Below are 72,089 nucleotides of genomic sequence, written 5' to 3' on the forward strand. Positions count from 1 at the left end.
TGAAAGGGTCATTATAATTTACATCGTATCTTATATAAATAACATTTAATTTACCTAATAAATCAATATTAATAATAATGAACCTAATATCATAATAAATCTTAAATAAATTAAAATAGAATAAAAGCAAAATAAAAAATAACTATTCAAATATTAAATGCAAAGAATGACATTATAATAATTGCACCCAAACTTATAAATAGATATTTTAATTTGTAAACTAATATTAATAATATTTATCCATATACCAAAATAAATCATGAATAATTCAAATTAAATAAAATATAATTAAATGGATCAAGCACAATTACTCACATAGGCATCCACAAGACCACATAACCAAAATGGAGATTAAACCAAAGGTAAAGCAATCAATGCAAGGGTCAAAACCAAGGCACATAATAGGACCAGGCGGAGTCAATGCCTAGTACCCGCACTCTTGCACGATATCATCTAGAAACAAACATGTACATATATATTCAGATAGTTCTGATACTTAATATAAGTACAGATCCAATAGCCAACAAGATGAGAGGGGGGGTGGGGGGGGGGGGGGTGAATCATACAAACTTAATCATCGATAAAAACATTAGATTCAACCTCGGTAACATATATATATCAGTCATATAACCAAAACTGTCAAACATGCAAACTCAAAAGCATATGAACAATATAAACCTCATAACACCAGATTTAACATGGAAACCCAAATAGGGAAAAACCACTGTGGGATTTCGGACCCACTAAGAAATATACTCTTCTAGAGTATGCTCGGTTAAAAGCAAATCTTGTTAAAGATTACAAACACATTGCTAGATGTGACCCGTTTAAGGGATTTCCCTCAGGTCTGTTAGGATCTTCACTTTGTTAGAAGTGACCTTGTCAAAGGATTTCAAACACTCAATCAGAATGTCACCTTGCTAGAGGATTTACATATAAGACTGTTAAGTCCACTCGGTTAAGAGATTTTCTGTCACTTTCACAAAATAACAGTAATAAAAATCTATCTGCAACTTCACATCTAAAATGCTAAAGCAGATTACTATTTGTTCAATACAATCTAGACATAGAACTAATCTTGTCTATCTGTTGGGCTTCTATACTATGTTATTCTAACAGGTCTTCAAGCTTTTGTGCTCGGTAATTACTATGTAGCATCCATGTGCATACACTTGCTCGCATCCATTGTTTATCAATAGTTTCCTATTTATAAACAATTAGGTAATAGCTTAATCTCCTTGATCACATTTCCCATGATCAATCATAGCCATCAGATCTTCAATCTTGTCCAGGTTCAATGCATCTTTCGATCTGAAAATGTTTTACCCCGCCTTGGAACTTGTGTAATAGTCTTGGAACTTGTGCCAAGGTATTGCGGTTCAATCTGAGCTGTAGATCTTTATGCCGACTTTCCATTACCTTAGATTCGTTAACAAACTTCTTCCACGACTTACCAATCATTGATCCACTCCAGCTCATTAGCTTCCTTCATTAAATACCGCATGAAAACATTTAATTCTTTCTGTTATAGCTCGGTTACAACTCGGTAACAACTCGGTGAATACTAAACTTCACTCGGTAGACATTCTGCCTTCATTAACCGATAGCGATAACCTTAGGGTTTACCGACTAGGTTCCTTAGGGTTTACCGACTAGGTTCTTTGCTTGATAACATAGTGTAGTATTAACCTTTACATTTTACAACATATGTATGATGTTAAAACAATCTAAAACATCATGATCTCATCATTGTCTAACTCGGTAGTAATTGCCCATTGAATACCTTGTTCATCATATTCTTTCTTGTGTCTTTCACCAACTTCTTTATAATCTTCATATCATACTTCTCAAGATATGGCAACATCATACTGAATTAGAAAATCATTTTCTTGACATCAATGACAAAATAATAATATCAAGATAGTAAAACATCTTTAATCGGTTATATCCATAATCATCAACAACCTTCTCAATATCCTTAAGAAATGCCAACAATCTTTCATTGTCTGTTATAATGCAATATTGCCAACAATATTCATCATATCAACATAGTCAGGTGAAAGAGAATTATAACATCAAATCTTTGTCATGATGTGTGATGTGGTATCATCCCTTACACACTTGTAGACAATAAACAACATAAACATATATATATATATATATATATATATATATATATATATATATATATATATATATATATATATATATATATATATATATATATATATATATATATATATATATATATATATATTAAAACAACCATCAGTCATATCCAATAGAATTATCGGAATCAAGGTTAGCACAAGATGTAACATCATAAATACTAACCATAAACCATATTCGAGTTAAAAGATGCATTATCACTTATTCCATCAAATAGTAAACCCTAACATCATCTAGTAACCCTAAACATAGAATCATCATCCTAAATATCATAACGTATCCACTGATATGAAGAAGTATCTCAACATATGAAAGAAAAAAGCATGAAACAAGGAGTATCAAGACATTAGATGAGTCCATCAGTATTTATTATAACCACCATATAGTATAAATCATGGAGGGTCATTACATGGTCGATAATCAATCCACAGATGGATGTGTGATGGTTCCTATTGGACAAGGGCTGGGTAGAGGTAAAATTCAATGGGGCAAATTAGGGAAACCCAAGACTGTTGGGAGCAGGGTGTGTTCTAAGAGACCATAGTAGAAAAAATTTAACTTTGGAAGCTAGGCATTTGAAGATTAAGACCAATAATGAATCCAAATTCTAGGTGACATGGATAGAAATTGCACTGTGTAAAAGTTTGAACTTTTAAAAAATCCATTTAGAAGGTGACCCGTTAATCACTCTCAACACAATTCAATGTTGCAAGAAACCCAATTGGAAATTGAAAAAATTCCTAAGGTTGTTTTGGTGCTTATTGGAGGAGATGGAATATTTTAATATCTCTCATGTATACTAGGAGGGCAATCCACTCACAGATTACATTACGAATTGGGCAGTCTAAATGTGTGCTAAGGGGGAGGTTGGCTCTGGTAGAATTTTGGTAAGTGTGGGAGAGGTGTTTGAATGGATCTAAAGGATGACATCATTGATGATAATTTATAGCCCATATAAGGTAACCTTGTATAGTGAGAAAACAAGAGGAGAAGGTTGATCAAAATGGAGGTAGTCTAGTGGGCATGATGGCTTTTAATAGTCAGCCACAAGAGACATGTATTTCCACCAACAGTTGTGAATGTGATTACTATTTGTCTAAGGGGAAACACTAGGAAAATGAAAATTTTAGGGCAAGTTTCTAATTAGTGCCTTAAACACATCTTCAAGTGTCATTCCCTCATGGTCTTAAAAGCCATAAAAAATGGTCCTTGGGGAGGAATTCCTCAAACTTGAGTACAATTATCACACCAACTCAATGATGACTTCCTTCTTCTTGCCATGGTTGTTGGAAATGGAAGAAACAGAGACAACAAGGTGAGTGATGGAAGTTGTTGTGAGGTTAAATGGAGAGTTGGACTAGAACAATAGTTTGATGTGACTATCATCAGTGCTAAGTTGCAACCACAAGGATGAGGTTGCTCGTGCTTATTTTGTCGATATGATAGTCCATAAGTTCCCTTCCTCATATGGGGAACAAAAATGAGTGAGGTGTAGAGGGGCCAAGTGATTATTGGATATGCCATGCTAGGAACCTGCTAGACATTGTAGATGAAAGGGGCGAGGTGCATGCAGGAGGGAAGTCTAGGGAGACTTTAATTATAGGTGGTGTCCAATAATGTAAGCGATGTCAACATCTTTTTATTGTCTACAAAACCAAATATCTTGAAGCTAGTTTTTTATGGGTTTTAGTAGAAGCTTGACCAATGAAATTTGTTTCAATATCATGTAAACTCGTGTTTTATAGACAACATGCACTATAATCGGGTGTAGCCACATTTATCAATAAAAAACTCTCTTTTGTATATTATGAATTTGTCGTTGTTTCTTTTTAAGATATTTTAAGTTTCTACTAGCATTACTTATCATATGATAGTTTATAAATATTCTCTTCAATGTTAATTGTTTTGTTTGATTTCCTATATGGGTCTTGAGGTCATTATCCAAGCCTCAAAACTTGGGCTAATGAAAATATTAAAGGTGCAAGGTTCCCTTGTGCTTTTTCTTCATTATGCTTTACTTGTCATGCCCAAAGTTGTCCCACCTCAAATTTAAAATCATCACATTTCCTTCAATTATTTTTGTTCTTACCTCTCACTTTATATAATATACATATTTCATGTCAATCTCGATGGTAATATGCCCCATTACTTTGATTGATCGATTAAAAATATCATAATAAAATAATAAGTTGTTCACTAGATCCCGTTATGTAAAAACACAAGGTTGTGTCACAATTTTAGTCAACTAAATAGTTTCTACAAAAAAAAATTTAGCTAAAAAGGTTTCAAACAGAAGGGTTTCACCCAAAACCACATGGCGCATATGTGGCACCAGAATTTCAGGTAAAACTCTTTCTCCCAAAACCATCAAATTAATTTTTTTCTTATGAAATTTTTAATCATGTTGAAATTTACGTGTAAAGTTTTGAGAAAAAAATGTTTCAGTCAAAAAAGTTTAGGTTGAAACCCTTTCGACCAAAATTGTTTATGTGGCTACCTATGTGGTAGCTTAACCACTCTTTTGGGATAATTCAATTTTAATTCTATATTTCTCCAACTAGGGGAGCATTCGTGAAAATATGAATTACCATTTTGTAGAGCTCGGAGGCTAGATTCCAAAAATAATATTCTATATATTTTGATTAGTTTTAATAGAATTTATTAAATATTGTGAAGAAGTTGAGAAAGTACAACTTTAGAGATCCCAAGAGCACCTGCAAGCAAAATACCTGTCACAAGAGAAGATTGGAGACAGAAACACAATAAAGGCTCTGAAGAAAAAGATTATTATTCAGAGAGGGAATGAAAAAGAAAATTACAATACAATCTTTATGAAAGGAGAATATGAAACCCTAAAGATGTGCAACCCTAAAGAAACCCTAAAGGGATAAAGAGTATTTAATAATTAAAATAATTATTAAATACCTACAATATTATTAAATGCCTAAGTTTAGCTTAAGTGTAGAGTATAATAGACTAATAATTAAATAAATAATTATTAGCTAATACAAGATAACTCTAACACCCCCCTTAAGATGAACTTAGGGAGTAGCTAAAAAACTAAATGCGGGGAAGCAAAATTCAACTACATGAAGAAGGCAAAAAATTTGGGTCTGACAATAAAGCCTGATGAGGTACCCAATCACAACCAAATCTCTATGAAACAGAGAAATAGAGAAAACCACATGGGAAAAAACTCTACTCCAAAAAGAGATGGGAAAAGCATGCAAAAAAAACATGAAGGAAGGAAGGCTTCAATGAAACCCCCCAAGGACAACTTCCTTCACCCCAAGCATAGAGTGCAACTGAAGGTAGCGCGAAGATGCAAAAGGTTTAGTGAAGATGTCAACAACCTGCTCCTCTATAGGAATGTACTCCAAGATGAGAAGGCCATCCTGAATCAACTGTCTGATGAAGTGCATGTGAAGCTCAATGTGTTTAGACATCTAGTGCTCCACTAGGTTGCGAGAAAGGTGAATGGCACTCTGATTGTCACACCAAATAATAGTGGGACTATCAGGAGGGAACCCAAACTCAGTCATTAACTATCGAAGCCATGAAACCTCTTGACTAGCTAACACCGCTGCTCGGTACTCAGCCTCTATGGATGATAATGCAATAGCAAACTGCTTCTTTCAAGCCCATGTGATAGGACCAGAACCAAGGCAAAAAACAAAGCCAGAAGTAGACTTCTGATCATGAGCATCACCAGCCCAATCTGAGTCGGTGAAGCCAATAATGTGAGGGGATCCTGAAGTATAGTGAATACCAAACTGTGTAGTGCCCTGAATTACCGCAAAATATGTTTGGTTGCTTGCCAATGGCTCTCATGAGGATCATGGGAGAACTAAGAGACAAGACCAACTACAAGAGAAAGATTTGGGTGCGTATGTATCAGGTACAACAATTTGCCAACCAACTGCCTATATAAGGTAGGATCCACGAAAGGTGTAGAACAAGTGGTAGACAAAATAACACCTGATTGAAATGGTGTGGGTGTAGACTTGCACGTAAGGGAGTCAAATTTGTGAAGCATATCAAGAGCATACTTCTGTTGAAGTATGGAAATCCCATCGGAAGACTAAATGACCTGCAGACCCAAAAAATAGTGCAGAAGGCCAAGATCTATCATCTCAAACTACTCCATCAAGGCTCTCTGAATATCCTAAATCAAGGAGGACGAGCTACCGATAATGATGAGATCATCAACATAGAAAACAAGAATAACTATATCATCCCCCTGACGCTGAATATATACTGTGGAATCAAAATGACATCGTGTAAAGAGTGTGGAGAGAAAGAAGGAGTCCATCTTCTCATACTAGGGCCGAGGAGCCTATTTGAGACCATATAATGAACGTCAAAGTCTGCACCCCAATGAGGAATCCTGCACAAATCCCTGAGGCTTCTCCATATAGATCTCCTCACGAAGGTCTCCATGCAAGAAAGCACTCTTCACATCCATCTGAAAAAACTATCCATCCCTGGGAAGCTGCCAGAGAAAGTACAAAGCGAATAGAATTCATCTTGGCGACAGGAGCAAAGGTCTTGGAGCATTCAATACCCTCCACTTGAGAAGATCCCTTCACAACAAGATGAGCCTTATACTTATTAATAGAACCATCTGCAACATACTTGGTATGGTACACCCACTTGTACTGAACCAACTTTCTTCCTTTCAAAAAAGTACAAAGAACCCAAGTATGATTCTTCATCAGTGAAGAATACTCCTCATCCATGGCCCTATCCCACTCTGGGTGACCTGTCGACTCTGAAAATTTCTGAGGATCATCCGAAATGGCATGAATCAAAAGACTAGAATCATATGTCTGTGCATGAGTACGGCGAGTGTTAGAAGGATCACCTGCCATAGAACCAACAACATCAACTATAAACCGGGCCCACTTGGGCAAAGGCTGAGCGGCAGGTGGTGGTGGTGGTGATGGTGGACCATCATCTGCATCATCCTCAAAGAATAAGGAATCCTCAAAAGATGAAGAGGGAGGAGGAGGCAGTGAGGGAGAAGCTAGCAATGAAGAATCCATCTGAGGAAGGTGCTCATCAAACTGGACATCTCGCCTAAACAGGACCTCTCGGGAATCAAGATCAAACAACCTGTACGCCTTAATGTCCTCACAGTAGCCAAAAAAAAAGAGTGTTTGACTCTTCCTCTCCATGGATTTCCTCTAAGAATCTGGAATAAATGCCCAAGCCTCACTACCAAAAACTCAGAATGAAGAAACATCAGGCTTGACATGGGATCAAGTCTCCTCAGGAGTCAACTGGCACAATGCCTTATAAGGCATCCGATTCTGAATATAAGTGGCACAATTAACTGCCTCAGCCCAAAAATCAAGCTACATAGAATGTGAATGAAGCATACAATTGGCCACCTCCCTTAGTGTTCAGTTATTTCGATCAGCAACACCATTCTGCTGAGGGGTTTGAGGAACTGATAACTGATGTTGCAAACCATGCTCTGTGCAAAAATCTGTAAAAGCCTGATTCACATATTCTCTCCCATTATCTGTGCGTATCCTCTTTATAAAAAGACTAGACTACTTCTCTACAAATGTCTTAAAGACTCGAAATGAATCAAAGACGTCATACTTGTACTTAAGAAAGTACACCCATGTACGTCTGGAGAAGCCATCAATGAAAGTGAGCACATACTTGGACCCTGAAAAAGATGGAGTCAGAAATGACATAAGATCACTGTATATCAAATCCAAGGGTGCCTTAGCACGTGTGGCTCTACCTGTAGGAAACGGATCACGATGGTGCTTTCCAAGTGCACAACCTCGACATACACCATTAGTACAAGATATACGAGGGAGCCCAATAACAAGTGCATGTGTGCTCATCTGTTGTAAGTATCCGTAATTGACATGGCCAAAATGCTCATGCCAAAGTCTGCTCACTGAATCTGCACGTGCTACAAGAGAAACACCCTAACCATCTAGACTCTCAAAGCCATCAACCTGCTATAATCGAGAATCAGGATCAACACTTCTAGTAGCCACAACCAAATTAGGATCATGGAGCTTTCCAATAACCACAACATGTGGTGAGAACTCAATTGTTTTACTAGAGCCAAAATGAAAAATCTGATAAACAGAGAGGAGGTTCATCAAAATGTTAGGAACCAAAAGAACATCCTGAAAACAACCACCTGTCAATGGAATAGAACCTGAACTTGAAACTGAAAGTTGTGCGGAGTCACCAACTGCAATCTGTAAAGTATTACTGTGAGCAAGTGAGGTAACAAGCTACGGTGAGTGTGTCATGTTGTGAGAAGCCCCAAAATCAATAATCCAAGTGGATGCAGAAGGAATAGCTCATGCAAAGAGAGCATGTCTGGTGCAGGAGCACCTAAGGGTTGAAATGTCCTTAACCAATTTTGGCATGTACATACTATGGACTGGCTCTAAGTCCTTTTTGTTTACAGTTTTTAAAATTTTGCCTATCGGCAAGACCTACCCCGATCGACAGGACTTGTCCCGATGCGATCGCCAGTGGTTGGAGTGGAGTTATCGGGTATCGGAAGGAGTAGGTTTGTGCTACCCCGATGACTCGATGAGTTAGCATTCAGAGTGGAGCGCCTCAGAGATAGTCATCGAGTATTAGAAGGAGTAGTTTTCCGCTACCTCAATGACCCGATGGGAAAGCATAGGTGCGGACTGGGTTGTATCGAGTATCGACAGGCAAGGATATCACCTACGCTGACACCTGATAGGAAAGTGGACGAACCGAAGGAGGTTCATCTACCATCGGGAGGAAAGCTTTCGTGTTACACCGACGACCCGAAGACAAAGCACAAACGAAGGAGCATTGGACAAAGGGAATTCTTGTTATCCCGATGCCCGATGGAACATCACAAAGTGGAGCATCGGCCATTAGGTTATCCTATTTGGCGGGTCTCGATGACTCAATGGAAATGCCCAGGGAGCAGAGGAAGAGAATCGACCATCGGACGAAGGGATTTCTTTTTATCTCGATCCCGATAGAAAAGTGCAAAGTGGAGGACGTAGTCATCGAACATCAACAAATAAGAATTGATGTTACGCCAAGGCCCGATAGGAAATGCAAAGCGCAGAAAGTTGACATTGGCAGTTGGAAACCAAGTTCTGTGGCTACACCGATGGACCATTTTTGTAATTGTTTTTCAGTTTTGAAACTGTTTGTGTTTCACGACGGAGGGAATGTTTTAAAGACCCAATGGGCATTTGTAAAGGGTTGGTTGTTGGATCATTTGGAAAAACAAAAACAAATACAAAAGTCTATTTTTTGGTTTCAATCGCTGAAGTACTGTTCTGTATTGTTTTGCTAAGTTTTTCATTACAGTTTTGTAACTAGAGTTTCCTTGTTGTTATTTGTTCTTTATATTGAATCCACATTGTAAATAGGGCTCTGTTTTGAAACTCCACAGTGGGATCCACGCGGCCATTGGAGCACTTAAGGAAGAGCCAAAATGGTACAGTATGAGTAAAATAGCAGTAGGAGGAAACCAGGAAATGGCAATCGCCATTTCTACATACTGAGCCTATGCGAGCTTGGAAGTAGTCCGACTAGGTGTCATTAACGTAAAAAAGATAACTTGCAGGGACGGGATCTATTGAGATCTAGAAGAAGATCCAGAAGGCTACAAGCCTGAAACCGTGACATTGTGAATTCAATAAGGAGAAGTTTGTTAAACCAAATAAGTTGGGTGGTTTTGCAATAGGAGAACGTATGTGTGCGTGTCTTGCACCCCTGCAAGGATGTGGTGAGCAAGATTACTTTTTGAGCTTGAGGAAGGTGAGATAAGCAAACAAATGGTAGGGAAGCCCTTAGGAGTCTAGTGGAGTAGACTTGAAACCCGGAAAGGGATAGAAGCAAACCATCAAAGTAGACTAATTGATGGTTAATTAGGTAGCTTCCCTATCGATGTCCTTTCCTAGTAGAAGAGGAAGATGGAGGTTGAGGAGTATAAATATGACATTGCTACATGGCTTCCTCCAAAGCCTCTAATCGTTTCCAACAGCAAGAAACTGGATGACCTTCTTTGCCACATAAACTCTAAAGTTCATCTGATTTCTTCTTCGTCTTGGAGGAAGACTCACCAGACTTAGAAGAGTGCTCTTGTTTGGAATAGGACTTCGATTTATAATCAGACTTAGGTGGTGGCTTGGAGGGATGCTCACTACCAGTTGAATCCTTCTTAGGCTTTGGTTTCTGCTTCTTGTTCTCTTTAGATGTCTGAACAACCAATGCTTTCGGCTTTGATCCTGTGAGAGTGTCCAATTGAGATAGGTGAGTCTGCTCACGAGTCAAGCGATCACAAAACACATCAAAAGTAGGCATGATGAAGCGTGTACCCAAGGCATCCATAGTAGAATAAAATATGGAAGCAAATATCTAATAGGGACCTCGAACCTTAGAGAGAATCAGGTAGATACACTCTATGTCTGTCTTATTTTTACCACAACTGCGTAGGATAGATGTGGTGGTTTTAAACTTGTTCAGAAAGTTCTCAATGTGAGGAAAGGCCTCAGGTAACAAGGAAGAGAGCTCTGCCTCAATATGTAATGCTCTAAACTCATTGATAGTACCAAAGAGAGTTTCAAATTTGGACCACATAGCCTGAGGAGTGAGCAAACCATCAAGGTGAAAAAGCAAGTTGTCTGAAACATGTAAGGATATGACACCCACAGCCTCATCCATCTTATTCTAATGTTGAATAATCTCAAAAGGACGCTGCAATAGTGACTGATCTGCATCCAAACATGACCACAACCCTCTCGATCTGAGATGCCTCGTCATACAATCTTTCTAGAGGTGATAGTTTTGGGATGTAAGAAGCTCAACTAAAGAATCTGCCATGTGTACCTGTACCTGAACCTGAACCTGCTCTTGATTTTTTTAATTAAGTGATCTTTTAGACTAGACAAAAGATGCAGAAGGGATTTTTTTGTTTTTTTTTAGTTTAGTTGTTCTGATTTTCTGAAGTAAATTACAGAAAATAGTAAAAAATAACACCCCACAATATGTAAAACAAAAACCAATACAATCTGAGAGTCAGAAAAGAAGACAAGAGCTAAAAAAATGTGTCAGACACTATCATGTGTACCTGGTGATTTTTTTGGAAAAAATAACTCCAAATCTTAGTAGCACTCTCCAAGACCTTTCCGATGCCTATTTGTTTTCCGAAAACGAAGTCTATTTGCCCAAGTAATGGCTCCCGAAGTGTAGAAATGAGCTCTGACTTTGAAAAAAAAAAAGGTACAAAATGAAAAAAATCAGCAAATCTAACCTCCAGATCTGAGTAGAGCTTGAAAAGAGCTTTCTAGTGCCTATTCGTTTTCGAAAATCTGACTCCGTTTGCCTAAGTTATGACAAAAAAACCAGCTGCCTGTCAAAAAACCTTCAAAGAACAAAATCCCTCCCTTCTGGTGGCAGGGAGGTGGTGCTTGGGCGAAGCGGTGGTGGAGGTGCTAAGCAGGTCGGGTGGTGGAGGTGCGGAGCAGGCCAGGCGGCGGAGTGGCATCCAGGTGAAGGGGCGGTTTAGTAAGCCGCCTGCGGTAATCGCCGACCACAGAGCTGGTCGTGACGGTTAATAAACCGCTAGCGACTGGCAGTATTGGGAGCGGTCTGGGCACGCCGTTAAAAGGCCCAAAAAATTTTAATTTTTTTTTTAAATTTTTGTCTCGAAAAATGTGCCTTGTAAGGGCCAAAATAAAATAAAATAAATTCAGAACCAAAGTTGTCCAAATTGGATAAATTTTATATGAAAATGGGGGGTTTTGGGTGTTCTGAGCTCAATGGTGAGGTTCATTTGAGCTCAAAGTGCCTATAAACAAAGAGGTACCCCAGATCCAAACTAAAAAAAATCTAAAAAAAAACTGAAAACCCTTGCCTCTAGAGAAAATCTTCTGAAAAAAAATCAAGAACAAGCAATAACAGATGTAGGCTCTCATACCACGAAGAAGTTGATAAAGTACAACTTCTGAGATCCCAAGAGCACCTGCAAGCAAAATACCTGTCACAAAAGAAGATTGGATACAGAAACACAATAAAGGCTCTGAAGAAAAAGATTATCATTTAGAGAGGGAATGAAAAAGAAAATTACAATACAATCCTTATGAAAGGAGAATATGAAACCCTAAAGATGTGCAACCCTAAAGAAACCCTAAAGGGATAAAGAGTATTTAATAATTAGAATAATTATTAATACCTACAATGTTATTAAATGCCTAAGTTTAGCTTAAGCGTAGAGTATAATAGACTAATAATTAAATAGATAGTTACTAGCTAATACAAGATAACTCTAACATATTGCATGTCGAATTTCATAATCAAACATGAGGTTGATTAGAAACTAATAAAAAACTATTATAATTTATACAAAAAAAAAATGCATGGTGCACTAAAGGAGTGAATCCTCTCCAAAAAGGGTATATATATTTTTTAACTGATAAATAAAAATTATAAAAGATTTGACATTAAATGAAAACTATGATATTCCAATAAATTTGACTATTACACATTGGAGAAGTGATGTTTCAAATAATATTCAATGTGTAAATATCATGATGCAGTCATGGTTTGGCTATGTGATTTTTTATATTCAGTGTAATTGTTAGTGTTATCACTAGAATATGCACCCTTGTTGAACTTGGTTCAACCATTCAGTGAAACATGGAAACATTCTTGGGCTTCTGGGTTGCCCCAAGGTCATAGTGAATCTCCGGAGAAGGCTAATTCCTTTGGGACTATCACCTAATCTATTGCTTGCTAGGAAAAAGGGAAAGAATATAACATGAAATACAATATACAACTTAAAAGGTGATGCACCAAATTAAAGTTCAGACTTAAGCTTGTTGTTTGGGACACAATAATTTCAAGAATTTAGTTGCTTGTTCATACAAATCATGGTTTTCACATGTTTATGCACCAATATTTCACAACAAGATTGAATTCTTTTACAATTTTGAAGGAAAAGGAAGTTTTATCACAACTACAAGCTGTTTGCATTCATTAAAAAACTCATAGCCTACGTGAATCATGTATTTTTCTACCTAAAGGTGCTAAAATGAGACATATATTAGAGGATTTGAATAAAAACTGCATAACTATACATCAATAATGAAGTTTCACACAAAATAATAAAACTTGAGAAGGTGAAATGACTGAATTTTACTTGTAAAACAACTTATAATAGTTATACATTGCCTAAAAATGAGTCTCATTACATAATAGGTAGGAAATAACATGTATTCAAGTTGCAATGAAAGCCTAGAGCAACAAGATCTAATTGAAAAATTTAGTCTACAAGTTGATTTATAGCTATACAACAACCTTCTCCATCTTAGGACCATGTGTCGAAGAAATAAAGATAAGAGAAGAAATATGCTAGACAAATTTGCTCGATCAAACCTCCTAGGCATCTAGTTGAGTTTCCCCTATTTTTAAGGCTTGAAAGTGCTCCAAAAAGGTGAAAAGATGCATAAAAAACCCATTCCTTAACCCATCTATTTACGAGGCTCCTCAAATTTTGCTAGATGCTTTCAAAATTGTCCCCTGAATCTGCTCAACTACGTGACTAGGTCACCAAACTACCTATATTATCTCCTTGACAGCTGCAACTCTTTCCCATGATCATAAGGGACATGTTTTTTAAATCTTTATAGTTTGAATAAGTCTTGGGTCAGATGAAAGGAGAAATGTCCATTTAAGACTTTAAAAACTACTACAAATTATGTCATTATAGCTCCAAACTATCTTTTCAATGCATATATATCCATAAAACACATTCTCACGTGTCAAAATGATAATTAAGAATCATAAAACCACTCTTAAAAAGACCCATGATTTCATGTCTCCCTACTTGACCTCATTAACATGTTCCTTACTTGCATTCACTACTTTAACAATGACCTTGGATATACCTTTAATGGAATAAGTTGGCTGTCCTCTTTCACTGTCCACAACCTTCCATCTGATTTTCATACCATGACTGTACTATTGACTAATAAAATCACATCTTCTTGTTGTCATGAAGACCTTAAGGCTACTTCTTGTTTGTGTATTCATTAAACTTTTAATAATGTTGTATCCTTCATCCACATTTTGCACATATTTTCTATATAAAATAATAATCCACCTGTAAAAGCATATCTTTTGACCATTATCTTGCCACTATCATACTTGAAGGTTGTCAATATATCCTATATGCTACATGGTTGTCATTTAAAGAAACGTGACAACCCATTGAACTAATACTAGTATACTTATATTTAAAAAATATATGTAAAATGTGCCAAGAGATATCTTATAATAGAAGAGAATTATTGTAAAATAAATGTTCTTCTAAAATACTAAACACCAAGATATAAATCCATTAAGTCCTGCATGCAAAAAGCTTGAATCTAGCTGGAGACAAGTGGCAAGGGTTCTATTTTATTTGGAGTAATAAAATAACACCTACACAAAAGCTAAAACATGGCATATTTCATGCATTTACCTGTCATTTGCATGTCAAATTGTTTCAAAAATGTATTTTTGTTTACGGACATTTTGATGTCATTGTAGATGCCTCTCGGCATATTGATTATTCCTTGTAGTTCCCTTGCCTTGATTGTAGCTTATATTGTCTCTTTAGTTGACCTTACACTCTTTATTGATTCCTTGATGACTGATGCAAAACATTAGGACTATCCTACAAACAATAACATGACTAATGAGTCCTCAAAATGTCTCTAGTTTTACTTGATTTTTGCTAGATTTTTAAACTTTATTCGATCATTGTAAAACTTATTATGTATTTTAATCATTCTCACAGTTACACTGTCATCCACTTGTAATATATAAATGACAGGTTGATATGGAATGTTTTATGCGAATCAATGATTGATATATTCTTGAATGTTATGAATGATAATTTATGTGGATTATTATTTGTTGTAAAGAGATAACATGCAGCTTGGAGGGAGCCCGAAGCCATCCACAAAAAAAGGAGATATACTATGTTAGTATGTGTGGAAGTAGTCAATAAATGGTAGAGTTGTGGTCATGTTAGAGTGCTTGTTCAAGCAAACATGGAGGATCTCTAACATTATGAAGAGCAAGGAGGTTATGCCTCCATAAATAAGATTCAATGTAGTAACCCACATTCCTAATTATGTGCTACAAAGATAAAGGAGTATGTTCTAAATTGGGACTATGTAGTCTAGTTGTTGTTTTTGTTTTTCCTTAATTAATAAGTAACCTCAGTTTTAGGGAGATGTGACATTTGTTTATGATTAGTAGGGAGAAGTAATGACTCACTTCCTTTGAATTGCTTTAAAAGGAGGAAATGTTGTGTCAAATAGATTCTTTCCAGCTAGCGTTAAGTTGTTTTCAGTTTTACCAAATAATGAATGTTAGAATCATAAACAATACAAACAATGGTTGTTTCTATATTCTCTATGTAGTTGAAATCCTTTTATTTGGGAAATGCATCATGATTGAGAATATATGATGACTATTATCTTATGAGTTAAGTGTATTATTAAGTCTCAAAGATTGCAGTCCTCAAGAAAGGGCCACTTGAGGCAATCTAATTTGAGTTGTTTATAAATGTAGTGCTTAGCTTACTACTATTTTTTAATTACTATATTGTATTCCTTTTATGATTTTTTAATATTATCATTATTAGAGTCTTGGTTGCAACCAATTTGTTACATTCTATTAGTTACTAACTTGTTATGTGTCATTAGTTATCGAATTGCTACTTGCGGCCACTTCTACGTTACTCTTAGAGTCTCTTGAAACAACTATTATGTTATATAGGTTTTCGTTTAACACTATTTGTACTTCCATCAATTAGTTTTTCTTAATGCAATGATAGTTATCCTTTTTGGACATACAATTGTTAGCTCAGAACAATAGGTGTTTAATTTGGTACTTCACTCAAACTTAATGACAAGAATTCCTAATTGAGTAGCTATCAAACCCCACTATTTTGGTCCATTTATATTATCAAACCGAGGACGTACAACTTGAAATGGGACAACACAGTATGTGCACTAAGAGCTTGAAGGAACAATCCTATCCTAATATTTCAAATAAAATGTTGAATAAGGCTGCATAAAGAAATAACATACTCCTAGATTATAACACATGAAGATTTCATCAACTTCTACTATCAAATTATGAACTTAGCTAATCTATGCAGATATTCTGTTGTGGTTGTCATAATAGACAACATATGATAGTTTAGTGGCTGTAGGAGCAAATAGTGAACAGTCTAACGTAACAAATTTAAATGACTTTGAAAATAAAGTTCATAAAACAAATGCACAAAATTCTCACCAAGTGGGCCCCCTTGAATGAGTTCTCTGAATTAAGAACTATACCAGATATTAACTATAGAGCTCCCATTATCATATCAAACACCATATCCTTCTCTCGAATAGGAAGTCTACTTTACTTCAGAATTAGCTTAACAGTACAATGAAAACTTAAACCATAATAACAACCAAGTCAAGAAACTTGAGGAGGATTATATAACATCTATCCTCATAACAAATTCTCAAAATAGTCGCTCCTCTCCTACTATGTAGGAAGAGGCTTTTGTTTAGAATATAAAGTCTAAAAAGACTAAGAGAAGTAGGACTTCATTCCGACCTTAAACACCTTAGCAATCTTTCCTAGATTTGCTCCAACCAAGTCAAGAAAATTGAGGAGGATTATATAACATCTATCCTCATAACAAATTCTCAAAGCAGTCGCTCCTCTCCTACTATGTAGGACGAGGCTTTTGTTTAGAATATAAAGTCTAAAAAGACTAAGAGAAGCAGGACTTCATTTCGACCTTAAACACCTTAGCAATCTTTCCTAGATTTGCTCTAACATAAAGCATGGGCATTAATACAATATATTAAGAGTTCATGATTGGTCTTGCGGTTATTCAATAGCCTTTAACAACTGGTGTCCAAATTATAACAATCTTTGACCCTTTCTTTCCTCGTTGTCCAATCCCATCCACGTTGCCCTGTTGTTGATAATTAACCCTGTTTTATCATAAAAGTCTTCTTGCACAGCTGCATTACCAAGGTTATTATAATAACATCTATTCACATTCATGATTTATCATTGCAACATATTTATTATCATCCAAAGATAAGGTTAATTTTTATATTTGCATTCATAAAGCTTGTTGTAATGTCATAACAAGAGGTCTTAGACTAAGGTCAACATGACTTGTATATGGACTCAAAAAGGCAGTGAAAGTATATATCATAACATCCTAACAATAGGCATATAAAGTCTTAAACATCGTAAAATTACTACAAATAAGATAAAAAACTAAGACTCATCATTCCCCCCAACTGAAGGTTTTGCTGGTCAGCCAACAAAAGTTTTATGATTCTCTTTCCAGGTGAGCAACCTAAAATATGCATCACAAGTTTCTCCCCTTGTCTTAAAAATAGGACTCCAGTAAAACCCTTGATCTTTCTTAAATTTCTCCCATCTACCCCTCTCTTATTCCACATCATAGCATTGAAGTTCCTCCCAATGTGGCACAAACCACCACAACATAGGTGCCTGGAAGATGAGTGGTATCCATTTTTCTATTGAGTTCATCCTAAATGAATATAGGTGGCTTCTCTTCTGAGTTTTGCATGATAATTCCAGAGAAAATGAGGTTTGGTCCTTTTTAGGTCCTCAAGAAACCAATTCCACTTACGAGCCATATGTCCATATACTATTCTTGCCTTAGTTTCTACCATTTTCTCATACTCACTATAAGCCTCTTCTCTCAATGCTAACACTTTCCCCTCTATATCAGGCTTAGAGGTCAATTGGTTCCACCTATCGTAAATCTCATCAGGATCTCCTACTTTTGTTCTTAATGGTAGTGGAATGATTTGTTCCATATCCAAATATTCCCTAGCTCGCTCACCTCTAATGTTTTCATTATGAATATATGACATAAATACCCTAAGATGAATATCTCTAATTGCAAGCAATGGATTTCACTATGGTGTGCAAGGAATAGCATAGTTGTGGAGATAAAATTCACACAATAAATTTTTCTACTGAGGAAATGATGTGGTATAAGCATCCATAAATTCTTCAGGGGTTAACAAAGATGAATGCAACCCAAATATTTTCCTACTTATCTTATAAGAAAGATGTAGTTCTTTTAAATACAAAGAATATACTCTAGGAGGGGGCCTACATGCAACTATTTATGCATCTTTTTCTTTTCTCCATGCCTCCTCTTTCTTTTCCAATAATTCCCCTAAATCAAATGCAACTAAAGCCCAAGAAAATGGGGGTGGTTTATGTGTACTTACCACAATTTTCATTATTTTCTCCTCGTAGTTGACCTTTTATGTTGCGTTGGCTAAATTCTCCAATCCTGGTGCAACAATTTATTTTTCAACCACTGGTTCTTAACTATGTGGATGTTGAAGTTCACGGGGATCTTCTATATTCAAGTTAACTCAAATCTCTCCAAAATGGACGGTCACTTCCTCTTCTACAACTTCTTCTTCATCCATCACTATTTCTCGTGTCATATTTTCTGCCATAAACTGTGATACATTCTGAACCATTTATTCTGCTATATTTTGTGCTACATCCTCCAAATCCTCTTCTTCTAGTTTTTCTTTTAATTCCTCTTTTGACACTTCCTTAGACTGAGATGCCTTCTCTGATTCTTCCTCAAACATTTCTTGAGACGCCCCTTGATGTTGGTTTTCTTCCTCTTTAGAGGAAGAGGATGGAGATGAAGTTTGTATTTCATGGGAATTCCTTTAAGGAAGTTCTTCTTCTTCTGAACTTTGGATGTAAATATTTTCTCCCCCAACAATTTTTGTCTTAAATTTCTTCTTTAACCAGTGGTTACTTCTAGTAGGACGTTTACTAGTAGTGGGCTTATCAACTTGCTTCTGCTTCTGACCAATTCGCCTTGTTTTTATGCCTGATGTGCTCATTTTTCTGTGTTGTTGTAGGGAGTTTAGACTCCTTTACTTTTTGCTTCCTAGATACAAGCATTTTATGCAAGTTTATTTGAAACAGAACTGGGAAACTTGGCCTTCTTTCAGTCTTTTTCCATTATTTATTGTGCACATTTCCCCTTTCTACCCCTAGTGTTTGTTAATTCATGTGCCACGGGAGCTTCTTTTGCATTCTAAGTAGAACCCTTTTCCTCATTAGAAAAGCCTTCACTAGGAAGGTTAGTTGCCCCAGAGGATGAAGCACTTGTAGCTTCGTGAGCACTAGGAATCTGCCTTAATGACTGAGCTCTAGATATATCTAGAAAATCTACCCATCGCATTCCAGGGTCTGTTTCGACTAGGGTTTGTTCAATCAACAATTGGATTAAACAATGGTGAGAAATGGACTGAAGATTACCTTTATGAACTTGAGCAACCATCTATTTTAACATATTGTAGAGGAAATTGGGAACGTTCATCCGTCGTCCATGCCTTAAATGACTCAAAAGCTTAAAATGAACATAATGCAACTGTGATTTCTGACCTTCACAAGTGAGATACATGATGAGATATGTCACCCTATGATCCCAGAGAGGTGGTAATGACAAATGACTTGTCCCTTGATGAGTAACATGCAATGGAGGATCACCATGTTCTGTAAGTTGAGCTCAGGATAATCTAGCATCCTTAGTCAGAGGAAATGGTTCACTAGTACAGAACAAACCTTTGATTTGTGAAATTCATTCCTCTATGACAGGCACCCTCAAACCTTTGATTATTGCTTGGTCATCCTTTAGTGATTGCACAAACTCCAGGGAAACCTCAACATCAAAAGCATGTAGCTTGAGAAAATAATCAAGCCAACCACATCCTCTGAAAACTGGCTCACAATCTGGATCTTGTAAAAGTAGGGTATGATCTATAGGCTCATGGTGAATCAGGGGATCCCCCATTTGACTTCTTTTTTATTTTCTCGTAAACAAATACAAAATTCTACAGACAGCCCCACTATGATGTTGAGATTCGAATGTTAAGCTTCCTTCTTTCTCTAAATGTAAGAACAAGATAAGTATGACACAACTTCTTAAAATGATAACATAACTCAAGCAACAAGGAGTTGGTTATAACAATTGTGATAAAGTGTCAAATCATACAGTCTTCATTTAAATTTAAAAAATTCGCTTGAAAGAAATTGACTGATTTGACATTAGGCCAGGCTTCAAAAAAATGACTCAAGGAACCAACCCAAGTTGATATAAAAACTATAGTTTGTGCCAAACTATACTGACGATGCCAACCTCACATTATCATATCCCCCCCCCAACTAAAGTGATACACAGGTGTCCACACATGCGGAGGTATAGGAATTATGAATGCATTTATAAATATATGTATTGATGAAATGACAAGAAATTATGAAGCAAAAATTATAATCATGGAGGAAAGATAAAGTACTTACGTGAGCATATAAAAGATTTCAGCGCGCTTGTATGATGTTTGGCACGTCTCGAGTAGACAAATTGCTTTTAAAGTGTTGAAGTTCTAATTGTGATAACAAAACTAATAACAGAAGGTAAGAAAGATGAGTGAAATGGAAGTGACATGGATTGGATCAAAGAAAATGACTCCATGTGGACATGGAATGTTTATTATGATAACCTAACATGTGTTATACATATTGTGAATCCGAAGGATCACCAACAGTTGTTGTAGACACCTAAATTTGGCTAATTAATTTAATTAAATTTAAATCCTTTTCTTCTAATTAGTTAATTCCCTATCCCATTCCTCCTAATTAATTAATCTAATTAATTAATTTCCATATCCTTTTCTTCCCATTAATTAATATCTAATTAATTAATCCCCATTGGATACTATCTTATTAATTAATTCCTAATTAATTAATTAATCCCTCAGCCCATTTCCTCCCAATTAATTAACCTAGTTAATTAATTCCCTTGTTGCAATCCCATTTGATTAATTACCTTTAATTAATCAAATATTCCCTTTCCAAGACCATGGATTAATTAATTTGACTTAAATTCCTATTTGAGCACATGGCTCCTAACTTTTCTCCCTAGCCTCATTCCAATCCTATTCTAACCAACCGTATCCTTCCAACCCACTTCCCTAGCCTAGTCAACCCTCCAACCAACCTTATCCTATCCCTTCTAACCTCCTCCCCTCTCACACGTGTGCACATTCTAACTAATTTTCCTATTTATTAGGAAGATATTCTTTTATTTGGGCGGTTATTCCCCAAATAGACATGTGTCCTTGAGGACACATGTCATTTCTTCCCAAGACATGTGTCCCTCCTTTGGGACACTTGTCTTTTCCCTTTGAGCCACTTGTTCGAGGACAAGTGTGGAATCTTCTGCCACTTGGCTCTCTTTGGCATGCCAAGTGTCTTCTTTGAGGACAAGTGTTGCATTTTAGGATCCCTTCTCCTTCCTCTCATCTCCTATTTAATCCCCCTCATTTTAGACCAAATGATCCACCTTTTTTAATCATAACGTCGTAATGCCCAATTTCATCTACACTTCATACCATCAAATACACATATCCTAAATCCAATCAACATATCAATATCATGGAGCAATATCGAACATCTGAAGACGTCATCGAGCATACATAAAAATCAAGGAACTATTAAATTCTAAGCGAGATTTTGGTTTGGATTTGATATTTTGTTTTCATTTTATGTTCTAATATTGAGGTGTATGATGTCTTGTGCTTGCTTGGTTATTTAGTTTGTTCTTTTAACCCTGAGTTTAGCATGCACAATTTTCATCGCACATTTTTTGGAATGCCCAATCGGACCCACTACATGGGTCATTTAAAGGTTTTTTGTTGTTTAAGTGCGTTTTTGATAGATTTTGAGCACTTGCAAGCAAAAAAGAGGAATTAAACTCAAATTTATGCCACAACGGAAGTCTATTTTATCAATCCCGAGGTTTCGTGAAACAACGGGAATATGCTTTGAAGTTGTGGGAACGCAAACTGGAACCGCAAGAATGCTACATAAAATAATGTGTTCACATTCCTGTAGCCAGACAGAAGGTATAAATCTTAATTTTAAGTTTCAGGATTTTTGTAAATCATTATTGACATTTTTTTTCACAATGGTGGGTTCTTTACCTAAAGTAGCGAGAACGCGCCCTGAACTAGCGGGAATGTGCCCTGAAACAACGGGAACACGACATAAACCAGGGAGTTCATGTTTAAGCTATTTTCATAAAATTTACAGTTTTGTCTAATCAAAACTTGCAAGTTAAGTTGTAGTTTGAAATAGCGGGTTTGCACTGTGAAACGATGAGTTCACGCATTATCATTTACATGATTTTTTAGAATGTTGTTTTTTCCTACTAATCTGCTAACTTGTATGTTGGATGACTTGTTTTTTTGCAAGTTTGCACTCTGAAACAACGAGAACACGCCCTGAACCAACAGGAATATGACTTGAAGCAGTGGGTTTGCATTGTGAAACCGCAGGTTTGCTCATTATCATTTACATAATTTTCCAGAATGCTATTTTTAGTACTAATTAACTAACTTGTGTGCTTTTGGATGATATTTTGCTAATGTCTATGCAACAAATCGAGTGATAAGAAGACCCCATGCTTTGAAAACATTAACAATTGGCTGCAGGATCGCTAAAGACAGGTTTCGCGAAAACAATATTTCCTTTATTGCTTTCATTTTGCATTTGTGTCTTTTGCTTAATCTAGGCACACTTGAATTCAACTAAGGAAATGGACATGTTTTGTCTTGTGAGTAATTAGGCACACTTCAATTCAAGTAAAGGAAATGAACCCCATGTCTTTCGTGATTGGCACACTTGTGCGCATGTAGAGTGGTCCTACTGCTAACATACACTATCCTCTCCCTTTAGCTCTCGTGGTCATAAGTGGAAGAGAAAAATGTTAGCGACACTCATTTTTCTTTTTAGTAGCGAATCACCTTTTGGGGGCCTCATCACCTCAAGGGAGTGTTTTAAAATAGGGGCACATTGGGGATAGTATCTCTCCCAGCACGACCTCGAGCTATGTTTTTCGAGCCGCTATACAGAAAACCTAGTCAAACGACTCGTCATATGTGGAGGCATTCTCTGCACCGATAATATCAATTAAAGTCTTAAGTGGTTTGCTTTGAGAATTCATTGTTGGACTGGACCCATCGGAAAATTACTACGAGCCAACTGTTCTTTAATTTCCAAAAATCCTTCTGTGTTAACTCAGGTGTTGTGATACACACATACCGGATAAACTCCTCATGTACGCCCCAATTTGAGATAGAAAATTCACTAGGAAGTGATTACCCAAGAATTTGAAGCTTGGCATGCTCGAGAAGTGTGTGTCGAGGGTGGAGCCAATGCTGCCAAGCTTCTATCTATCCGGTTGGATGTGGTATTTTATGGTCAGGAAATTTAACACATAATATCATTTGACTATCCATAGGGTTGTACTTGACTAATTTTATCTGTTTTTCATGGTCATATCTTCATGCTTGCTATGTTAGGTGTCAAGTCTTTTTGTCAAAATATCAGTATAGCGGGTTTGAAGTTAGTTATAACGGGTTTGTGGTCTATTACAGCGGGTTTGTTGTTGGCATTGTGTTATTATTGATGTCAAACCGGTATAGGATGTTACCGGTATCACTGACATTGATGTAAACTAGTGAACAAGAGGTTGTTGGCATTAGAGTTTGATGTCAATCGGTATAGAAGATGAATCGGTATGAACAGATTACATAATGAGCACTGGTTATGTTGAAGTGACAAAATACTATTTGGTTCACATCAACGCCAGAGGAGAAGTTTGAGCAGGCTACCAGATTGCTAGTGTGAGGTTGACTAGTAGGATTCCCACCGATTGAAGAAGCTATCACTGGCTAGGTGATAGATTGACATATCATGTTCCCTCTACGTGTAGGATGACATATGTCATGTGGATGTTGTATCCTCCCCTCAGTAAAGTCACACCTGTACCGATAGAATGATTCCCTAAGATAGGCAGGTGATTGAATGTAGAGACCGGTTGTACAAGTGAAAGATAAGGAAGTTTCCCGTGCATGAAATAAAAAATGCACACCGGATAAACAAGATGTGTCACCAAGATAATGAAGGAAGAATGAGGAGTTGAGGTGGTGTGTTTGTCATCTTGACAAACCAGATGAGAGAACCGGTTTAATAAAGAAGAATGCTAGTGAGTATGCAGGAATACACATGGGATACTGGGATGCTGAAGGAAGGTTGTTGTAGAACAGTTGGAGTGTGATGACTAGGTGTCATCAATATGTCTGAATGGTAATATGGACAAGGTACAGGTGCAGAAGAGTCCCATCTATTAGAGACGTGCATGATTTGGATAGATATGTCTGAAGACCGGTTTAGGTGTTCCACCGACAACTCAGCAAGTGCAGACATGATGAGTGAACCAGTAGAATGTGAGATACTGGCAAGATTAGTTAACCGAAAGTGAAGAGGAACCGGTAGAGTGTGTGGTCAGTGACCAAGCTAAACCGATAGAGTAGTGTGATGAGGTATATACCGACTGTGATGCCACATGAAGATGAAGTGGCAGATGAAACATGCGCAGGTCGGTGAGGTAGTTGTGATTGGTCCGACATTAATGGTGACTGCAAAGTTTGAGGTAGAGTTACAGAGTTGCGCGACTTGAGATCCAAGACAGATTGATTGTGTGGATCAAAGTAGGAGAAGGAGACAGCTGGGCCATTTATGGCGATTGACTGAGCAAAGTTGTAAGAATGGTTGCAGGTTGTTGAAGAAGGAAGGCGTGTTCTGGAAGGCACTTAAATGGTGGATATGTATAGATAGACATCTCTGAGTTGTGATTTGATCAGATTTGATTGTTTTTTGTGTGTCTCATGATCAGTGGAGAAAACCCAAAGGCACCAATTTTGAATTGGTCTTTGGTGGGAAGTCTGGGTTATAAATATGTGAGCCTAAGAGATAGATTATGTTGTTGAATAAAAAAAAGATAGTGTGCTGCTATGAAGTGTATTACTTCTGCATGTAAGAGAAATTCAGCCAAGTGCTCAACAAGTATCTGAGAGTGAGAGTGAGGGAAAACTTGGTTGAAGTGTTCAACCGATAGAAGAGAAGAACCAGTAGTGTCCATACCGATAGAGCAAAGGTGAAGGAGGCTATAGAGTAGGTAGACATAGAATCGGCTAAGTATAGTACCGGTGGAGAGCAGCAGAGAGTTGAAGGAAGTGAGAACTGACAGAGAGAAAGGTGAACCGACAAGCAACAACAATGAGAAGAGAGAGCAGTGAGTAAGAAGAAGAAGATCCAACAAGATAGTGACTGAGTTGGTGAAGATTCAGTCAGAGTGAGCAGACAACTGCTAAGGCTGAGGAGATACCTTACCGACAGGGAAGTTTGTATTGAGCTGTTACAAGATTCACTTGTAACTAGAATGCTACCTTTGTATTTGATATTTTAATGGTGAACACTGAGTTGTAGCTCGGTGTAGGGGTTGTAGCTCCTTTGGGTTGTCATCCCATAAATTAGGTGGGGGTTGGTGCTCCTTTGGGTTGTATCCCATAAAATCAGGGGTTGGTGCTCCTTGGGTTGGTGCCCTAAACTTTGTAATAGTGTTTTCATTGTGAGACTGGATTGGAGCAGTAGACTCTAGCAACATTGCTCATCGAGGTTTTTCCCATCTTGGGTTTTCCTCCTACGTCCTGGTGTTATTAGATGCCCCTTTGTGAGTGTTTGCATTTGAGTTAGTCTCCCCTCTAATCGGTAAGTCTGTTCATAGTTAGATCTAACAACCAGTATGCTCACATAAGATAGATGAGAGAAAGGATTTGAAAACCACTGACTCACCCCCTCCCCCTCTTAGTGGTGCATCGTGTCTAACATTTGTGGTCTATTACAACGGGTTTGCAATCTTGTATTAGCGGGAATGTTATCAACCTTCAGCCATAATTAATATACTTAGCGTAGTCACTGTCATTTTCTCAACAAGCAGGTTTGCATCTCAAACCAGTGGGTTTTCTCTTTGTTCTAGTGGGTTTTCTTTTGATACTATCTATTGTGTTGTTCCAGCGGGTTTGCATTTGGTGCCATTATGTTGTCCAAACATTTTCCAGTCTTTCCTATCTTGTTCTAGCGGGTTTGCACCCTTGTCCTAGCGATCTTGCTTTGTCTTGTCCTCTTTAGTTAGTTTTGTTCTCGTTATGCTATCAAATTTTCACTTCGTTGATTTGCAATCTTACATGTCCCCAGCAGTTAGAGTCTACCTTTGGTGATCTCAGTCTTAGACGTCAATGTACTATCGTTATGTTGTCTGCATTACTTTATACATTTCTTGATCTATCAGCAGTTTACACCTATCTTTTTGTGATCTTGGTCTTTTGATGTTGTTACGTTGTCATTATGTTGTCCGCGTGGTGGTAGAAATATTTGGATTATCAACAGTTGATATCTTTATTCGCGGTTCTCTGGTCCTAGATGTCCTTGGTCTAGGCGTTATGTTGTCTGTGAGTCTCTAGATTCTTGTTCGATTAGTATCCTTTAGCTCTTGGCTTCGCATAGCATTCGTTCATTGTGTCCCATATACGTCTAGACATTGTTAATTTTTTATTAGATCACTTTATGTCTCATATCTCCTAGCATCAGGATTATCGTCCATCATCATATCTTGTCTCCCAATTCGCGTCATCATTTCCTTCTTCCTAAGTCAGAGGTTAAACATCAAATTTCTTCCCCTTTCCGACTTCTTCAAAGTCAGTCCTCATCTCATCTTGTTCTTTGGTCTATCACACTTTTTCATCTTTCATCTCTCCAACTCATCAACTAATCATCATGTCACAATTCTATTACGATGAGTTTGGTTGCCCTTCATTTTCTTTCACTTCACCCTATATTGATGACAATGAGGGTATGGTTGATCAACTTGATAACACATATATCCAAGTCTTCTCTCAATCCTACTATGGTGAGTATGGTCATCCCTTCTTTTCTTCCACTTCACCCTATGTCGATGATGACGAGGGTATGGTTGATCAACCCGATGAAATAGATCTCCAAATCACGTCACAATCTTATCTCACTTCTCCATCCAATTATAATCTCCCATCTTATCTCACTTCTCCATCCAATTCTAATCTCCCATCTTATCTAAATTCTCTATCTTGTTCTAATCTCCCATATTATCTAAATTCTCCATCTAGTTCCAGTCATCCATCTTATCTAAATTCTCCATCAGGTTCTAGTCCTCCATCTTATCTAAATTCTCCATCCAATTCTAATCTTCCATCCTATCACAATCCTTCGTTTAATCCTAATCTAACATCATTTATCACACAAGCTATGACCGGGGGCATGAATTACACAATGCCATTATCATTTATGCCCTCACCCATCCAATCAGTGCCACAAGTGGTCAGTGCCCCACGACATCAACCTCAAGTAGCATCACAACCTGTTGTTTCAAAACCATGATTCAATTATCTATAGGCACTGCCTTCACACATTATTGTGATGAACATTCATGAACAGGCACATGGAACTAGTCACAATCCTTCATCTCACATCAATCCTCCACCATCCACTTCCTCCTATCTCAATCCAACATCCACCGACCCTTATCTCCATCCACCAACTCCCCTTCCAACTCCCACATCTACCATTCCTCTCCCATTTCCTATCATCATCGAAGACCTTTCATCCATTGAGATTGTCCAACCACAATCCCCATCACCTACTCCTACCATCATTCCAACTCAATCCGATGAATCCACCATTCTTTCATCCACTTAATCTACCCTAGTTGGCATATCCCCCATCCTTTAATCCACCTCATCTCTCCCAGTTGAGGAACCTCTCATCCTTCCATCCACTCCATCTCCCCCAATCAAGTAACTCCCCATCCTTCCATCCACTCCATCTCTCCTAGTTGTAGAACCTCTCATCCCTCCATCTATCCCAGTTGAGGAACTCCCCATCCTTCCATCCAGTCAATCTACCCTAATTGAAGAATCTCTCATCCTTCCATCTATTCCATCTACCCTATTCGATGAGTATCCCATCCTTCCATGGATTCGATCCACCCAAGACATTGAACCTTCCATATTTCCTTCCATTCCATCTAAAGAGTCTACCTACTCACTCCTTGTCACACCATCCACACCAATCCCCTCATGCCAAGATCTTGTTATAGAGAATGTTCAAAAATTTATTGATCCAAACCAAGATCCCACCATTCCATCTCCTCCATCTCAAGATCCCTTATCATCCCCTCTTCCAAGTCAAGATCCTACCATTCCATCTCCTCCATCTCAAGATCCCTTATCATCCCCCTCTTCCAAGTCAAGATCCTACCATTCCATTTCCTCCATCTCAATATCCCTTGTCATCCCCTCTTGCGAGTCAAGATCCTCCCGTCCCATATACTCCACCTCTTGATCCTCTATTTCCTCCTCTCCAAACCATCCCAACGCCATCACTCTATCCCCTTGGTTCTCTTACATTCGTCCATGGCATTTCGTTCACAGCAAAAGAACATCTCATATGAACCACCCATTCTCATCCATCTTATAAAGGACTTGCATCTTGTTACCTAGAGAGCGGGTATCCTACTTTAAATAAAATGCTCAAAAAAATGAACTATCAAGGAAAAGGATTAGGCCTACATGAGCAAGGTACTTTGGAGCCCATTCATGTCAAAGCACATATAGGATCTCATGGTCTCGGTTACATATCCCAAGGCACTTCATCCAAAAATTTTGGTACAACCAATGCAAAATTCAAGTATGCTTCCAAACACACCATTGCATCTCCCCATCATTCCTCCAAATCATTTATCGCCATTCCCCCTCCTCCATCTTCCTCCTTCATCCTCTAAATCCATTTTGGGTCCCTATATCCCAAAATCTACCTTCACATATCCCCCACATGCTAAATCCATTTTGGGCCCTTATATCGCAAAATCCCATCATCGATCTTTTCCCACTCATCCCTCCATACACAAATTTACTATCTCCATCACCCATCATGACATCTTATTCCTTTCATTCATAGTTATGATCAACATAGGAACATGTCCTCACATTCCATCCAACATCCTACCTCCATCACTTCACCCATATTCCCTTCCTCTCCTCCATATTCACACACTCCTTCCAATGCTACTCGCAACAATTGGAATTCCAAATAAAAAATACATAAAGCTAAACATCCACATCAATATAAATATGATCATGTCCACTCAAAAAGACATGTTCCAACAATGCAAAATTTGATACAAAAATGCAATGAATCCCAAAGGCCGCAAAAGGCCCACTAAAGAAAAAGCAAAAACAATGTGGATTCCAAAGCAAATAGAAGTAGTGCATCCAAAAGAAGAACCTACAATGGCATCCAAAAATTCTAGTCCACCAACTAAACATTCTCCCCCTCCATCTCCTAAGTCTATTTTGGGTCCATGTGTCCCAAAGCTACCTATCATAATTCCTCCATCACATTCACATGCTACATCTATCTCTCCTCTGCTCGTCCTACATCCTTCACAACATGTGCCAATGTTGGTCTTGACAACATCCCCCCATCACACTCACTTTCTCCCTTTCCATCCAAACAATTGCCAATACCATATCCCTTACACTGCATGCATTCCCCATCAAAACCATCTAATCCAAGCCTTTGCATAATTCCACTCCTTCGTAGTAAAGTTGTATCAACACCCGATGATCACTCCAAATGGGCTCCTATTACCTTGATATGAAACTCGATGCTTGAGTCCTCCATCCAATTATCCTCCAAATCCATTTATCCTTACCCAACTCCATCCATGCATTTCCTCCTGAAAATTAGAAAATTAAAAAACAAAAAAAAAAGTAAAGAGAAAAATTCGTCCACTGGTGAAAACTTGGCAAACAGGCACCTTGGACAAGTACTATGATGAAAACCTAGCAAACAGGCGTCATGCGTAATTCCCCTCATCCTTTTGCTCTCCATGCTTGGGGGCACATTCTATTGGACATCTAACCATTTCATCCTTTGTTTCAATCTGCCTACCATACCCATCATATCTTATCTAGTTCACTTCTTTCATCCTCTTATCCATCCACCAATTCATTATCTCCCCGTTCCTCCATCCCTTCATCCATAACCTAATTCATTTGTCAATCCTTATCTCCCTATTCCTCCATCCCTTTATCCATAACTTGGTTCCTATACCAATCCTCATCTACCTCCATCCAGTTATCCTTCATGCTTTTATCTCCAAACCCGATCCATCCACAATGCTTCCGTCTCCAAATACTTTTCATCCTATCCTCCGTCCTTCCATCCCTCCCATCATAGCATTCGATTTCCTCTTGCATCCCCTGTCATTGGTATCTATCTCTAGGCTATCCCCATGTAATCCAATGTCATCCATTCAATCAACTCCTCTTCATCTCCATTTCATCCACATCTTTTTAGTGCGATATCCCATGATACCCACATTCCAATTGATTCAACTGCTTCCTCGCATCTGCCTTTTCGTTGCATGGTATTCATTGGTACCCGCATTTCGGTAGAGTTGTTGTCCCTACGCAATCCAATCTCATCCTTTTCTTCGTCATCCTTTTGGTCCCCTTTGCGCTTCCCTTTTTTCCTCCCCCTTCGAGTGAGATCACCATCTTCCCTCGACGGGATCATGACATCGCCACCTTGCCTTCAGGAAGACCGTCATCCCGTGACAGCGGGATCGTGGCCCTGCTGCCTCTACCACTGCCAGGAGTGCAGCCCCACCACCCCGTCTTTCGGTGGGACCGCCATCTCGCCACAGCGGGAGCCCGATCCCACCTCCCTATCTTCTGGCGGGATCGCAACCCCGCCACCTTGCCCTTGGGTGGAACCACCATCCTGCCATCGCGACATCGTTGCCCTGCCTTTCAACGGGACCACCATCCTATCGTCGCGGGATAGCGAACCCGCCGCCTCCTGTTCTTTGTCTCGTCTTCCCTCCTTTTTCATGCCAAAATGCTGGATTTTTCTTCATCTAGTCATGAAACCCATTCGTCGATTTTGAATCTCACCAACACGTCAGCCAATAGAAAAATAACACCCGACACCTTTATAAAATAATAAATATTTTTTTGGCCTCGTTGCTCCATGACCCATCTTGGGGGCGCTGCCCCAAACCTCTATCAAAAAATATGGGGAGAAACTGCGTCGATAGAAGTAGGGAAAATTTAACCTCTGAGTCTGATTACACTCCACATAACAACACCTCCTTCCCTCATCCTTTGAATCAATTCATTTGCCTCTAAATTCCCCTTCGCATTCTCATCTTATCCATTCTTCTAAATTATATAATCACTCTTATATAATCTAATCCTCCAATCATCATCATCATCATCGGGTTTCTTCTAATCACTCCTATCTAATCAAATCCTCCAATCATCATGGGGTTGAACTTCCGATCACTCCTCTCTCTTCACTCAATCCAGTCAATCATCAATCTATCATGGCTTTTCCTCTTGATTGGGGCAAAATCACACCTATCCCGACGTCTTCTTCCATCATATATATCTCTTGTGCATCTTGTACTCAGGTGTCGTTGTGAATAGGCGTCTATCAGTCTTGTCCTTCGAGATCATATCCTATAAGTTGGTTCTTCAGCAATCATCCTAGAGCGTCTTTGTCATCATGATCCTATCAGGTACCTTTTTTCGTCCCATCATCAATCTCTTATCCTAGTGGTTTTTTCGAGATGTATCCTTCTCACCAACACCCATTGTTAATCTGTGCAGGATGTATCCTTCCTCAAGTCAGACATCTTTGGGATGTATCCTTCCCAAGGAAATCAGATCCGTTATCCTTTTAACAAAAGACATTTGAGATGCTCCTGCTGGATTTGATTCTTTTTTTTTATCTTTGTTTATCTTATTAAACTTCTAAGGGCTTTGTTTCCTATTGGTCACCGCGATCTTTTATATCATGGTGCACTAGGAATAAAAAGGCTCTGGATGTGATCTTGTTGCTTTTGGATGTGTCCCTTGTTGTACCCTCATGATGCCTCTATCATCTCATGTTACATTGGGGCATATCTTCTGCTTGTGGTCATTCTAGCACCATTTCCTGCATGGTCTCTGTAACTCTGTGTGGTGCTAGGTCGGCCTGCGTGTTTGTTTATTCGTGTTAGTCCATGCATTGGCTGTGAAATTCCACCCTGGTTCCTTATACCTTCATGACTCACAGAAATTGCTAAATCAAAATAAGTACTCTACGTGGAGTCCTTTTTCATAGGTGTTCAAGCTCCATGATCATTTCATCCATTCACACTTGCATTTTTTCTCTCTTCTTGTTCTGCCTCTTCCCTTCTATCCTGTCTGCTAGGGCAATGTTTCTTTCATGATGTCGCTCGGTTCCTTTTTCCACGTACACCCTCTCAAGGAGGTATTCCTAACATTCCTTCGTTCGCCTAGGGCATTTTTTGCTCCCCTTTTTCTTCTAAGTGTTTGATTGTCTTCGCACCAGCGCTATTCTAGCGCCACCGCAAAGAGGGGCAAAATGTAGACACCTAAATTTGGCTAATTAATTTAATCAAATTTTTTATCTTTTTCTTCTAATTAATTAATTCTCTATCCCATACATGTCCTTCATTCCCAAGACATGTGTCCCTCCTTTGGGACACTTGTCTTTTCCCTTACAAGTGTGGAATCTTCTACCATTTGGCTTTCTTTGGCATGCCACTTGTCTTCTTTAAGGACAAGTGTTGCATTTTTGGATCCCCTCTCCTTCCTCTCATCTCCTATTTAATCCCCCTCAATTTAGACCAAATGATCCACCTTTTTTAATCATACCATTGTGATGCTCTGCAAAAAAGATTAGAAAATTTGTTTGATGGCAACACACACAAGAGCACAAGAAACAAACATTAGTGTTAGCAACAAAAGATTATCCTAAACAGGCATATCAAGAGAGATATTAAGCATGAAATAGAAAGCATACAAACATAGAATAGATAAACTATACTCCTCCAAATGCTAATCAAGATGCTCATAGTTGCTCCTCCCTTGTTCCTCTCCTCTCCAAGTCCCAAATGAGTGTAGCTTTCAGCTTTTAGCACTAGCCATGGATGCCATATGGAGATTCAAGATGGTTGAATATGATAAGAAAATGATATGCAAGTGTAGATAGTGATGCTATGAGAAAGCTCTATGCTAATGCCAGTATAACAACAATACTCTAATGCTTCTTTTTGCTTGAGGAGAAGGGTTCTATTTATAGAAGAAATGGGGAAATGAAGGGTTAAGATTGAGTAATCTTAACAAGGGTTAGGATTGAAAGATATTCAATCCATGTGAGACTTTCAATCCAATCCCATGTTGACAAGTGTCACCATGAGGAGGCTTGAGGGAAGTGATAAGGAGCATTAAATGTTTGAGGGGACATGATGGTTACCCTAGTCAAAGAAATAAATGCTTTGAAGAGACACATGGGTTACATGAGGGTTAAGTTAGGGGTCAAAGTCCTTAACCATGGGTGCAAGTGGAATTAACCATTAATGGTCATGTAAGAGCCATAAGTGGTTTGGAAGACTTTAGAGGTTAATTTGTTGAACACACAAAGCATTAATTGCTTTTCAAAGACTTTGGAGTTTTTGAGAAGTGACTCCAATTTGCTTAGGAATGTGACAATATTTAGGGGATGGATTAGGTTAATTAGGAAGGGTTTAGAAGAGTCTAGAAGGGGTTTAGGCATGCAAGTGGATTTTGTAGGAAAATGCAAGTGGGAGGAATTTTGGTATTTTCAATTAAAATAAAATCATTTATTTCAATTAAATGGTGTAATTTGCATTTGGATAAATATTCAAATAAATATTAATTTATTTAAATGAGAAAAAGGAAGATAAAGCATTAAAATGCTTGAAGACTTTGAGGGAAACCATTAAAGGCTTGAAGACTTTAAGGGAAGCAATTAAAGTCTTAAGAAGACTTTAAGGGAAGCCATTAAAGGCTTAAGAAGACTATAGAAGGAAGCCATCAAGTTTGAAAACTTTAAAGCCATCAAGTTTGAAAACTTTAAAGCCATCAAGTTTTGAAGACTTTAAGGGAAACCATTAAAGGTTTCAAGTGGGTGAGGATAAATAGGATTTTAAATAAATAATTTATTTAAAATAGTTGTGCAACTTGCTTTTGTAGGAAAATACAAGTGGGTGGAGGATAAAGGTGATTTAAATAAATTATTTATTTAAAATAATTGTGCAACTTGCATTTGTAGGAAAATGCAAGTGGGTAGAGGATAAAGGTAATTTAAATAAATGTTAATTTATTTAAATGTGAGAGGTGGGATTTAAATAAATATTAATTTATTTAAATGTGAGAGAATGTTTAATTAAATAAATATGATTTATTTATTTAATTAATGGTCTGAATTTGGTTAAGTGAATTAAATCAAATAAATTGAATAATTTATTTAATTAATAGGAGAAGAGGGTTAAGATGAATTAATTAAATATTAATTTAATTAATTATTAACTAATGGTTAAATAATCAAATAAATACTAAGTATTCATTTAATTAAGTGGACAGATTTATATGACTACATTTGCCCCTCTTTGAGACGGTGCAGTTTATCGCGTCGTTTCAAAGAAAGAAAAATAGGTGTGAAGAAATGCCCCATAAAATGTAAATTTAATGGGTGGTATGCCCCCTCGAGAGATGGGCCGAATTTTTATTTTTATTTTTTTGAAAAATCGGGCGATCTCTCGAAAAAGAATGAAAAGTGGAGGGGATGTAGAATAGAAGAAATTAGAACTAATGATGAAAGAATGGGAGAAAATGGAGTGAATATGAAGAAACAACAAGCCAGCGAGTACCGTGAGGTCATGCAAGAGATACATAGCAGATGTAGTGTGGGGTTTGGATTGATGCTATACAATTGATCAAAATTGGTTGGACAATCTGGTGCAATCGGTTTAATTGCCCCGGTCAAGTCAAAGCATGACAGTTGATGTCAGTTGGTCGCTTGGACATGATAAAGTCTAAGTAAGTGAATCAAAGTGACCTGATGTGACTTAGACAATTGATATAATTGCCTGATGAAGTCAAGGTATATAAAGCAAAATACTCGTTGAGACGTAGACAATTGATGTAATTGTCCGTTGGATTGTGGTTGATTGGTTGATCAATTGATAGTGTGTGCGTGTGATGGATGGTTGTGGGGAATCATGGCAACCCCGTTGAGACTAGGTCATTGTGATAAATGTCTAATGTAGTCTAGGATTACCATAATCGATTACCTGTTGAGACCCGAAGATACGTGATCAAAATATCTGTTGATAGTCTAGGTGTGTGGGAGTCGATGTATCTGTGTAGACAGAGTAACTGGCTTAATTTTGTGGATGAGTGAGGATGGGAAGCGATGAAGGGATTAGGATGATGTTGATGATCAAGATAGGGAGGGTGAGGGGGGATTTGATGTTAGATAGAAGATATGGAGGACTAGGACCGAGTCCTATGGAAGAAGATGAGTAAAATAGAGTATGCATTATTATGACTATGTATGCATGATATGTAGCTATTATGAATGTATGGATGGGTGGAATGCAATGAAATGCAATATATACAGATGAGATGGAATGACGATCCATGGTGCTTTATTTTTCATCATTGAGCTTTAAAATGTTGTAAGAAAATACAAGCAACTTGACATAAAGATTCAAGATGACCAGAGTATTTCTTACATGGATTTGATATAGCAAGTTAATACAAGCAACTTGATATAATGGATCAAGTTGACCTGAGTATTGCTTGCGGAACAGACAAGGATTATCTCCTTTCATGCATGACTTGGATCGTCCTCCTTGATCTTAGGCTGATCATATCCTGAGACAAGTGCATACCATAATAAGAGATAAAACCTTTATCCAGTTTGGATGAGGTAGGAGGAACCAAAGAAAGAGCATTGTACCTACAAACAAACAATATATACATAAAGAATAAAGAATATGGATCCTTGGTAATAGTTCATGCTCATATGGTTGAGGTATACGCTGTAGTCAGCAAGCCGTAGTGATCTATGACTGCATTTTGCATAATATCACGTAGCTTGGTGAACTTCCCACATAGACACCATTAGTACATGCCCCAGTACTTCATCGGAAATAATGCGCAAATGATACAAAACAATGTTGCAAGATCCTGATACAGATAAACAAACGATTGTACTCACAAATCAACCAAGTATTTGATAGCTTAACATAATTTTCTTGTCAAAGAAAACGTCACTTTTGTCTTTGTTTTGGTAAGGAAGGATGCATCCTTGTTGAAGACAGTTTGATTGTTGATGTTGATTGTGTGGTTGATTGGTAAATGTTCATTGTGTGAGTAGTTTGTCAATGTTTATTTTGGTATCTGCATGGATGGGTATGTACAAGGTGTTGTCATGTTTTTGTGTGATTTTTCAATGGTTTTGTCGATGTTTTTGGATTTTGAATTGTTTTGAATGTTTTTTGTATTTTTGCGAGATGTATCTGGAATCATACAATAGAGCCCAATCTCCTGCATGAAACTATTTGGTTTGAATATATTTATCATGCCATTTAATATGTTATTGTTGCAAAAAAGATGAATGTTGCAGAGTTGATTTTCATAGTTCATCCAATGCATTGAGCTGTAAAATCCTTTCATGTTGTGCTTTTGACAGATCTAATTCTAATTCCATTGCAGTTCTAAGAGTTTTATGTTCAAACTCAATAGGCATGACTGTTGTTTTTTCATATACTAATTCAAAAGTTGTAAATCATGTAGTTGTTTTCCAGGATGTCCTGTAGGCCCATACTGCTTCTAGTAAGTGATTCGCCCAATCTTTTTTGTGAGTGGCTACTATTTTTGTTAAGATGGCTTCAATTTTCCTATTAGTAACTTCTGCCTTCCCATTGGCTTGTGGGTAATAAGGAGTGGAGTTCTTGTGTCGGATATTGTATTCCTCTATCACTGCTGCCATCAAATTAGATGTAAATTGAGCACCTTGATCAGTAACATTTTCTTTGGGGACCCCATACCTTGTAAAAATGTCTTCATATAGGAATTATGCAACCTCGTTGTCTTTGGCATGCTTCATAGCTCTTATTTCTACCCATTTGGTAAGATAGTCAGTGCAGACCAATATATATAACTTCCCATTAGAAGGTGAGTCAATGGGTCCTATAAAACCCATGCCCCATTTGTCAAATGGTGTAACAACAACCTGAGGATATAAATTCATTTCATCTACTCTGGTTGGACAACCCATTCTTTGATATCTATCATATTTCCTTGTATATTGTATAGCATCTTTATGCAAGGTATGCCAGTAATAACATGTGTTAATAATTTTCATAGTTGTCCTTTTGACTACAAATTTACCCCCACAAGGTTTATCATGAAATGCATGCAGAATATCATATGTCTCATCTTCTCTAATGCACCATCTCATAACATTATCTAGTCCTGTATAAAACAAACATCCAATGACCCAAGTATATGGAAAACTTTTTTCAATGAGGATCCTTTTTTCCTTTTGGGAAAAATATGTAGGTACCTTACCAGTAACCAAATAATTGGCTATATCAGCATATGGTGTATGAATAATAATAGCAAATAGATGCTCATGTGGAAAAGAGTCATCAATGAGAGGCTCCTTGGACTGATGTGTAAGTCTAGATAAGAAATCAACTACCACATTTTCTTTACCTAGATTGTCTATGATTGTTATATCAAATTCCCACATTAGAAGGAACCATCTAGCAAGCCCGGTTGAAATAACTGGCTTATTCATGAGATACGTGATGGTTGTGAGGTCTGTATAGACATACACTTTGTACCCTTTTATATAATGTATAAATTTATTAAGGGCAAATATCACTGCTAACATTTTTTTTTTGTCACAGTGTAGTTCATCTCAGCTCCTTGGAGATTTTTATCGATATAGTAAATAACATTTTATGTGGTTCCATCTTTTTGTGCTAACACTACTCCAACTGCATAATCAGAGGCATCTATGTAAATATAAAATGGAAGATTCCACTTAGGACCTTGTAGGAATGGTGCTTTTGTAAGGACCGTCTTGAGATCATGAAAGGATTTATCACATGCTGGACACCAATGAAAATCCACATCTTTAAGTAGCAGACCATACAAAGGACTTGCTATTGTGCTGAAGTTTTTAACAAATCTTCTATAATATCCAGAATGACCTAAAAAACTTTGTACATATTTATGTTTAGTGGGTATTGTCCAAGGGTCTTGATTATCTCAATCTTAGAAGGATCCACTTGAATTCCTTTGGTTGAGATATAGTGTCCCACTATTTAAGGAAAATTTATGATCCTGACACCTCTGTAGTACTTTGGACAAGTTATCAATTATTTCCTGGTAATCATCTCCATAAGTGGTGAAGTCATCCATGTAGATTTCCATGCAATTGTGAGAGATATCTGCAAAGATTCTCAATACTGCCCTTTGAAATGTTGTTGGAGCATTGCATAAACCAAATGGAAGAACAACGTATGCATATGTTCCCCGTTGACAGGTAAAAGTGGTCTTCTCCTGGTCCTTTGGTGCTATTTGAATCTGATTATACCCACAAAACCCATCAAGGAAAGAAAAGTACTTTTTACCTGCTACAAAATCTAAAACCTGGTCAATAAAGGGTAGTGTAAAATGGTCTTTTTTTGTAGCTTTGTTCAACTCCCTATAATCCACACATACCCTAATCTTACCATTGTTTTTTGGGAACAATCACCAAAGGTGAAACCCATTCACTATCTGAGATGGGGTTAATAAATCCAACATATAATAATTATTGTAACTCAATTTTGATAATTTCCCTAAGAACTAGATTGACTCTTCTCTATGCCTGCCTTATTGGTTTGGTATATTCTTGTATGTATATCATATGAGTACATAGTTTAGGATCCAAACCTACCATATCAATATAGTCGCAAGAAAATGCATCTTTATTCTCTTTCAATAAATTTGTTAGAGAATTCCCTTACTGCACAGGGAGATTATTATTGACAATGAGTGTTTTCCCAGGGACAATTTCTATTTGTTTAGTGATATCTTTCATGGAGGCTATATTTACACAGGGTAACTTAAATTCATATGGCTGCAATGGATGAAGTACTCTAGGTTTAATTAAACAAGTATTAGATAATAGCATTTGTAATGGACATATAAATTTTGTTGAAGTACCTTCTTTTGAAGCTCTAGGACCATGTGTATTATACAATATTTGTGTCAAAATTTGATCTTCATCTTGTAATTGTAAAAGATAACTTCTATCAAGCATCATCGAGTTCATGACATATTTTTCATTTTCTTCTGGTTCATCAGCTAGATTAGGCCAAACAAGTTGATTTGAATCTTCATGTGGTTGGGCTGGAGGATAAAGTGTTAATTGCTTTTTGCTATCACCATTGGAGATAGTCATATCTCCTTATATGCATCCTATATAAGAATCTGTAGTAGCCAGCCATGGCCTTCCCAAAATTATAGGATATCCTCCTAGCGTAGCTTTAGGAGACAAAATCATGAAATCATCTGGATATTCCCATGATTCAAGAGTTACTACAATATCTTCCATCATACCATCTGGCTTGACAGTGGAACTATCTGCCAATTGAAGGACAATATGTGTAGGTCTTGTATTTATTAGGTTCAGATGTTGCATGATATCTTTTCTCATGACAGTAATAGCAACTCCTAAATCAATGAGGGTATTTTGAACCACGACTCCATTTATTATTATTGCAACTACTGGGCTGCTAGGGTCTAAATATTTAGGCATAATCACCTTCCCCAACATTATATTAGCTAGCTTACCCATTACATGCACTGTTGTGGGATCCTTCTTCTTCCTTCTTGGCTTCTTTATGTATGCTTCTCATATAGATTTACTATATATGTGAACATCTTTAGTTGTTTGGAATAAAGGTATCTCAACACAAACATGCTTAAGTTGATCTAGGAAATCAAAGGTCGGTTCAAATGTCAGCTTTGGTTGAGCTAGTCTTTTGAGGGAATGGAGGTTCTGGATGGTTAGGATCATCATTTTGTAAGGGAGTATTGGAGTCTATCTATCCTTCATCTTCATTTTATAATTTTGTTACAACTAGAGTAACAAGAGGAGGTAATGTTTTTCTTGACTGAAGGTGTACATCACTAATACTGACTACATATGTAGGGTATTGACTGAACATTGCAAAATAAGTTGGTCATTGTTGTTGTGGGTTACTATTGGGATTAAGAGCAGGGTGGGCTGGTAATTGGGTAGGCCTTGGTGGTACGTTAGTAGTTGCAAATGGCATAATGGATGGTTGACTAGTAGGTTGATTGGGTTGGAGATATCTAGCTAGTTGATTAGACCATTGTTGGCCTTTCCATGGCTTAGACTATTGCCAATATGTTTGTTGTGGCTATCAGTTTCCTGGGGCTGGTTGTCATTGATCTCGAGGACCAAACCAAGAGTTTGGCTGATATTTCCATGGTGGAGTACCATAGTTGCCAAAATTTGATGGATATTGGGACTACCACTGATTATTAGGTATATAAGAGAATGAAGCACTGAAAGATAAAGGATCAAGTAGCATACCTTGTCTTGTATTCCATGGCTGTCATTGGGCTACATAGAAGATTTTGCCTTCAGCATCCTCCAATGGGTGAAATTCCGGTTGATTAGATCTGTTGTCAATGCTTGGCAACTTTTTGCATCTATAATCTTTCTTCTTCTATTTGCAATGTGGTCATAATTCAGCCAACATGGCCTCTGGCACCGCATGCTTTTGTTTTGCCTGAAGAGTATCTATTTCTATGGCCATGTTGTTAATAATATCTTGTTGGAATTCTTTGAGAAAATTAGTCAATTTTGTTCTTAACACACCAGAGTGAGACTTGCTTGATGTATATTGGTATCCTCTTGGCTTCTTCAATGCAGCTCTAGAATAGTTTTGACAGAGTTGTTGTATATCATTTCAAGTTGCTTGAGTAATATCTCTACGTGCCATGAGATTCGGTGCCTAAATACATTCCTCATTAATTCCCCTCAAGAAGACCAACTTTTGAGAATTTGCACTTAACTGGTTATGCTTTAATTTTGTTAGGCTGAAGAGAAACCTTTCTATATGGTCTTCCAGAGATTCCTCATATTTTTGTTGCATGTGAAATATATCATCTCCCCTCATATCACTTCCTCTGCAATATTTCTTATATTTTTTAAGGCACTTTTCTGTCATAGTGTCCCAATCAGCTATAGAATCTTCTTCTAAGGACATAAACCAATGAAGGGTGGAACCCTTCAAAGTGGAGGGAAACAAGTTATGTTTATGTGAATTTGTGGTATAGTCATAACTTCGGTATTACACACTAAACTCAAAAGGAAGGTGTCTAGATCTTTAGTAATAAGGCCATAAAAATGAGGAAGGGAAGTAGGAGGAATATTCTTCAAATTAACATTCGCTCTTTGTGCTGGAATAGGAAAATTGAAGATGAGTTCAGGAGGTGGGGGTTGGTTATTACCACCACCTCCACCACCTAATCCTACCATATTGCCTCGATAAACTACCAATGCAACAAAAGGGTTTTCTTCAAGAGGTGGCTCTGGTGGAGGTATAAGACTGTCTAGGCTGTTATGATCTAAGTCTGCAAAAAGTTGTGCAAAAGGATTAATTATTGGCTCAATATTTCAGTCTTCAGCTTGATATTCTTCAGGTTGATTGCGGTTAGGAAGGAATCTCCCATGGGAATCTCTTCTTTAATGCATGCAGGTATATTGATACTGACATCAGTACTGCATAAATGACAAAGGTGAAATAACTTAATCTATCTTAAGAGGGAAAATACTACTTATAACAATGGCTGAAAAACAAAATCCTATACTCCTATAAACTCTTAGTTTGATACCATCTCCGACAACGGGGCAAAAAATGTTAGCTCAAAATAATAGGTGTTTTATCTGGTACTTCACTCAAACTTAGGGACAAGAATTCCTAATTGAGAAGCTATCAAACCCCACTATTTTGGTCCATTTATATTATCAACACGAGGACGTATAGCTTTAGATGGGACAACACAATATGTGCACTAAGAGCTTGAAGGAACAATCCTATCCTAATCTTTAAGAAAATAAAATGTTGAAGAAGATTGCATAAAGAAATAACATACTCGTAGATTATAACACAGGAAAATTGCATCAACTTTGATTGTCAAAATATGAAATTATCTAATCTATGTAGAAACAATTGTTCTATTATGTCGTGGCTGTAGGAATAGACAGTAATAATAGTTCAGTGGCTATAGGAGCAGAAAGCAAGCGGTGTAACAGAACAAATTTAAATTTTGGAAAATAAAGTTCATAAAACAAATGCACATAATCCTCACTAAGTGGCCCCACTTGAGTGTGTTCTCTGAATTAAAAACTGCAGTAGAGATTACTATAGAGCTCCTATTATCATATCAAACACCATATTCTGCTCTCGAATAGGAAGTCAACTTCTTTATTTCAAAACCGGCTTAATAGTACAATGAAAACTTAAACCATAATAGCAACCAACTAAGTCAGGAAACTTGAGGAGGGTTGTATAACAGATATCCTCATTACATATTCCCAAAATAGTCGCTCCACTCCTTTCTAGGAGGCTTTTATTTAGAATATGAACTCTAAAAAGACTAAGAGAAACAGGACTTTGTTCCAACCTAAAACACCTTAGCAATCTTTCTTAGATTTGCTCTAACATAAAGCATGGGAATTAATACAAGACATTAAGAGCTCATGGCTGGTCTTGTGGTTCTTCAATAGCCTTGAACAACTGGTGTCCAAATTGTAACGATCTTTGATCCTTTCTTGCCTCGCTATCCAATCCCATCCACGTTGCCCTGCTGTTGATAATTAACCCTGTTTTATCATAAAAGTCTTCTTGCGCAATTGCATTACCATGGTTAGTACAATAAAATCTATTCACATTCATGATTTATCATTGTAACATATTCATTATCATCCAAAGATAAGGTTAATATTTATATTTGCATTCATAAAGGTTGTCGTATTGTCATAACGAGAGGTCTTAGACTAAGGTCAACATGAATGGTATATGGACTCAAAAAGGCAGTTAAAGTATATATCATAACATCCTAACAGTACGCATATAAAGTCTTAAACATCATAAAATTACTACAAATAAGATCAAAAACTAAGACTAATCAACAATATCAATACCATCTTTGAAGATACATCCTTGTTTGATAATTAAGTGAACCCCCATTTAGGACACAAAGTTGCCCTATTGAATATCTCATCTAAGTTGATTGCATGATATACTGCATCAAATTTATGGAAATAGTGGAGGCTAGTCATTTTTGGTGCAATTGTTGGGGATGGTGCTAAGGTTTAAGAGTCTCGAGTTTAGGTTTATGCTTGTTATTTATTTTGAGAGCAAGCTCCTTTCTGTCATTTACTTTCCAGTAACATAGGTGTTTGTTTTCAGTTTTAGGAAAGTTAGATTTTGAAATTAGCATCAACTTCTTTATTAACAAGTGTAGGAAGATAACTCATAAGCTTGACACTTCCATTGCATGCCCCACTAGAGGGACGTTATAAGAAGGTTTCTTCCTTAGACATCAGCTGAAGGAAACATCATATGTAGCTTTGGTAGAAAGGCCAAAGGATCCACTAGAGTCAACAGAGACATTAGAACACTTGATAAGTGCACATATAGAATTAATATCATCTGATAGTAGACAAGAAAAACCTACTCAAGAGCGTGTATAGGAAATAGTGCCAAAATGGGTGATGTAGACAATACTAATGCACTGGTCACCTTTTTATTTCCAATCATTGACCAAGAGAGGGTAGAAACATTAAATAATATATCCCCAAAATTCCTTGCTAACTTATATGATTTGGTCACCGAAGACCCTTATAATTTTCTATTTGAATTTGATGTACTGTGTAGAAGCTTTGATTATAATACTGATGCCCGTCGTCTGAAGCGTTTTCTAGCCACTTTCAAGGAATTTTCATGAAGATGGTTTATGGGGTTATGCAAAAATGCCATCACTAACTTGGCTACCATGAAGGAGAAGTTTATACAAAATTATTAGGACTATTGCTTAGGTGGAGATACTAGAAAGGAAGAACAAAAGTCCTAGGCTACTTCCTACCAGTAAGACATCTACTGGTGTCTCAAGGGTAGAATTGAACAACCTCCTTTCTAACACGAAGGAAGACATAATGTATGTCATCTGGAAACCCAATTGGACACTCTTCACATCAAGAAGAAACAAGAAGAAGTAGATAAAACACTTGTAGACTATTTCCCTCACTATAGGCAAGAGAGGTCTAATTGCAAGTGTAAAAAGTTTTTTGCCATTCCTGAAGAGAAGTTGGTTCGTCTAGAGTTTCATGCACTATAAGACAAGGATGGAAAAGTCTTCTACATTGCTCAACATAAGACATGGAACCAAGGACAAGGTATTCCATTAGACTCGTTATCTTGTAATCCTTCATTAATTAGAATTCAAAAAAATGCTGCAAACTAGAATTTTCAGCCTTGGAATACCATGCAAAATCCGAAATGGCAAGGCAATACATCAACTTGGATGCCACAACATGGCTTGTGGCCATCTAAATGCCAATACCCAAGTTATAACCAATGGAAGGGCCATCAAAACCCATGGTCTCAACTATGGCATGAGACCCAACAATGGCAACAATCTAATGCCAATTACCCACAATAACAACAACATGCATCTAATTAGCCTGCACTTATGCCCAATGGACCTTCTCAACAACCAACCATTATGCCCAACCAAAATATATTAGCCTCTAATCCACCACAAGCATCGTAGTTGCTTGCTTAACCTTCACCCAACCCTAACAATAAGCCCATTCAATCAACTTATTCTAATGAGACAACATTGTACTCAATCTATGCAGTTGAGATCAACGATGTCTACCTATGTGTAGGGAAGACTCTTCATGGTCCTATTGATGAATCGATGATGAACAGTTAGTACCAAACCAGTACTAAGAGGGGGGGGGTGAATCAGTACTGACAAAAAAAACTTTTCCTTGAATCGGTTTGACTGAAAACACTGCACCTGATTGGCAAGCAATAATACCGATCTAAACCAGATTACTACCGATTAAACACGGTTAAAAACATAAATCGGTAACTCGGCTTTCCACACAATCTAACATCTTATTTCCTCTTCACCCATATGCATACACTAGTAATACTTTAATAGAAATGTAAAGACTTACAGGTTCAACATGCTTTACCGCTTAATAGAGAATAACAAAGCATCATATGAAAAGCATCACACATAACACACATATTTTTCACGTGGAAACCCAACTGGGAAAAACCATGGTGGTGATGAATACCCACAAGCTGTTCTTTGAACCCTTTTGAATTCCGCTCTGGTTAGGATCCTAGTCCGGTTAAAGACTTTACAATAGGTTTTGTTAGGAACCGATCCTGCTAGGGATCACCCGGTTAAGGGATGGCTAACATACCCGGTTTAGGGTTAAACCCTGTTACAGGTTACCTTGTTAGAGGATTTTAAGAACTCAATGATTTTGAGTCACCTTGTTAAAGGATTTACAACAAGCTGGTTAAAGCTACCCTATTAAGGGATTTTCCAACTGTTGAAGTGGTTAGAGGTCAACAGGTATTACAATGATTTGGTAACAACACTCAATGCCAATGTAGATCCGCTTTAGTGCATTCCTTCTACACTCACACTCTACAGGTATCTATTCTCTTATCTGGTCTGGCAAGAATCACGTATCTTTGCACTTAGATACACACACAACATTTGCCAACAACCTCAACATGAAAAACAACATCGACCTTATAGGAAAAAGATAGGTCGGTAGCATAAACCCTGAACCCTAAACATTTAGGTTAAATAATTCAGCCGGTTAAATCCCAACCATTGATCATATTGCATTGATTACAACAGTCATGAACAGATCTCAAGACTTTCTCCAACGTTCGTTCTTTACCGCTTCTTGGAGGTTGATAACCCATCATGCGTTCTCTACTGTTTACAGAGACTTTGCACATTCCCAAGGTAGATAGGATCAATCTCCTTCATGCAAGATCATTCACGCGCATAAGACTAACATGGCAAGACAATCTGTTCTTCATTACAATGCTAACTCATCACACGATGTCATCGGTTGAATCACACAGGCTTGGAACACTTCAACCGGAAACCCTGAAGCTAAGACTACCAACTGGTAGTCATACCATATGAAACCTTGATACAAAACATTCCATATACCGGTTCACATTCCAACATACCGGTTCACTTGGGCAAACATACCGCTTCACTTTTTCACATATACCGGTTCACATTTCAACATACCGGTTCACTTGGATAGCCATACCGCTTCACTTTTTCACATATACCGGTTCTCTTGCAAGTGCTTACTTCAATATACCGGTTCAGTCTTCATCATATTGACATCAATGACAACATACTCTGCACATATGCCAACACCTACATCCCCACAGATCACCTAACTTTTTGATGAGGACCTAGTGATAGATGTCACTAACCAACTTTTAGAGCAGTCACCGACACATGTTGAGTTACCCAATAAGGACCCACCTTTCCCAGAGAGATTAGCCACGTAGAAATACCAACCTTCATATGAGTTTGACCTCTTAAGACAACTAAAAATTGTATGTATGAAGATACCTCTCCTTCAAACCATCAAGGATGTCCCTCTTAAGTCTATCATAGAATTATGCCTTAAATGACTGAGAAGGCAAAAACATGACCCCAAAATAATACATGCCATATGACAGTTGGTTGGCATTATGCTATCCACATTAGTGGTTCCTAAGTATTTAGACCCAAGAAGCCCAATAATGGATGTAAGTATCGACAAGACCCTTATTAAGAATGCATTGATAAAACTTGGAGCAAAAATTAATATCGCGACTAAGCAGATAATGAATGATTTGCAACTGGAAAACATATAATCGATACCAAAAGTATTACAACTCATAGATAGGTCCATTGTTAAATTACAAAAAATAATTGAAGACCTACATAGATTCATGTGAATATCCTATTGATTTTATAGGTTTACAACCTAAAATAAATTTTGGTGGAAATTCATTGATTCTAAGAAGGCCATGGTTGGCCACTACTAATACTTTCATTGGTTGTAGGTTAGAAAATATGACAATATCTAATGGGGATATAACTAAATGAATAGTACTTTATGCTCCATCTCAGCCTCGTTCAAATTTGGAACAATCCACCTAACCCATACTAGAGGAGGGGGAACAATATTCTTTGCAGATTCTTATGACAATTGATAAGTCTCCCACAAAGGAAATGCAAGATGAAGATGTCCTTGCTAGAGTCATGCAAAATTCCTATGACGGACCCGCAACAAGAGGAGTTCCTATCTTGCCTGACTTTTCCATTCAATATTTTGATGGCTGGTGAAGATTTGTCCACTTAACAAATGTTTATTGATATTTTACCTAATTATTATAGTCTAAATATCATTGGTCTAGATCTTGTTTCGGTTGCAATAACAACCAGATCCATAGAAGTATCTCCAAGAAGAACACTAATTATCAATAATGAATTAACAACAACACAAGGTGATCGACTGGTGCAGATACTACAATCACACTCATCAACATTTTCATGGGACTACCATGATATGTGAGGCATTGATATAGAGATTTGTGTGCATAGAATATATATCAATAAAGGTTGTAGACCAGTGAGACAATCATGGATCCAACACTTAGATATTGTTTAGGTTGAATTGCAAAAACTCCTTGATTCCAGATTCATATATCCAAATATTAGATAGTGAATGGGTCTCACCATTGGTCATCGTACCTAAGAAAGAAGGAAAGTGGCGAGTATATGTAGATTATAGGGAGTTGGATGTTGGCACTAGAAAAGACCACTTCCCGCTTCCCTTTATTGGTCAAGTTTTTTACTCATTAGTTAGCAAGAGGTATTTCTCTTTCTTGGATGGATTTAGCAATTATAATTAGATTAAAATAGCCATTTAAGACTAAGACAAAATAAATTTTTCATGTCCTTGGGGGACATATGCGTATTTGGTACTTCCATTTGGGTTATGTAATGCAGGTTGGCCACCTTCCAGAAGGTTGTCTTAAGTATATTATCCTTTTTTAATGATACCATGGAAATTTATATGGATTATTTTACAACCTATGGTAATAGCTATAATAAGGCACTAGCGAATTTGGAGAAGATGCTACAAAGTTGTCAATACAACAATCTCTCTCTCAACTATGAGAAGTATTTCATGATGATGGAGGAAGGCATTGTACTTGGCCATTTTGTTCCAGCAAATGACATTCATGTTTATCCAACCAAGATTTTTATTATCTCGAAATTACCAGTGCCATTGAAGCAAAAGGATGTTAGAAGTTTCCTTAGACATGTAGGATGTTGTAGGCGCTTCATTAAGGATTATAGCAAGATAGCTTCATCACTTTATAAATCACTAACAAAGGAATCATAATTTGATTGGACTTCCAATTGCCAACAAGCATTTGAAACACTCAAGGTTACTCTTACACAAGAACCAATGGTTAGAGGACCTAACTGGACAATACCTTTCCACATAAACATTATTGCATTTGATTTTGTAATTGGAGTAGTATTAGGATAAAAGGAAGGTAATCTTGAATATGTTATTTATTATGTAATAATTTGCAACGTGCAAAAGTCAATTTCATAGTTACCAAAAAAGAAATTCTTGTAGTTGTCTATGCCATAAACTAATAAGGCATTACATCATCAATTACCCTATTTTTATTCACACCGACCATGCAACAATTCATTATTTAATGAAAAAATCATTGGTTAGTGAGAGAATTGTAAGATGGCTACTCTTGTAGCAAGAGTTTGACATCATCTATGTTGACAAGATGGGCAAGGCTAATAGTGTTACAAACTTCCTTCTCGATTAACCAATTCAACAAAGGACTCAGTGGCGGTTGACTCATTCCTAATGAACATGTTTTTGCCTTGTCAATATATTCACCATGGTATGCTAATATAGCCAACTACCCGATTGAATGTAAGACACTTCCACATTTTTCTCCAAGGGAGAAGAATAAGTTATAATATCACAACTTGTCTTATTTATGCGTAGTTGGATACCTCTTATAATTGAAGCAGTCACTGGTAAGGAGGGACCTTGAAGAGATAAATCCGGACCGGTCAACAAGAGTAAACACAACATAAACACAAAGATATGATGGAGGCAATGCAAAACAGATAGATTTATTGCATGAAATTTGATTACATCCAACCAGTAACAACCGGGTTACAACATACCAGATCACGGACCTGATAGAATAGGTCACAACTGGGAGCTTGAACCTTATGATCTATCTTCTACGCACAATCTAGCTACTTAATCCTCTAATTGATTCTCATTGATTACATTCTAAAGTGTGTGTATATATATATACATATATACATACATATGTATACATACATATATACATACATATGTATATATATATATATATGTATACATATGTATATATATATGTATATATATGTATACATATGTATATATATGTATGTATATATGTATATACATATGTATGTATATATGTATATATATATATATGTATATACATATGTATGTATATATGTATATATGTATAGATGTATATGTATATACATATATACATTGATACATGTATAGATGTATATATGTATAGATGTATATATGTATATACATATACATCTATACATGTATCTATGTATATATGTATATACATATACATCTATACATGTATCTATGTATATATGTATGTATATATACATATATGTATACATATATGTATATGTATATATGTATATATACATATATACATATATATACATTTATATACGTATATATATGTATATATGTATATATACATATATACATATACATATATGTATACATATATGTATATATACATATATACATGTATATATATATATGTATATATATATATACATATACATATATGTCTACATATATATATATATATATGTATATATGTATATACATGTATAGATGTATATATGTATATATATATATATATATGCATATATACATATATATATATATATGTATATATACATATATACATCTATACATATATACATCTATATACATATATATATATATGTATACATATATGTATACATATATGTATATGTATATATGTATAGATGTATATATGTATATATACATATATATACATACATATACATATATATACATATATATACACATAAATATATATATATATATACATACATACATACATACATATATACATACATATATATATATACATATATATATATATATACATACATACATACATATATATATATATATACATACATACATACATATATATATATATATATATATATGTATATATATATATATGTATGTATGTATGTATGTATGTATGTATACATACATACATACATACATACATACATACATACATACATAGATATATGTATGTATGTATGTATGTATGTATGTATATATATATATATATATATATATATATATATATATATATATATATATATATATATATATATATATATATCCAAAGGATCCAATTGGTCCAAAAAGGGATCAAAACCTAAAGAACAAGACCTAACGTGCAAAATAAACAAGGTCGGCCTCCACCGAGAGATTTCTCTAGAAAATCCAAAGGATGAAATGTAGATAACGGGAAAAGGTTGGCCACACGCCAAGGGACATCGGAATCAATGCCCAAGGCTCCGCAAGCTTTGGAATAGGTTCTGGTAGATCACCAAAATAGGTCTCAGGCAACCGGTAACAAGAAATTGTCAAGGAAACCAGTAGCGATATCTTGTCAGAAAATGATCCAAATGTGATGCGGTCTGGAAGCAAGAAAGATGATCAAGTCTTCAAGTAGAATCCAACTCTACAGGATTCGGTGAGCCAAAACCGGGAGACATAAAAAGGAAAACTCAAAATGCAAATAGAAAACAAACAGAAAGGAAAATGTTTTTGGTTGATGCAAGATCGCAATGAACCGGGGATGCTCTTGCATCATACGTAGGGAGTGATAATGTTATGCATAGGTGTCTAAGGGAGGATGAGACATATGACATACTTAAAACCTAGTATGATGATCCCTTTAGGGGCTATTTTGCAGCCAAGAGGACTGTAATCAAAATACTTAACTTTTAATTACTATTGCCCTAATACACAAAAGGATGTTGTCAACTATACAAGGCAATATGACCATTGTCAAAGAATGGACAAACCTAAAAAATTGAAGAGACGCCACTTCAACCACAGTTATTACTGGAACCATTTGATAAGTGGGTATTAGAATTGTTGGACCTATGGAACCCACATATAATGGCAAAGCTTTACATCTTAGTATGTACTAATTATTTAACAAAGTGGCTATAGGTTAAAGCCTTAAGAAATAACAGAGATGCCAAAGTGACTCAATTTTTGTATAGGGAGATATTTTGCAGGTATGGAGTACCATGTGTGATTGTAACTGATCAAGGTCCATAATTTACATCTGAATTGATAGCACAATTGGTTAAAGAATTTGAAATAAGTCATAATAAACCGACACCTTATGACCCATAATCTAATGGCCAGGTAGAAGTAACAAACAAAGAATTGGAGAATATCTTGATGAAGACAATGCAAGTTCATAGGAGAGACTAGGTTGAAAGACTACCTGGAGCAGTTTTGTCATATAGAACCACATAGAAGATAACTACAAGGTTCACACCATATGAACTTGTTTGTGGGACAAACTTTTTCATATCGAGTTTGAATACAAAACATTGAGAACAAGGTTGGACCAAGATATTAATCTTGATTAGGCTCAAAGGGATTGATTACACCAATTGAATGCATTGGATGAAATACACATGGAAGCAATTCAACATACAAAACTTGTCCAAAGACAAAGGAATAAATGGAATAATCAGTGTATTAAATAAAGGAATTCAAAGAAGGGGACTGGGCTTTGTTGTATAGTTCCAGTTACTAAGACACTAAGGAAAAAATTCAGATGCACTGGTTAGGGTCCTATGAGATTCAACAAGTGTTTTCAAATGGAGTTATTCAAATCACTACAATTAACCCAATTAGATTCAAGTTAATGGTCAATAAAAATATATTAAAGTTGTAAAAGAAACCTATGAAGAAAGAAGAGCGTCTTCTCCAAATTCATCAACAATTCACACCATCTGCGTCCACCCCACTTAACTTTCCATCACCTTCTACTCCATCCATCTCATATCTCGAACCCTCTCAAACACCACTAATAATAGCAGGGGATTCCCTAATTTCTGAGGATGAACCTTTTGGTTTACCCAAAACCACTACTTTTGCATAACCTAAACCACCCAAAGTCACGTGCACACACTACACATATTTCGTTCATGTTATTTTACTTTTATTTTCAGTACCACAATAGAATGTCTACTTGGGACTTGATGTAATATTTCTCATTCAGGACTTGACTTAATGCATTAATCAAAACTTCTAAATTTTCATGCAGGGCATGCTTTTCTACAAGTTACACACAACAATGGTAGGAAAGCCTTTGATGTAGCCATTCATTTTCATTGCAAACAACACACTTTCCATCTGCATGCACATTCATTTTGCCACCACAATTCAAATCTTCATGTGGCATCACCACATCATTACAGTGTTGCCATCATCAAAGCCTTTTTTGTCACATCAATCACATCTATAATCTTTTATTTATTGTGCATATATTTTAGCCATCTCTTTCTATCTCACCAACTATACTTCAAATAATTGTGTATGATAACAACAAGTATAATTCGCATCAAATCTCATTTATGGCATACTTAGCAATACTTTCAACTATCAATTCACATGCATTCTTCTAGTCAACATGACATTTACATATTACTAAATAATTATTTCTATCGCACGTACCCTACCTCCCTAATTTCAATTTAAGGACAAATTAATATATAAGTTGGAGGGGGGAATGTAGTCATCATTATTATTTGTTTTCAAAAGGGTATTGTTTGCCTCGCCAATAGGAACAATAACTAGAGCTAAAATCTTAACCCAAAGATTGGTAATTCATTCTGAGTAGCTATTATTTCCATGACAGAAGTTCATTTACTTGTCAACCCAGGGATGTATTACTTGAAATGGGTCTGCATTGTATATGCACTGAGTTCTTGTGATAGTCATTCTTCACTACTGCAACAACTAAGTCTATTTGAAATAAACAAGCGAAAACATATCGAGTGGCTACAGTAAATCTTAACATTAATAGAAGATTTGAACTAAATAACTATTAACTAAGTTCAGAGCTGACAAATAGGAATTACTCTATTTGCTTTGGCTGCAGGAACAGTCACAAGATCTGATTCCAATGGCTACAGGAACAGTTAGTCGCTAGAACATCTACTGCAATAAAGAGAAAACTTAATCTAACAAACACACAAGAATAATCACCAAGTGGGCCCCCTTGGATGAGTGTATCTAGACTTCAAAGATGATTCTATATACTCAAAATAACATAGCTTTTATTCATTATTTCCAAAAGTTGATACAACACATGAAATGAGAGAAATGCTTCAAGTTTTGGAAAAACATTGTCTAACCTCTGAGAAGAGGTGCAGGTCTTTATTTATAAGAGAACTATAACAAACTTCCTACTATCTAGATCATGCCCATGAAATGAGGTGAAAAGCATTTATGACTGCAAAGAGAAGAAGTTGATCCAAAAAAAACGTGGAACTCGGCTAAACCACAACCAAGAATATAGCACAACAGTGTTTACTAGATTGATGTTTGCTAGAGACAAACATATATGAATCTAGTATCGCCTCACTATTCCTTTGCCGATTCTTATGCACACCATCTTCTCTATTGTTTTGAATGTTTAAAGACCCTTAAATGTCTCCAACTGCTTTCATGACATGATTCTCCATCTGTCTTGAAATAACCGCTTCTGCAATAACTTATTTATTTCTGCATTTAAAAGTTAGAACATACAAGCATACATATATATTTGTTTTCATTAATCACAACACTTATACATCCACACATGATATTACCTATAATAATCCACATGGCAACAAGAATAACAGGTCAAAACAATATAGGGTTTTAATGGGTTTAGTTATCATTCAGAATGCACATAGTCAAACTTTAATACATCACATGACTGAAACACTATCCCAATATGCAACTTAAAACATAGCAAAAACTTATGATTTATAGGAATAAAAGAGCTATTATTTTAGCTCATCATGTCCCCCAACTTAATGTCTTGTTGATCCTCCAACAAGAGGAAAATTCCTTATTCAGGCACTGACTCGTAAATTGCCTATGGTTATTTATCTTGTACCTCTTGTAGCCAAGTTCCAATAAAACCCTTTCATCTTTTCCAGCCTAGTCCACCTGGCTTCCTCTATGGCCTCTTCATATGGTTTGTCTATAGCCCTGCATCCCATCAATGGCCACATAAGGATAGGTGGTTGAAATATCAAGGGTAGTTAGTTATTGCTTTTTGTCCTACCCAAGTGGATATACTTGGAGCTCTTTGTGTGGCTGCATGATAATTAGGCAATGAATGGATTTAACCCTCCTTTAGGTCTTTTGGAAGACTGTTCCAACATGGAACCAGACATTCAACTGCAACTTGATTCTCATTTCCAACCAAATGCTCATATTCCTGAAATGCTTCCTCTCTCAATGGTAAAACCTAGCTTCTGACATCAGGTTTAGTCAACTATTTTTGCCAGTCATAATACATATGTCGTGGGGTTTTAGCCTCATCTTTGAGTGGAAGTGGGTAATCAAACTCCAAATTCTTGTGCATTCTAGCATATGTTCCCATACTGATTTCATTTTGTATCCATGACATCAATGATTTTAACTGAATGTGACCAATATATAGTAAGGGATTTCATTAGTTGTTAGAAGAGACAACATAATTATGCAAATAAAATTCACATAACAAATTCTTAACAGTTGAAGGAGAGTTTTGATACACATTATAAAATTCCTACGGAGTATCCAAAGAAGGACTAAGATCCTTAACAATGCAATTTAGATTGAAACATAAATATTGTTCCTTAAAATATAAAGCATAAAATCTCAGCGGAGCCCTGCACAACATTAACTTAGAAACCATGTTTGCTACGATCTCTACTTTGGTTTGCAATTCAACAATTTGATTGTCCCTCTTTTCAATTTCTTTCTGTTGCTTGTTAATTATTTTGTGTAGTCTATCCCTTTCTATCTCCCATTGTCTATAAAATGTAAGTGTAATGGATAAACTAGTGAGACATGAAGGGAACCTGTGAGTTGTTACCTAAGGGCTTGAGATCTCATCAACCAGTTCTTCAAACTGCTATGCTACATGTGCCAAATTTGACAGTCTTTCGGCTCCATGTCCTTCCTGTGGTTGACCCTCTGTCTGACTTTCATGCCCTAATTTTGATGTTTCTAGAAAAATGACTTCACTCACATCCCTTGTTGTTTAGTTCTTTGCTTAACTCGTCAACTCCTTTTTAATTGCATTTCCTGAGTGGTTGTAGGAGATGTTGCTATAGGAGGTGTTGTTGCGAGAAAAATTTCCTTTACCTTGCACTTTGTAGCTGCAGGAGAAACCTGCGCTACTTGAGGTCATTCTACAATCTCTTCCTTTGAATCACCTTTTCCTTTTTATTTCCCTTTCCTTCTAGAAGATATTGCTCCACTTTGACTTTGAGTGGAGGGATGCTCAATATTTCATTCAATTAGCGTTTCTTCCACATTAGGAAAGGCTTCTTTGGCAACAGGAGGTTCGTTCACTGCAGAAACCCTAGGAGATGAGGGTTCTCTGATATTTTCCTCTTGAGCTGCAATTTCTTCTGCAACAAGAATATTTTCTTCCCCAAATTGCAGGATATCCTCGAACTCTCCCCATGAAATCTGTGAGACATCTCTAAGAGACCATTCTACCAACAATTTGATCAAGCCATTATGACTAGCAGAATGGTTACTACCCCTTTGTGTTTCCTTTGCACTAATGGAGATAAGATGATACAAGAAATTCAGAACATTCATCCTTCAGTCGTGCCACAGATGACTCAATAATTTAAAATGAACAGAATGCAAATTGGAGTACCTACCATCATATGCTATATATTTCATCACATAAAATGCAACCTGTGGCCATTCTACTAGAAGAGATGTACATTTAGTTCCTTGCTTGTCCACACTCAGAGGTCCGTCAATTGGGTGAGTAAACTCTACCCTAGCACTTCTTGCATCTTTCACCTCAAGAAATAGTTCTCCATCCTGCAACAACCTAGTGACTTCGGCTATTCGCTGCACTGTGGCAATGACCCTTAACCCTTTGACAGAGGCCTCTTTTTCACTGAATGTGTGCATGAATTAATGAGCAATTTCCTCATTAAAATCCATCAATTTTTTAAAAAGTCAATCCACCCATAGGTCTAGAAGTAATGTTCACACCGGTTGTCCTGCAGCAAAGTGTCATGAACTACAGGCTCATGACGAATAGGGGCTCCTCCCATGGCTAACTTGGGTTTCAAAAACAATTACCATAGCAAAATGAAAGACTGAAATATCCTGCAAAATTGAAAATTCATGCTTTGAAATCCTTTACTTCTTCTTTAGTACCTTCCATCAACTATGGTGGCAGGATGAACTACTCACTCGTGCTACAAGGTTTCTCATTCAAAAATGATATCAAGAAAATTAAAACACATTATTGAAAAGGACACATAATTACGCAACTCGTAAATCAAACCATAAAACACCGCCCCCCCCCCCAACTTAAGATGACATGTGTCCACACATGTGAAAAATGACAGAGGTAAGGGTATGCAGATTATGCGAATCATATCAGGTAATAATCATAATGAAAGAATAAATGCATAATTAAAAATAAATAAATAATATGCATACCTATAGTTGTACTAATTAATGTTGCAATTCAACGATTAGCTATTCACAATATGAGATGAGATGACATGAAGTAAATGATGTCACAGAAATAGAAATGAAATGGGATGATGTGGATGAGAAAATTATTAGCAGAGAGCGATATTTCCATAAAGTATGGAAACAGTTATTATGAAGGCATGCATGAGGAATTTTAAGACTGAGTGCCAAGAAGGTCCCCTGCAGAAGCTGCAGGAACTGCGTCAAGAATGGTCTCTTCAAATGCTACGGGAACTGTGACAAGAAGGTTTTCTTCTGATGCTGCAGGAACTATGGTCAGCACTTGGTTGTCAAATTGCTATAGGAATTGTTCTTTTGATGCGGGCTTATGATAAAGGCATAGTCGATGACCATTGACCAGAAGTTTGAATCTGACTGGGTCTATTGTTGTCAACCTAACTGCTCCACTTTGAAAAACTTCATATATTTCATATGGGCCCAACCAACATGTCTGTAGCTTCCCCATAGTATCCTTATATCTGGAATCATATAGCAATTCCCAATCGTTAGGTTTAATTTTTCTCTCCTTGATATACTTATCATGCCATTTAGCTCGTTGATGTTGAATAATCTATGTATGTTGGACAACCATTTTTCTCATCTCATCTAGAGGATTCAATTGCATGATGCGGTCTTTTTGTGCTTCTGAGAGAGTCATATTCAATTGCAGAGTTGTCCTAAGAGTTTTATGCTCAAACTCAATGGGCATCATTGCTATTTTTCCGTACACCATTTCAAAAGGGGTAAAACCAGTTGTTGTCTTCCATGTTGTTTTGTATGCCCAAATGGCTTCAGGAAGCCTATTTGACCAATCTTTTTTATGAAGAGCCACTGTCTTTGTAAGAATAACTTCTAAATCCCTATTTGTAACCTCTACCTGACCATTTACTTGAGGATGGTATGGAGTAGACTTCCTGTGTCTAATATTATATTCATTAACCAATGTTGAAATTAATGTGGAAGTAAATTGTGGTCCTTGATCTGAAACAATCTCTCTTGGTACTCCATATCTGGTAAATATTTCCTTGTAGAGAAATTCAGCTACCTTATTATCTCTTGCACGTGTCATGTCTCTTGCTTCTACCCATTTTGTAACAAAATCAATGCATACTAGAATATAAGATTTCCCATTGGAAGGAGGATCGATTGGTCCAACAGAATCCAATCCCCATTTGTCAAATGGTGCAACCAATATTTGGGGATACAATGGCATTTCATCAGATTTGGTAGGCCTACCCATTCACTGGCATCTATCTAGTATATTGTGTTGCATCTTTATACAAAGTTGGCCAATAATATCATGTGCTAAGGATTTTAAGTGTTGTTCTTTTAGCAGCAAAATGTACTCCACATGGTTCATCATGACATGCGTGAAGGATATCATATATTTCATCCTCTCTAACACACCTTCCTAAGACTTGGTCAGGTCCAGTATAAAATAAACAATCAACAATCCACGAGAAATTAAATATTTTCTCAACTAGCAGCTTTCTTTCTTTGGGAATAAATGAGAAGGCATCTTATTAGCAGCTAAATAATTTGCAATATCAGCATACCAAGGAGTGTGAGATTTTATCAGGAACAAATGTTCATCTGGGAAAGCATCATCTATGGTTGCAGGATTATCCTGCAATTGAAGCCTAGAAAGATAATCTGCAACTACATTAGCTTTACCTGGTTTATCAACAATTGTAATATCAAATTCCTACATCAATCGTAACCATCTAGACAATCTTCCTATAATTGAAGGTTTTTTCATGAGATATTTGATTGTTGTATGATCAGTGTGCACATATATTTGATATCCTGTGATATAATGCCTGAATTTGTTAAGTGCATATATTACTGCCAACATCTCATTTTCGGTGACAGTATAATTAAGCTCAGGTCCCTGCATGTTTTTGTTGATGAAATAAATTGCATTCTCCAAATTGTCCATCTTCTGCCCCAAAACTACTCATATTGCATAGTTTGATACATCTGTATGAATATGAAAAGGCAATGACCAGTTTGGATCCTTGAGCACTGGTGCTTGAGTCAAGGCATGTTTGAGCTTCAAGAAAGCTTCATGGCATGCATAGGTCTAATCAAACTCCATATCCTTAGTCAAAAGACAATATAAAGGTCCTGCAATTTTACTAAAATCCTTAATAAACCTTCTATAATATCCAGCATGACCAAGGAAACTTCAGACATCCTTTTGCTTTGTGGGAATAGGGAGGTTTTGAATTACTTCAATTTTGGTCGGGTCAACCTGTATTCTAGTTATAGAAATATGATGACCAAGAACTATGCCTCCTTGCATCATCATAAAGCACTTTTCATTGCTCAATGATAAATTGTAGTCTTCACACCTCTGCAAAAATTTCTTCAAATTCTTCAATGCCTCTTCAAATTCTAAACCATAAGTGGTAAAATCATCCATATAGATCTTCATGCTATCCTGGGAAATATCTAAAAATATGCTTATTACTGCTCTTTGAAAAGTAGCTGGAGTATTACACAACCCAAAAGGAAGAACATAATATGCATATGTTCCCCAAGGGCAAGTAAATGTAGTCTTTTCTTGATCCTCAGGAGAAATTTCAATCTAGTTGTAGCCACCAAATCCATCCAAGAATGAAAAGTATTGCTTTCCTGCCAAGCAATCTAATACCTTATCCACAAATGGTAATGGAAAATGATCCTTCCTAGTTGCTGAGTTCAAAGCTCTGTAATCTACACATACCCGCCATTTACCTCCTTTCTTTGGAACTATGACTAGAGATGACACCCACTGACTAGCTGATATAGGATAGATAAATCCAACATTTAATAATTTTTGTAGTTCCTCTTTAACTATCTCCCTTAATGAAGGATTAATTATTCTATGTGGTTGTCTAAGCGGTCTACAATTCTCGTTGATATAAATACGATGGGTACAAATTGTAGGATCAATTCCTTGCATATCTTTGTGATCCCACGCAAAAGCGTGTTGATGACATTTGAGCAATTCAATCAGTGTTAACCTTTGAGTCTTTGTGAGTTGATTGTTGATATTCAAATATTTATTCGGATCAACTTCCACTTTGACTGTGAGATCAACCTGAGATGCCTCTGAAAGATGAGAAGTGCAGACTTCCTCCGGCAACAGGGTATGAAATATGTCAGTGGCTGTAGGAAAATCTGATGCTATAATATTTGATGTTTACTCCTGCAACTGCTGCTCCAGATTATACCGATTTGCCAAAATTTTAGAAAGGATGGAATCGTCATCCTAGAGTTGTATAAATGATTCTTTGCTAATCATCATAAGATGATTGACGAAGTTGACTTCCTCCTCTAATTCTTCCCCCACGTTAGGCCAAACAACTTGTTCTTGATCAAGTTGGGACTAAGTAGGTGAATACAGAGCCAAAGTTTTAGTAGTATTTCCATCATAAATAGTCATGCCCCTTGACTGACATCTAATACATGCATCGACTGTAGCAAGCCAAGGTCTCACTGAGATAACCAGATATACCCCCAATGTAGCTTTAGGAAACAAGATCATAAAATCTGTCGAATATTCGTAGGAGTCTAAAGTAACGACAACATCTTCAATCATACCATCGGGTCAAACGTGGAATTGTCAAAAAGTTGCAAGACTGTAGGAGTAGGCTTGAGACTGATTATGTTAAGTTTTTGCATAATATCTCTTATCATTACATTGATGACTGCTCCCAAATCTATGAAGGCATTCTTTATCTGAGTGTCATTGATGACTATTTTTACAATAGGACTACCAGGATCATAATATTTGGGAATTTAAACTTTTCCCAATATAATATCAGCTAGTTGACCCATTACATGCACTGTTTGCGGATCCTTTTTCTTCCTGCTAGGTTTCTTTAAACATGCCTCTTTAATTGCTTTATCATAGATAGGGTCATCCTTAATAGCTTGAAATAATGGAATTTTAACACATATGTGTTTCAACTGATCAATGATATCAAAATTTATATCCTCTTACTGAGGAATCTCTTCAGCTTGCAACCTTTGAGGAAATGGGGGTATTTGTTGATTATGAGGTATTTGGGTTGTTGGGCTAGATATTTCCTTTTCCTTTTGTATCCCAGTTATAACTGGAGAGGATGGGTTAGGAAAAGTTGTCCCATATCTAAGGTGAATATCACTTATAGAAAGAGAATAAGTTGGGTGTTGATTAGGATCATGAATAAAGTTGTTGTTGTTGTTGAGGCTTGCTATTAGGATTTGGCGTGGGTTGATTGGGCAGCTGTGTGGGTTTAGGTGGAACAATATTAGCAGAAGGAGGAGGCATTATAGTAGGTTGTTGAGGCTACTCCTAAGGTTGTTGATAACCATAAGACTGATTTGTCCTTTGTTGACCTCCTCTCCATTGAGGGGTAGGTTGCCAATTCCCTTGGAATAGTTGCCATGGTCCCTGAGCCTGAGACCAATTTCCTTGTGGCTGCTGCCACTGTGGAGTTTGATTGGCAAATTTTTTCTCTTGGCCTTGAGGATTATACCAATTTTGATAATTTCCAAAATTTTGAGCATATGGAGGTTGCCATTGATTATTTTGTGCATAGGAATTTCCACTATAACCAGAAAAGGAAAGTGGATCGGGAGGCATACCTTGTCTTGGAAATTTTGGCCTTGTTTGAGAAACATAGAAAACTTGTTCATCATCTCCTTGTACTGTCTTGAAATCAGAAACTTCAAGATTTACAACCATCTTACATCTACAATCTCTTTTCTTTTGTCTATAATGTGGACATAATTCTGCAAGGATTGCATTAGCTTCCTCATGCTTCTTCTTAGCTTGAAGTGTGTCTAACTAAGTAGCCATATTTTTTATGATATCCTCCTTAAAATCCTTCAAAAGGTGACTAAGCTCCATTCGAGAAACTCCATTATTGGATGTTGATGAATAAATTCCCGGCTTGAAAAGCCTATTCTTCTTAGAAGAAGATTTGGAATACTTCAGACAGATTTGACCAATGTCATTCCATGTTGCTTATGTTATATCACCACCTCCCATAAGGTCTAAAGCATTTGTGCATTTATCACCGATTCCCCTTAAAAATATTAACTTAAGAGAATCTTCATTTAGAGTACTGTGCTTGGACTTCTTGACACTGAATAGAAATCTCTCCAGACAATCTTCTAGACTCTCATCTTCCTTCTGTTTCATTCTAAAAATATCATCCCCATGGCAGTTAGTCCCTCTGCAATAATCTTTATATTTCACAAGAAACAATTGCTTCATCTCATCCCATGTAGTGATTGTACTACTCCCTAGACTCATAAACCATCTCAAAGTTGATTCTTTTAAAGTAGCAGGAAATATTTTGAGTCTATGGGCATCTGTACTATAATCATAACTCCTACAAAGAACATCAAATTCAAACAAGAAAGTGTCGGGATCCTCTGTCACTATTCCATAAAATTTAGGAAGAGAAGAAGCTGGAATGTTCTTGAGATTAGAATTATCATGCAAATCAGAAATGGGGAATTCAAATGTTGGTTTACAGGTGGAGGTGGGTTATTCCCATCAGGGGGTTGGTTTCCTTGCATTGGTCTTTGAGGAGGAGTTACTGGAAAAGATTCCTCTTCAGGAGGTCCAAAGAGGAAATGAAGGTTGTTCTCAGAAAGTTCAAATTCAAGCAGGTTCAAATTATCTGGGGCTTAATAAAGTGCAGCAAAAGGGTTTACATCTGGTGCTTCATATGGATTGAGTCTTGTATGATTAGGATGGTTAGGAAGGAATCTACCTTGAGCATCTCTTCTTCGTCTATGCATGCAGATTCATGAGAATTGCTTAAAACAAACTGAGTTATCAAAAACAACTATACTAAAAAAACTTAAAAATTCATAATTGTAACAGGTTCTTAGTTTGACACCATCCCTGCAACGGCGCTAAAAATGTTTACCTCGCCTATAGGAACAGTAACTAGAGCTAAAATCTCAACCCAAAGATTGTTCGTTCATTTTGAATAACTATTATTTCCATGACTGAAGTTCATTTACTTATCAACCCAAGGACATATTACTTGAAATGGGTTTGCATTGTATATGCATTAAGTTCCTGTGATAGTCATTCTACACTACTGCAACAACTAAGTTTATTTGAAATAAACAAGCGAAAACATATCAACTGAGTGGCTATAGGAAATATTAAAATTAACAAAAGATTCTAAATAAATAACTGTTAACTAAGTTCAGAGCTAACAAATAGGAATTACTCTGTTTGCTTTGGTTGCAGGAACAGTCACAAGATCTGGTTCCAGTGGATGCAGGAACAGTTAATCGCTAGAACATCTACTGCAGCAAAGAGAAAACTTAATCTAACAAACACACAAGAATACTCACCAAGTGGGGTCCCTTGGATGAGTTTATCCAGACTTCAAAGATGATTCTATATACTTAGAATAACATAACTTTTATTCATTATTTATAGAAGTCGATACAACACATGAAATGAGAGAAATGCTTCAAGTTTTGAAAAAACGTTGTCTAACCTCTGAGAAGAGGTGCAGGTCTTTATTTATAATAAAACTTTAACAAACTTCCTACTATCTAGATCATGCCCATGAAATGAGGTGGAAAATATTTATGACTGCAAAGAGAAGAAGTTAATCCACAGAAAACGTGGAACTCAGCTAAACCGCAACCAAAAATATAGCATGGCAGTGTTTACTAGATTGATGTTTGCAGGAGATGAACATAAATGAATCCGGTATCACCTCGCTATTCCTTTGTCGATTCTTATGCACACCATCTTCTCTGTTGTTTTGAATGTTTAACCGCCCTTAAATATCTCCAACTGCTTTCATGACGTGATTCTCCATCTGGCTTGAAATAACTGCTTCTCCAACAACTTATTTATTTCTGCATTTAAAAGTTAGAACATACAAGTATACAAATATATCTATTTTCATTAATCATAACACTTATACATCCACACATGATATTACCTATAATAATCCGCATGGCAACAAGAATAATAGGTCAAAACAATACAGGGTTTAATGGGTTTAGTTGTCATTCAGAATGCACATAGTCAAACTTTAATACATCACATGACTCAAACACTATCCCAATATGCAACTTAAAACATAGAAAAAACTTATCAGTTATAGGAATAAAAGAGCTATTATTTTAACTCATCGGGTATTGTTGTCATTATTATCCAAATGTGGGTAGTTGGTGTGATTGTTTATGTTGGAGTTTAAATTTAGAACTATTTTGTAGAGCCTGATAAATCTCAACAAGTTTAAACCTTGGCTAAACTTAAACACCAATCTGGGTGTCATAGTTGGTCATACATATCTCACTTGCATATTGGGTAGGGAAGATTTGTTGAGGAAAACTTGATTAGGTGAATTTTTTAGCAAAATAAAGTGGATTTGAGCTAGATTTGAGCTGCATTTAGGTAAAATTAAACATTTTTGAGATGGAGCAAGGGCTCAATTTGTAGTGAAAAAGAAGGACAAGGGTAGGAAGAGAAGAATCACAATGACGGTGACCCCATTATAAGGGAACCTATAGATCACACTCTGCTTCTCATAGATGGAGACACTATGCCATTCTTTGAGAGAGCAACGTGAGTGCAATATTGTTTATGATTAACAAAATTTAATGACCAAATGACAAAATAACTCACGACCACCTTCATGAATAATTAAGCAATTGTCAAAGGGTTAAGGGTGGACGTATCAGAGGCTTTCATTTATGAATTTTTTGGTCTTCATAAAATAGGTTAAGAGTTTCCAATGTCATTGGATGCAGTGACAACAAGGGCAAAATTTGCCTTCTCTAATATGAGGTTTGACTCGTCTTCTCAAAGCACTCATTGGGTATCTCTTCCTCACCTCTAGTAGACAGTGGCTATACACGTCATAAGGTATTTTACTTATGAAAAAAGACATTATATGCTTTATACTACTCATTTGAAACTATTGAGCCATCTTCGTCATAAGAGACTAGTTAATGTTATAATATTTTTGGATCACATATTAACCACAATGGTTGTAGAATATACGAGGAAGAGGAAACTCTCCTCCTTGTCTCACCATTGTTTAGTCATTTTACTTGTTAACATAATCTTTTCTCAACAATTTCCAAATGTTAGCTATGAAGAATTCAAAACTTGGGATAATATCCATAATATACTTCTTAAACATGTTCCAGAACAAATAGAGGATAGGCCAGAAGGGTTTGGAAGAGTTGATGGAGGACAAGAAAGAATAGTGGAAATTGTTTAAACCCTTGTAGGTGAGGCCTCTAAGGTTAATGATGAAAATGTGGATACTTCCTCCTCACCTTCCAAGAACCCTAGGAAGTCTAAAGGAAAATGATTGGAACATGAGAATATTAGTGATGGCGAACCTATAGCTTCACTCCTTACATCATTGGAAACACTTGCATCCTCTACAAAAAATCCATCCTCATTGTTGAAACACAAGGTTAGTTCTTTTGCAAGAAAGAGGAAAAAATAAGTTTCTTCCTTGACTTCAAAACACAAGAAGTCGAGGGTAGAGATTGCGAGTAAGAAACCTATGACAAAAAGACAAAAGGCCCTAGAATAATGTCACAAAGCTTCCCCATGGAGCACAAAAAAGAAGAATCCTAAAGCAAAACTGGAAACCTCAAAAACTATTAAATATGCTAAGCAAAATAAACCACAGGAAATGAGGAGTCAAGAAAATCAGAGCTTAGAAAGGCATTTTACTCGCCTCTCGAGGAAGAAAGATTCATTCAAACAAGAGACCTCTACACGAGAGCATGTACATGTGAAGGATATATATTTTGAGAGGGTAGACATGTTTAGAGATAGGGCAATTGAGGAAAAAGTAGGAGAACTTGAAGCAAAAAATGTAAGAGAATCTATACAAGGGAAGCATGATCAATATAATTTTGATCATGTTACAAAAGAAGAGGACTCTTTGACCCAAGAAAAGTACCTATCGAGCCATCTAACATAGAAGAACAGGTGATTATTCCCCCATGGAACAATATAGCCCCAATAATGAACTTGAGATTGGCCCTAAATTTTTTATAAGTCCTGAATATAGTTTAGAGGGAAGAGAAAAAGCAAGGCTTTAAGCAACTTTAGATGACACAATGGGACTTGAACAACAACTAGCTAATTAAAAGGAAAGATAAATGGGTTTAAACAGAACACAAATTATAGACACAATTAACATTGCAATAGTAAGAAAGAGGTGCAGTACATAGATTAGCCACTTTGGTTATTATGGAATCACAAAGAAAGGAACGACCCATTTTTAAGAGCAAGGATGAATTAGTGTCAGTAACTACAGTAACTCTTGGTATGTTATTATGGAAACAACATTTGAAGTTTTGAATTGCATCAAAACTAGTGGGAGAAAGAAAAATATGCACTCTAGGAAAATCATGAGGAAAAATTAGAAATAAAGAGTACAAAAGTCAAGGAAATTGACTGTCAATTTGGAGAAATTGGCTAATTTAGCCAATCAACTATGTGGTTGTCATTCTCCTACCTGGGTATATACTTTATACTTACAACAAATTTTTTTTATGTTTCTAAATTAGCCAATTGATGAGTAATTCATCCATTTCTATTTTATCACCAAGATAATTTATAATTGTTTATTTTAAGGCCACTATAGACATACAAGACCTGATGTGTGACTTCTATCTTCACAATCTGGAAGTCTCCTATAATATTACATGGAACCCCTTGTTCTATGTAGGGGATTTATAGCTAAAAGAACTCATATCCTATCTCATGAATGAGCAGGAATAGGGAGAATTGTACCAATTCTATCAGGAATGAGAAAAATCACATCCACTAAAGATAAGATTGAGTGTGATGAACCAAACTAGATTGCATGGAGTGGTTTAGAATGATTAATAGGCCAACAATTGTAGGAAAACTTTAAAAACTCAAGAGATAGGATTATCAGAGACTTAGAACCTTTGTGCAAGGAACTGCAAAATAAAAGACTTTGGAACACTCTCAACACAGATGGATGGAATTGACCTAGGAAACTCAAAAAAAGGGAATCACATTCCATATATAACTTCATTTCCATAGAACTAAGAACAAAAATGTGTATGAAAGATGCAAAAGATAGAGGTATAGCATGGATGCCACTCAAATTCCATCCTCCATTCCTTCTCTACCTAATACTACACTCGATAAGACATTGCATGATTAATGTAGAGAGAGAAAGGGAACACAGGGAGAGGACCATTGTCGATAGAGACTTCTTCTAAAATGAACTTTCAAGAGTAACCCAAATCATAGATTATAGATTGGACATCCTAGGATACTAGGATATAATCTTAGGAATTGTTTCGCTTGAGGACAAGCAAAGGGTAAAGCTGGGGGGGTGTGATGAGTCTTGGAAATGTCTCTATTTTTACTTGATTTCTGCTACTTTATCGAACTTTATTAGATCAGTATCAGACTTATCACATGTTTTAATCATCCTCACAATTACATTATCATCTAAGTATAATATGTAAACAATGCATTGATATGGAATGTTTTATTTGAATTAATGATTGACATATTGTTGAATGTTATGAATGATAATTTTTATGGATTATTATTTATTGTAAAGAGTTAACATACAGCTTGAAGGGAGCCCAAATCCACGTGTAGCCAAAGGAGATATACATTGTTAGCTTGCATGGAAGCAGTCAAGAAACAATAGGAGAGTTGTGGTCATGCTAGAGTCCCTATCGACTATGTCTCTTTAAGAGAACATGGAATATTTCTAGCATTATGGAGCATGAGGAGGTTATGCATCACTAAATAAAATTCAATGCCATAACCTGCATTCCAAATTATGTGCTATTGAGGAATAAAGGAGTTTGTTCCAAAATGGGACTCTATAGTCTAGATGTTGTTTTTGTTTTTCCTTAATTAATAAGTCACTTCAGTGTGAGGGAGATGCAATATCTATTTAGGATTAATTGGAAGAAGTAATGATCCACTTCCTCTAAAATGCTTTAAAAGGAGGAAGTGTTGTGTTAGTTGAGATTTTCTCTAGGTAGCATTAAGTTGTTTTCAATTTTATTAAGATAATAAATGTTAAAATAATGAAGAATTCAAACAATGGTTGTTGTTAGATTCTTTGTGTAGTTTTAATATTTTTATTTTGGAAATGCATTATTAATGAGAATATACGATGACTCTTATCTTTTGAGTTAAGCGTATTGTTATTCCTTAGAGATTAAACTCCTGAAGCAAGGGCCAATTGAGGTGATGCAATCCTCCTTATTTGTTAATTGAGTTATTTATGAATGTGGTAGTTAGTTTAGTATTAATTTTTAATTATTGTGATATTCCTTTTATGCTTTGTTAATATTGTCATAATTAGAGTCCTGGTTGCAACCAACTTGTTATGTGCTATCTATTATTAACTTGTTACTTTCCTTTAGTTATCAACTGCTACCCACAACCGTTGCCGAGTTATTCTTAAAGTCTCCTGCAACAACTGTTGTATCAGATAGGTTTTTGTTCAACACTATTTGTACTTCCACCAGTTAGTGATTCTTTACGCAACAATAAGAAGCTTGATAAATCCCTTGTTGCACATATGTATAGTGTTAGTACCATCTTTAAAGATACATCCTTGGTTGATAATTAAGTGAACCCTCATTTAGGACACAAAATTGCCCTATTGAATACTTCAACCAGGATGAGTGCATGACATATTGCACTTACAAGTTGTGGACAAAGTGGAGGCTAGTCAATGAATATACACTAATCTTTGTCACATATTTTCTATACTCAACTATCATGCATTGTCCCCTTATTTGACCCCATGATGTGACTGTCATGCTACAAATATGGTCATTTCACTATCACAGGCATTCTTAGGTCTCTTTCATTCTTTTGAACGATTGTCTAGATACCTTCAATATTGTCTTTTGCTTTGGATTGTAGCTTGACTCAATCTTTGATAGTTCTATATTTGGCATGCACCTCATTTCCTTAGCTTCCTTTTTGAAACTATCAAGTATAGTTAACACCTTCAATATTTCTCCTTTGCAACATGCCCCTTTTCTCTTTTCTATGTTACTTTCAATTTGAGTACTAATAGTCCTATATGATTCCAAGGGGCCGAGTCTCCAATTGTTCTTTTGCCTCCGCATCCATTTGACATTGTGAATGTTTTGATCTTTATTGTGCATTGAATAATTGTGGGTTACCTCCTTCAATATGCACTGTGCACTATGCATCATTGGCCTATCATGAAGTCTCTAAGTGGTTTTATAGCTCCACTCATCACTTTCAAAGGAAGAATTCCCTTCATAGAATAGTCGTATATTTCATTGTTGCATTATAATATCAAAATTAACCTTCACACCACTCCCTATGAACATTCTCTCTTTATACACTATGCATTGTATCATGTTATTGATTTTTTCATCATTTTCTTTATATCATTTGGCTTATGAAATTTATTCTTCTTTAATTACACTTGTTAGCTTGTTTACTTTTACTTGATTTCAAATCCTTTGCCTTTTATCCAAGATTGACTTCTCTCCTCATTTGGATTTAAATTTCTCTTTGCATGAACTAATTGTTTGTTCAAACTGAAAACCTCTTTTCTTTGTGTATTTGAGCCTTCACACTTGATCTTCCACAAGAACATTGCCCTTCTAAATGGTACTTTCAATGATTGCAATCTTATTGTAGCTCACTTAGGTATGAATGTCCACTGCCCCTTCATTGTGATTTGACTTTAATATGGTACCTTCTTGAACAAAAGACCATTAATTATCCAATGCTTCAAAATACTTGAAGCATCAAAATGCATTTTTGTTCGTTCAATAGTTCTGCCCCTTCATGCATGTATTCTTTTTTATCGTTGTCCTCAAACCTTTGAAGCCTCAAAATAGTGATGTTAACATCATACCACTTGAAGCTCATATTGTCAAGTCCAATATGCACTTTTCATAATAATTTTTTGCTTTGTCATAAAGAGACATGGGTTGTCATTTCATTGCTTATATCAATTAAACCCTTGAAACGATACAAGATATTGTGATGAATGTAACTCCCAATCTTGTTCATAGACTTGAAACTTTCATCATTATCGAACTTATGACTATCATGGACAATTGAAGGCACAACTCACTTTTTTTTTTCTCTACAATCATACTAGGTAAAGAGTATTAGAATTTATGTTTATTCCTATGGCAAGCTATGGTTCAACTTTCAATTAGCCTCACTAATGACATCCCTTTCAAGATTTATCATTGTGATCTCTTAGATCTTTGTATGCAAAATCATGGAGAAACTACCACATATAGTCAATGCTTTCCTTCTAAAAACAACACTTATTAGGTATCAATATTTTCCTTTTATGCTTAGAATCTATCTCTAAGAAGAAAAGTTGCCCCTGTATTGTATATTAGCTCTTGTAGTGGACTCATAACACAAGAATATTTACAAACAATTCCATGCATCTAATGATCATGCACAAACAAGGCTTGAAGGAGTAATAGAAGCAAAAATAACAATTAATTGCCATATGCTTGTTCCACAATAATGTTGCAGTTGGAAACTTAGAAAACATGTGGGTACAAGTTTTCCTGAAATACATCTTGATGCCTTCATTGTGCCATAACTAGTATACCTATATTTAAAACCTATATGTAAAATATGTCAAGAGATATCTTATAATAGAAGAGAATCATCTGTAAAATAAATGTTCTTCTAAAATACTAAACACCAAGAACACAAATCCATTAAAGTCCTGCATGCCCAAGAATACAAATCCATTAAAGTCCTGCAAAAAGCTATGAATCTAGCTGGAGACAAGTGGCAGGAGTTCTATTTTATTTGGAGTAATAAAATAATACCTCCACAATAGCTTAAACATGACATATTTCATGCATTTACCTATCATTTTCATGCCAAATTATTTCAAAAATAGATTTTTATTTATAGACATTTTGATGTCATTGTAGATGCCTCTTGGCATAAATACTTTTGTAATAGTTACAACTTGTTTTTTATTATTTTTTTCACACCCTATCTCTTTTGTTGCATCCTTCACCGTGGAACAACCTTGAAAAACTAATCTAAAACATGTCGTGTATGCCCTTCTTTGCACTAAACATGATCTAATTCTCTGCATCGTGGCGACTTTTTATAATCATGAGCTATCCTCTTCCCACTCAAAAATGGAGACTCATTCAAACAATAATGTTACAAAACCCTGGTTCAATTAATGTGCCTTCTCTTTCATGAAAAGGGGTTAAAATAAATGACAATTGACTCATTTTAGCGCCCAATGTGAAAACCTTTGAAAATACTAGATAACATTTTGTGCCAGGAGGCCAAAATATATTAACAATTACATAATTAAACTATTTGATATTTCATGTTTAGATGACTATTGTTATTTATTCATATAGATCAAACAAGGTTAAGTGGTTCATTTGTTTTAATGACAATTATCTAAAGGTGTAAGAACTTGTTGTGAGGCTATAAGTGAAAATAGGAGAACAGGAGGATAAAATGTAAGAGAGAGCCAAATAATTAGATTTTCAAGTGTTGCTTTGATGTATTGACTTTCCCTTGAAGTTGATGCTATATAGTTGAAAATGGAGTGAGGTTCCTTTCTCTTCAACTATTGTGTGAGCTCATTCCACCTATTCTAAGAGAATCCTAGTCTTTCTTTGTTTGCTTCAAAAACCAAAACCTTGAAACTGTTATAATATTATTCTCTAAATTCTAAGATTTTATTTTGTACCCTTGCGCTATTCATATGCTCAACCCATGTTTCCACCGCCCTATTAGGGTCCCTTGCATCTAATTTGATTCCAAGGGGAATTGACTTCTCCCTTTCATGGTAGTTCTATAGTAGCATACATATTAATGAATGTTG

Source organism: Cryptomeria japonica, chromosome 5 (genome assembly GCF_030272615.1).
Source record: "Cryptomeria japonica chromosome 5, Sugi_1.0, whole genome shotgun sequence".
In the NCBI taxonomy this organism is placed as follows: domain Eukaryota; kingdom Viridiplantae; phylum Streptophyta; class Pinopsida; order Cupressales; family Cupressaceae; genus Cryptomeria; species Cryptomeria japonica.